At 43.2% G+C, this 55,000-nt stretch overlaps 2 protein-coding genes across 5 annotated transcripts; one reads left to right on the top strand and one right to left on the bottom strand.

Annotated features, from left to right (window-relative positions):
• Nucleotides 1-16,211: 16,211 nt before the first annotated feature.
• LOC139659400 (inosine-5'-monophosphate dehydrogenase 1b) lies at nt 16,212-31,590 on the top strand. 4 transcript variants are annotated; one of them, XM_071537658.1, is made up of 16 exons: nt 16,212-16,334; nt 18,833-18,931; nt 19,108-19,188; nt 23,528-23,576; nt 25,400-25,501; nt 25,616-25,690; nt 25,820-26,026; nt 26,143-26,230; nt 26,370-26,569; nt 26,734-26,824; nt 26,974-27,069; nt 27,674-27,817; nt 27,924-28,068; nt 28,199-28,342; nt 28,449-28,532; nt 29,307-31,590. In XM_071537658.1, exons 2-16 carry the CDS (start codon nt 18,834-18,836, stop codon nt 29,326-29,328), a joined length of 1,626 nt encoding a protein of 541 aa, XP_071393759.1. In that variant the 5' UTR covers nt 16,212-16,334; nt 18,833; the 3' UTR covers nt 29,329-31,590. The 4 variants fall into 4 exon arrangements, with proteins under 4 accessions (XP_071393759.1, XP_071393760.1, XP_071393761.1 ...); XM_071537659.1 differs by having other exon boundaries at nt 19,111-19,188; XM_071537660.1 differs by lacking the exon at nt 19,108-19,188 and adding an exon at nt 28,721-28,737.
• A 100-nt stretch (nt 31,591-31,690) lies between these two features.
• Nucleotides 31,691-46,562, bottom strand: prrt4b (proline rich transmembrane protein 4b). Its single transcript, XM_071537666.1, has 4 exons — nt 46,327-46,562; nt 45,437-46,287; nt 39,667-39,801; nt 31,691-34,515 (listed from the first exon to the last, which is right to left on the bottom strand). The coding sequence occupies exons 1-4, from the start codon at nt 46,560-46,562 to the stop codon at nt 32,456-32,458; spliced, it is 3,282 nt and encodes a 1,093-aa protein (XP_071393767.1). The 3' UTR covers nt 31,691-32,455.
• Between the last annotated feature and the right edge of the window lie 8,438 nt (nt 46,563-55,000).

The following is a 55,000-nucleotide window of genomic DNA, read 5'->3' on the forward strand; positions in this document are numbered from 1 at the left end:
ACACACTCTCATACACACACACACACACGGACTGGGGGAGCGCAGCTACTGATAACTCACATGCAGAGAGTTCCCAGGTCCACCGGTGACTCCAAACTCCTTCCTTATGAAGGTGTTGTTGATGCGGTAGGAGATGTCATGGAAGGACTTGCCATAGTCCGTACTGATGAGAGAGGACATAAAGTCTGACCAGTTACATCCAAATAGACACACACACACACACACACACACACACTCTCTCTCATACACATTCCCATAACCCGTGTTCACTCTCGTGGATAAAAACTCACACAGCTATTTAGCCAAATCAAGCTCTGAGTGTATCAGTTCTACAGAGGGTGGGATTGATATACTGCTTATGTTTTATATCAGATGTTTTATATCAGATGTTTTATATCAGATGCTAACTCACCTCCGGTAAAGTCGTGAGGAGCCTCCTTCTAGGAAAGAATCAATTGGAGCGCTGATTGTTGACAACACCAGGATTACCTAGGTAATGCAGTAATATGGTTAAACCTTCACCATCACCCTGTGGTGCCTGAATTCAGTTATGGTGGAGTGTAATTTGGATTGAGGAACTCATCTAGATTCATCAGCAGTTGCCTCTCTCTCTCTCTCTCTCTCTCTCTCTCTCTCTCTCTCTCTCTCTCTCTCTCTCTCTCTCTCAGGGATTTAATGTAGTGAGGTCAGATATGTTATGTTGTAATGTATTAGAGGTTTAAATGTTGTGAATATAAGATGCCACAAAATGGAAGTTCATATAGTGAACTACTTGTCCTTAAATAGGCCAATAATGGTACATTAATATATATTTTCAGAGTCAGTGTATGAGTGTGTCTCCAAGTAAACAAGCCGGCATGTCGTGTTTATGATGATGACAAGGATGATGATGATGATGATGATGATGAGGGTAGCACTAGCATACTCACCCCTGTTCCATCGCCCACCCATGTCAGAGTAAAACTGGAGCCATCATCACCATTAAACCCTGTCTAGGAGAGAGAGAGACAGAGAGAGAGAGAGAGAGAGAGAGAGAGAGAGAGAGAGAGAGAGAGAGAGAGAGGCACACAGAGAGAGAGAGAGAGAGAGAGAGAGAGAGAGAGAGACTCACACATATGACCACATCACCTCTCAGGTTTAGAGGAATAAAGCACCAGTATTAAACTGTCCATATCGGCTGATGAATAAGAAACTTAATTATCATCAGATAACATTCTTTATTAAATTAAGTTTACTGGCCTATAAAAATAATCAAGAACTTTCATTTTGGTTGATCACCACAGCGGTTATTTGTCCATTATTTTGCAAAAATGTCCATCTTAACAAGTCATCTAGTCTCATATTCATGCTGATAATTCTATTTTTCTATTTGGTGAAATAATTTCACTTGTTTCCAATGCAGTTAATCGTGTTTCAGACTTTTTGCTAGAAACAAGTGACAATATCTTGAAACAAGGCAGTAGCCTATGAGGCAGATCATGACACTAGTATCAAGAAAAAGGACACTTGAAGTTCATTTGTGTTGGGAAATCAATGTGAAATCATCTCAACACCTTTGGCAGAAAAAAAATAAGATTTTAACATTCAACAACAAATTAAATGACTTGCTAAGATGGATATTGTTTTGAAGTGCACGCACCAAACCTTTCCACGCCCAGACATAATTGAACCCCATCTCACCTCGTGCGTATTGTCATCCAGAACCTTGTGCTCGGCCGGGGTCAGGGGGATCCGGCAGGAGGTGAAGGGAGGACCGTGAGAATAATCCCTGGAGCTGCTAGAGCTGCTGCTGTCCCTCCTGGGGCGTGTGCGCACTTGGCGCTGGCTCTCATCCTGCTGAGTCCGGTGGAAAGTCACCGTCCTCCGGAGGCTTCTGCCATCCTGAGCCCCGGCGCCCAGAAAAAGGACGCACGCCCCGCCGAGGACCATAAGTCTCCAGATCATGTCCGGTGCGATAACAGTGAGGGGGGCCCCAAAAAAAATACGAGTACCAGTGACCGTGATGCCTATACCGTTCCTGACACAGAGTAGCCTACAGCTGGTGTCTCGCTCTAAAGGCAGTGGGGGGTGGGACGTGCCTGGACGGGTCATTAACATAAAAAGTGCTGTGTGAAGCGGTGTGTCTCCCGCTAACAGGTGTTTCTGCCCGCATCCAGGTGACCTGAGCTGATGGCAGATTTGCATTTCAAGTCTGTGCACTTCATGGCTATTTGCTATCAAAGCCGCCAATGGCAGTAAAGACGATTTAACGCGCTGGGAGTGTGACCGTTTTAACAAAGTTTATTCTCTAAGTAGGCTACTTAATTTATGCTGCGTTCATGTGCTGTCAAAAAAGTTGGAATTACGAGATGTCCGTACATGAAGAGGCACAGTCGTAAATATGACCTAGAAAGTGGGAGTTTTCTGTAATCTACCCGACTTGCCGACATGTGAGGTTTGGGGTCGGAGAGCATAAACCAGGTCAACAACGGATAGTAAATGTGATATTGTTGTTGTTTGGCATGCTGTGTGAATAATAAATGTTGTATGAGTCTAAAAAACAATTTAACAAGGTTCATTCCGTTATTGTTAGTGACCAATAAATGAGCAATAAGTTGTTTTTAGGAGTTTGCGAGGAGGCTTGAATGTAGCAATATTAGAGGCTGCTTAGTAGTAATTCTAGTGGATTTGATTTGTAGTGCGCATATCTGAACGGAAGAGGACGCCGTTTGCTCATTTGGCAGCCTACAATAGTTGCAGCTGGGTGACATGCCCAGACTCTGAGGTGCAATAATCTGAAACAGAGCAATTTCCCAGAAAAGAATGGCATCCGGTGGTAGAGAGTTTTGTGAAGAGCCTATCAAAGTCTATCAAAATGAGGCTGAAACTAAATAAACGGATTGGAGACACTTTCAAATCTAGTATAGAGGTTTTGGTACAGCTGCTGACAATTGGCTCAGGCAATTTTGAAATGGAGGCTATTTGGGAGGCATTTCTCGAAGACAAACACCAAATTTCTGAAGGGGTTTTCCATTTTCATGGCATTTGGAAAGTCTCAATTTGCAGTCTTTGGAAACAATTGCCCTCATGGTACAAGTACCATCGTATTGTTTATTTGACAGGCTTGGTGTGAAACAGTTAAATAGCCTAAGTAGCCTTGTTACACTATAAAAGAGCACCCACTTGAAATATGAAGATAAGGATAAGGATAAGGATGTTTATTGACATTCCAGAACATGTACATGAAAGGGAACGAAATGAGGTACTCAGGTCCCGGTTCAGGTAATAGCAATAATAAAATCAAGAAGAAAGACACAATAAAAACACCATTATAAAAATAAGTAAATAAATATAGCCTATAAATATAAATATAAAGTGAGCAAAGTGTGAGGATAGGAAACAAAGGTGCCAAGTGGGCCCAAATTGCAACATGCCCTGATATGAAACAATAGTAATAATAGCAGCAAATTGTTCAGTGAGAAGCAGCAATTGTTCATTGTGATTTGCAGGATTTTCAGTCTTAAAGTGCAGAATTTCTCGGTCTCAAATTGCAGCAATGCCCTGATATGGAGTAATAGTAATAATAGCAGCAATTATTCAGATCGGTGTGATGCAGAAATAGTAATAATAGCAGCAATTATTCAGTGTGATGCAGCAGTTATTCAGTGTGATGCATTTATCAGTCTCACAGCATCCAGGAAGAAGCTGTTCCTCAGCCTGGTGGTTCTGGCCTTGATGTTGCGTAACCTCCTACCTGCACCTACTACCTTTTTCCTGCACCTGCTGTTGTAAATATCACTGATGGTGGGTCTTAAGCACCCGCTGCAGTGCCCGTCTGTCTGCAGCAGAGCAGTTGCCGTACCACACGGTGATGCAGGAAAGTGAGGATGCTCTCCACCACACACCTGTAGAAGGAAATGAGGACTGAGGTGCCAAGAGGAGGTGAGGAGCACACTTCAGCACCCATCATAGGCCTGCATCCACTGCCCCAAATTGGTACCCTGGGGTAAGTTTATCCTTCAAGGTTGCACTTATAAAATATATGTGACAGTGTCCATTTAGGGAATTCCGTATGATGAAAACAGACACACAACATCCCCAAAAATGACTGTAACCTTTGAACCTATAAGTAATTTTCATTCAGACTGGTCCTTTACATCCCATTGGAATATATCTCAGCAAGAAAAGGCAAATCATCCTATTCATTTTGTCGAAACAATTATTTTCAGCAGTGATTGGGACCCTTCAAGAAGTCTTTGATGTTTGAAATATGTTTTTAATCACTTTTACACGATTTAATAAAAAATTCACTGATAACATATAACAAAAAATACTGAACAAAATGGCAAAAATCTGTACAGAACAGCGTGTTAAGATTTTACATGCATTTTACATTCCAGTGATGAAAAGTTGTCTACAGTAAAGTTGACCCCAACCCCTTCACCACCATCCCACACACTCCCTGTACACCCCCCACTTGACTAGTGCAATGCATTGAATTCCATAGGAAATATATGGGAACAAACACAATAAAAAAACAACAACATCCTTAATGAATTCCTGGAATAATCCATGATGGAAAAATTACTTAGAAAAGAGAATGCATTTTAGGTCTAAAGTGTATACTACTGAGTCAGTGCCAGGAGTGAAACCACAAGCCTTCCAGTGCTGCGGTGTCTTACGTAACAGAAGGCTACAGTGTACAAAGCTTCAAATTAAAAAGAGAAAAAGGCACATGATCGGCCTTAATTCATTTTATTAAACTAAATATGCATATTGAAAACCCAAAAGACCCAAAGCATTCTCTTCCTTAGTGCAAATAAGTGGTCAGTAACGCTCAAATCATGGTTGACTTCAGATTTGTAGTCATCATTTGTGCAAACTAGCTGCTACAGTATTAGACAGCCCAGACTAGAGACTGCATAAACATAAAGTAAACAAACTGTACAGTGTTTTGCTTGTGGAATATGCACAACATGTTCAACACATTGGCCATTACAGTGACCTAGATGTTCAACAATAGGACCAGCACAACCAGTACAGACACAGCACCTACAATGATCAAGAGGTCTGGAATGTCTTTTGATTCACTGCCACAGTAGCAGTCAACTGTGCTTTGCCCAGGCAAAATGTCCATCCAGCACGTTAAATATTAGTCTGACTTGTCCCTCGACATGTCCACACGTCTCCCTCATGAGCCAATGCGCTTAGTCATAGTTGATCTTCTGTGCTGGCTGCCGGAGGAGAGCTGCCGCTGAGTGTGGCGGCCCAGATCTGTTGTGTAGTGCTCCTCTTGGACGTACATCAGACCGCCAAAGGAGTCCACTATTCCAAAAATGACCGCAAAGACAGTCATCGCTGTTCCAATGAAATACATCTTCAGAATGGCTGACACCATGGCTCCAGGAGATGAGAGCAAGCTGTGTCCTGTAGGGGGAAAACAACATGGCCAGTTTCAGAAGGGGATAGTAACAAATTAGCTTCACACAGCAAGGTTAATTATATTTTAATTGATTATTTTCGATTTTAGGGAATGTTATAGGCACGTTTTTAACTCCAATATATGTTTGTATAATTTTAAACTTATCAAGCCTATGACATTACAACGTAGGCTATAAGTGAAATGCATTTCTGCGGTATGGGATTACTTTCACTTTACTATAACCTACATTTGAATGAAGCACTTTATAGGTCAGCAAGGTAGTTTGACATAACAGACATGAATTAACCGGAAGAACGGCGTCTTACGACAGTCTCTAGTGGTGCATTCACGTGCTGTTGGAAATATCTGAATTAGGAGTAGCACTTCATATGGGATTTTCTATGATACCCCCTGGGCCCGCGACGTGGCGTTTAGGGGGTAAGGAGTATCGAAGTCGTGTCAATATTATTTAGCAAAATTGATGTAGGCTATACAACAGCTTCTGAATAACACATTAATTCAACCATAAAGTCCATGCATTGTGCGTGTTTTTCCTCTTGATTCTGACACTGCAGCACAACGTAGCTCTGTGACTCTTGATTTAAGTTTAACAATAGCCACTACAACACTACTTTCGTTATAGGATCAATATTGGTATTATCTACGACCAAAAACAATTGATTGCGCCGGTAAGTCCTATTTACGACTTTTGAAAAATCGGAATTATGAGCTTACGAGGAGAACATGAAGGCAACATGAGAGAGAGCGCACAGAAGAAAACAGACCGCATGGTTTTGAAAATGATAAAAGACAGCACTGGGTAGTACAGTCTATTAAGAAGAGGCCTACGCGTTAAGCATAGTATTTTCACACTTTACCAATAGGCCTACTAAAAAAGTCAGTCACAACTTTAATTGCTATGGAAGCCTACCAGGCAGAGGCTCGGCGGTTCTGCTGTCTTTATTGTTCAGTTCCCGGCAGCAAACAGGACAGCTTCAGGAAGAGATGCCGCTGGTTTTTGTCCTTGTTGTATATTAGACGCGATTCTCTCTGTATCTTCGTGAACGTCTTTGAAATGCTAGACCTGCTCGGTTGAAATCACGGACCGTCTGCCTGCCTGTGTCTCCGCTCCAATAAGACCTCAGCTGAAACGCCAGCCGTGCGTAATGATGACATCACGTTGAATCCAGTGATGGGAATTTCCTGACACTCCGCAGCTGACTTCAAGGCATCCGAGGAAACCAGGGTTATACTAGTTTATATTTGCACTGTTTATTGTATGGTTTTTTTTTTTATTTATAAATGGAGTTTCAGTATTTCAGTTTTTTTTGACTGGCATGGATAAGGAAAATGTGTCCCTCAGTGACTATTCAAAAACATAGTTGGAGAATTACCTTTGTTTCACAGTATGTGCCAATGCAATGCTCGTAAATGTGGCTCTTACTCATCTCCAGATTTCCAGTCTAATAAAATGTTTTTCTCATGCTTAGTTTTAGTCTTAGACTTGGTAAACTAAAATAAGCTCAGAAGAAACACATTCCCAAGGAAAATGTATATTGTGCCTTTGAAAAACAAAAATAATGAGTGATTATCAGCCGCATCTCTTTCATTAACTTTAAAAGGCACACCATGAAATAATTGTTTGAAGTAACTAATGAATTCAGTGAGTAGAATATTGATGTTTTATTCTGGGCCTATATGTCTGTGTGTATGTGTGTAAGCTGCCATGTCAGACAAGTGAGGACACAACAAGCTCAACAGATCCGGCTCAGCATCTTGTCTTATATGGGAAAGTTATTGACGTATACAGAGTAAAAATCATTCATTGTCCCTCCAATTTATTCCTCTTTATGCTTCTGTGGCTGACATTTGTCACAGATGGTTTACTGGTTCAGAACTTTTCCCAGACAATGTGCCAAGTCTTTAGACAAGTTCTGCCTAGATTGCATAAGAAGTCAAATGATCCCCGTGGAGAATTGGGTGATTACAACACTTTGCCATCAACCTGCACATGTGCAGCTGTTCCCATGTTGGAGCATAGGGATTTGTTCTAATATTAATAAGAAGATAGCTAATTCATCCCCTATAGGGAAATTCTCTTTTCACTTGTCCTCCCTCCAGTCTTTCTCAACACTTGACCGCCCTGCTACAGAGATACAGATGTTATAAGGATGAGGGTGCCAGCTGAGAAGTGTGTGAGAGAGAAGATCAAAGTCAGAAAGAGGTTAAACAAGGTGGATTTGATCACTGATATTTGCGCGTGGGTTGAAGACACACAGTCACTTCTTCCCAGTAATTGGCCAAGGAAAGGTCAGGCTATACTCACACATATCACCGCCTAACTGGGGCATTGTTCCTCATACGAAACGCACTTCCTCGTTCGGATCTGATGCTTGGCTTGGGCCGTAAGATAGTGAACTCTTTGTTTTCGTATCAACATGTTTGTGTGAGAGTCATTAGCGATTGGATAGAAAAAAGGTATTGGGCAACATCCTTGTCATTCTCAAGGAGTCTGGTCTCACTGACTCATGCTGGCATGCTTGAGCATATAGGAGGAATTCAACTTGGTCAGCTTTCCCGAAGACTTTCATCACACACACACACACACACACACACACACCATGAAGGTGAAGTTGTTTATAGACTTTCACAAATGCCTGCAGCCTTTCACCAGACAAAAACCCAGGGATTTCCACTTTCATTCATTTGCCTAGCATCGCCCGAAGGGACATTCTGAACTTTCACACTGGAAATTTCCCCTTTCTGTGGATTAGGCAAAGCAATTGGCTGCTTTGTTGTTTCTGGGTATCTTCCTGAGTCACATTCATGCTCTCACTTCCCCTTGAAGGACTTGGCACAGTCTACTGGTTGGTCTGGTTTGGAAATACACAGAAGAGCTACTAATTCAATGAGTGGACACTAGTGCTGTTCATTGAGAAGACACTGTGACTAGCTCTTAAATCAACACCAAACATGAGAGTAGCAGGAGTATTTGAAACTGGTCTTGGATCAGTGTAGAGGTGGTGCCTAAACCCTAGAAAACAGGAATGGTGCAAAATCAATGTTATTTTATTCTCCAGTGGGCAAATTAGGCGAATAAAGATTGCCTACTGTCCTCAGGTACTGTATGATTTATACTTTCTCAAAAACAGAAAAACATGAGATTAGGCAATGTTACTGTAAGTAAATGAGTCAATAAAAGACGCAAACAGACTAAACTATTGAGGATATCGTAACATTTAATCATTACAAATTATCAGAACCACTATTCACATATTAAATCCAAACAATGACACAAAGGACACGCTAGTTATTATACATGGCATCACATTTCATCACAAAAAAGGAAAAGAAACAGACTGCTAATGTTTGTCTGATTCATGAAGGAATTTCATTTTAAGAGTTTAGCGTGATGATAATTTGCTTGAGGTTGATTTTTTTTTTCCTCACACAGACGCATGCAAGTTATGCAACCTGCCCTTGGTGAGTCTGTGACTTGCAAACGATCCCCTATCCTTCCCACATAACCCCAGCAGCAACTGAAGGAGAGCCAATGCCTTTCAAAACCACCAATTCAAAATACTCAAACACACAAAGGGAATCAAAACATTTTTTTTCTTTTCACTGCATGATCTTGAAACAGCCGACTCCCGAGGAGGAACCGAGTTTCCGGTCACTTAACCAAACTTGACAACACCATATACATTGAAAGGTTGGCTGACAGTCAGCAGACACAGGCAAACAGGAAATGAGACAGAGAGGTGCAAGACTCCAAGAGACTGATGTTGGATATCTGGAGGCAGTGTCATTTTGTCTAATCACTGCCAAGTGAACACTAAAATAGGCAAAAAAAAAAACATAAGATTGAGATGATTACTATGATTGATTCGGCATGAATAAATAACACAGTAAAAGTAATGGAGTAATCACTTTGATATTCTTAGAAGAGGACTTCACAGATATTGTCCAGAGACTGAAAACAGATTCTACTTTCCTTTCCTGCAAGGAAGAGACAAAACATGACGATAGTAACAGCTTGTGATGAAGGATACGATGATGTTGCACCTATACAAATGACCAAACCACGTGTGGAGAACGGGCTGGCTAAGGCAGACTAGGACAGGACAAGATCATTGGGTTGTTTGGGGCAGTGAAACATTGCATCCACTAGATGGCAGTGCTTGATAGTGAAGAAGGCAGAATACAGTGGAAGATCCCACATGGCTCTGGAGAGTAAAATTCAATATCTGACACCACAAAACCAGGGCTACAGAGCAATGTATCATATCATATCATATCATATCATATCATATCATATCATATCATCATACGAGCTGTACTGTAACGCTGAAGATCTAATGTACTGTGGTTAGAATGTGTATATAAATTCATTATTGTTGATGTACATTTGTCATCAATAATACATAAATAATATTAGGACCCTCTTGCTTGTAGCATAATAACAGTGGTTGGTTATGTGTTATGTGCCTGCTGTACTGCCTTGCTTGTCAAATGTTCTTTAACAATAGTTGGATTTAGACTCCGGTCATGCCAGCTCAGTTTTTTTCTTGGCACTGGATACAGTAGCCACTGTCTCACTGTAATGACTGTCAAACCTGAATCATATGATAGGGGGAAGTTGTTCAGGTAGGGTGCAAAATATCATCTTCCCCTCTCGCTCTCCCTCTCTCTCTCTCTCTCTCTCTCTCTCTCTTTCTCTCTCTCTCTTTCTTGCTCTCTCTTGCTTTCTCTTGCTCTCTCTCTCTTCCTCTCTTTCTCCCTCTCTCTCAATTCAATTCAATTCAATTCAATTCAATGAGCTTTATTGGCATAAAATAATAATAATAATAATAAAATAAACAGAATAATGGTAATAATAGGCACAGTAGTTGTAATAATAACAAAAGTTGATTTGCAATGTAAACAAGTGAAATGATCTAACCCAGTTGGCAGATTTTTTCACTTATTTTAAGAAAATTATGATTTTAGGACTCAATAATAGACTAAATGACTTATTAAGATGGAGATGTTTGCAGTGAAAATCACTGCTGTAATGAAAATAATATCCACCAGTGAAAATGACTGAGGATCTAATTGATCTTAAGCCTATTACAGAATGTAAATTTTAAAGGACGTAATTACCTGCCTTTTTAAAACACTGACCGATGAACATGAGGTAACAAATGTATTCCAGGGGTAATCAATGAAAAGAGGCCTGTGCTCTATCAAAGTGGTCCAGTGTGAGGTGAATTAGGCAACTCAAGATTCACATCATCTGATAGATGATGTCCTCATTGACACACACACACACACAGAGGGCTCTTTTGTTGAGAATGGTTACCCTTGTGTTGAATCTTATGACTCACGTTTGTCTCAGTCAGTCAATGAGTGACCACACACTGTGCACATGAGAGTCATTACGGTAAATGTAATTGAATGAGACAGTACATGTGGACATGCACAAGCACATGTGAGATGATGAATGGGAGTCTTCCCCTCCCTCCTCCATGTGACACTAACCTTTTAGTCCCACAACTAGCACAATGCAAAGGTGCAACAAAACCACTGGTCCACACTGAGCGCAGATAGCAGCATCACCAAATTGTGCCAATTCCTTTTTTGCAGATTACAAATCATATATTCAGTATACGCCTGTGATACTAAGAGTCACTTTTCTCATGTGGTACCTGTGTTGTGTGGCCAAGGGGGCTGCCATGTGTTAGGGTTGGATACAGTTGTAAGTGGGGAAGTTACTAGAGCCTCCAACGACAGGCTAAGAGGATTTTCCATCTTAACGTCTGAGCAACTGTCACAAACAGTCACCTGGAGGTGATCCCAGAGAGAAGAGTGACAGTATACATATACATGTGTGTGCGTGTGTGTGTGTGTGTCTAGGAGCACAAGTGGAATCCTTCCCAAGGCCTATATGCCACAAACATTTCTCAGCCCATGTGGGGTGAGAGCCTACAACCTCAGGCGTTGTCTTTTCTGCCCCTACTCCCTTGTCAAAATGAAACCCATCTTGGCGTTTGGTATTGGAAACGCTTGTACATACTGTACATAAGTATTCCTTTTGAAAACAAAATTCTTTTGAAACCACTGAGGCTGATTATGTAACAGCCTCACACTTTGGTGCAAGCTTCACTCTGCTGTGTCAGGGTACAAGTACATGTTGTGTCAGTGTGTGGATCTAACCTAGACCCCAGACTTTCTTCAGGAAGTGGCCTGGTCACACCATGTCTAATCCCAGGTTTCTAGATTAGAACCAAAAATGGTCCTATATCTGACAGGCGTCCACATAGGATGAGAAGCAATATGTGTCCCAGTGTGAGGGGCTAAATTTATCATTTGAGTCCAATGTAAAAAAAAAAAAAAAAACACTGCTCTATGCCAAATACACCTTACTATGCCACATTTCCCGATATTTATTTGGTTTTAGTATGGTACATAGAGACAAACAAAAATAACACATACACACACCACAGTGATGATGATCTTGCTGTTTACACTGTGTAAATGTGTTGCTCTCTCCCAGAGCCTGTCTCCAGTCCTCTTCATTCTAATTCTGAAATCCTCTTTGTGAAAGTGACGTGGTGCCACTGGTAGAAAGCAGGATTAAGCCGTACATAGAGAGAGGTGCAGAGAGAGAAAGAGAAATAGAGAGAGAGGGAGCTTCATGGAGCACTCAGCAGGACAATAGCACTCACTCCATTCAACTTCTAGAGAAGCGCTCAAGGCACTGACTCCTTTTATCCGTATATAAGTCTAGGGCCCTTTCTCTCCCTTTCTATGTGGCCTCTCTCCTCCCATTTCCATTACCTTTTGCCTTCATGGCAAAAAACCTCCTCAAAGGTTGGGAAGCCATCAGGACAACAACCTCTCCACAACAACGACAACCCTCTGCTGCTGGCATGATTTCCACGGTGACACCCTCTCAGTGGGAGAATCTCCTAGGTGACGCCCTCTGCTGACACGCCTAGAGGTGGCTGGTGCCTTTTTGTAGGCAGGTGCACCCTGTGCAGGGACAGACGGAGTAGCCTAACACGACCGCCTTCTGTTTTCTCCTCTTTCTCTCTGTGGGAACACCTATGCTTCATATCTGGTCTGGAAGGCAGCAGGAAAGTCAACAACAGAGCAGATACTGGATTACAGATAAGAATGTTTTGAAACAGGAGGATAGTTTGTGTCGCGCCTCCAAGTTTACTTTACGTTTTGCAATCTCCTTAACTTATTTGACTCACCCTCGGGTTATGAATTTCATTTAAATCCCTTGGTGTACAGGGTTTGAAGAATCTATCTTTTCTGTTTTGACCTACATGCAGCATTCATCTTGCTGATATCTCCAGTTACTTGGTGACTAAAAAGGAGGTTAAAGGGCAACAGTGAGACCGCCGGGTTCAGAGATTTACCTTGGACCAGCGATGGAGGGATATGGGTATGAGAGCCACCAGGTGGACTATCGGAGGATTGTGGGGGATACTCAGCCCCCACGTACCAACCTTTCACCCCGGGAAGGAGAACACTGTGTCTGGCAATGCCCACATGGACACGGCCATGGGCATGAGACTGCAGCCCAGCGATACAGCGCCACACGCATCCAGGCCGGCCTCGGCCCAGAGAGGTGAGTTACTGCTAAAAGGACGGATGAGCTACCATTAGTGTACCAGGGTATAACTGAAGCAATACTAGGATGAGTTAACTTGGGAGCAAATAGATCCATGTATTTGATCCTCTTGACAGAATGTGCTAGACAAAGATTTGAGTAACTATTTGTTCAGCCAGAATTAATAGCTGACTGTAGGATGCCAGCAAGTGTCATGAGGTTCTGCAAAGCAGATGGGATAAGAGATCAAACTGCTTCCAGAAATTCCAGAAATTCCAGATAAGAGGTCAACCATGGGACAAAAAAGATACATGTCCATGTTAGAAAGCAACACTGTCTTTGTAAACAAAGAGAAGAATGCCATAACTTCAAACCAGTAGCAATATCCAGGCAAAATGAAACATTGATGCAAGCTTGTTTCTCTTATTTTCCTGCCTTCAAAAGGCTGCACATGTAAATGTGCACTCATGGAGTTGGATCAGTTTACATGTCCACAGACACACTTGTATTTTGACCAGTTTGCAAATCCCCTTAGAGGTAAATCCCCTGTTTGGGTCCACATGCTTCATTTGTAAGTTGTTTAAAGGCCCCACAGCAAATACTGATGGCTTATGGTCGGATGCTAAAACAACAGAAATGGTTTATCTTAAGTCGTCAGGTGCTATTATTAGCTTGCCTCTTCTGTCACCCATACACACTAACACACTTGTGATGCTCTATCAAGGCAGTGAGCAACATGCTACGGGGAGGGCAAACAAGGCTGAATCAACTGCTCAAAATAGCTACGATGAATAAAGGATCCAGTGACCCATATTTGCGATGACCTACATTTAATTTGACACAAACACAGAGTGGAAATAAGATCCTCCTCAGTCACCTTGGGAAGCATATCCGGTGACCCTCTCTTAAGATTAATATGGAGCAAGGGGGAAGGATATTTCATGCTTGAGATGTAATGCCAGTAAAATCCTCTCTAGAGGAAATGATCATGGTGCTACTCATTATGTAATATGACAGAGCCGTCAGCACCTTGGATTTGGAGATATTTTGTGTATCTGTAGCATCTAGGCAACACCCACACGTTTCCACACTTACTCCAGAAATTTGTTTATTCTGGGTGGTATGTGTTACCTAATTCTGTTATGTCACACAAACATGGCTGACCAACAATGTATTTCATCCCAAAGCTTTAGAAACTCTAAATAAAGGTGTTAGTGAGCGCAGTACAAAGGAACACACCCCAGCACTGACTCCACAATCCCAACACTAAATCATAATCCCCAACATTTGACACAGTTAAATGCTTGTTTTTTTAACATTGTCTTTGGCAGCCTTAATCCCATTTAATATCATCATTGGTTGACCCTTGTTGCATGGAGCATCTATGCCAAATTGCCAGTGGTTGAGATTGTACAGATGCCAAATTGCTTGAGGTGAGCAGCGCTGGCAGAAAACAGTCTACTGGGATTGTGGGCGTCTGGGATTGACGTGAAAAAACCTTCTGATAATGTTATAATCACATATGTGTAACAAATGATGTGTCTCTTTTTTGACAGCACATAGCACCGTCCATGCAGGGACAAAACCCCAGATACTTCATGGACTGAAAAACATTTCATTTTGATCCGTGCTTTATAATTCATGGTGCTGCAGAATGGGTGATAATAGATACCTGTTGACAGTCCTATTTGTGGTTGTGGGACAGACACTGTGGATTTCTGCCAGCGACTCTAGTCAGCCACTTATGGTGCTGACAGCTTGGTGACAAGAGCAGCACGCTGACATTCTGTCAAGTAAGGATGTGAGTGTGCAAGTGTGTGCACTGCATGTTGGATGGAGGTTGGGTGTGTATGGGTGTGTGTGTGTGTTCATGTTGCTACTCTTTGCCAGTAAGGCATGTCATTGTCCAACACTCACCTATTGGAAGCATAAAGGGGTAATTAGAACCAATCCTGAGAAGGACCATGTGGTCAACGGAGAAAATTCAACAGGAACTAACGAAACCCAAGCCTTAAAATCTGTATTCTCACTGAAACCCATCTCATTCTCCTCAGTGACCCAACACACTCCTTGCACAATACAGAACCCCTGTCTCTAATACTGGTTGAGCTTGCTGTTGGTCATTCTAACACACCCTCTTAAACAATCCACCATACTTAAAGCAGTGGTGCCCTATGTATGATGTTGTACTGTATATACCATTCATTGTGTCCGCTTGTACTGTATTATTGCATGGACTATCAAGTATTATGTCCACTAATGTATTTTACATTACAGTATCTGTTATGTATGCAGGCTGCAGTAGGCTTACCACAGGATAACACAATACATTTGATTCACTTCAATGTAAATCGGCTTTTGTGTGGAGGGGAAAACTCAATATCATGCTCTTACCATTAATCAGTGAGAAAATATAGGGCTTACAGTCAGTAGTAGCCATCCTGGGCCACAGTCTCCTCTACATGTGGCCATTGATTGTCTTGTACAAATAAAATGTTTGGCTGGCTGTTCAGGCCACCTAATCAAGTCAGGATAATTTACATGTGACAGAAGTCAGATTGTGCAGCCTAGTTTCAGTATGAGGTTTCTGGAAGTCAGTATATTGTGGCAAAATGAAAGCATAATGCACAGGAAGTATGCAGGCTGGTCATATTTTTCTGTGTAGACAATCAATGCACCCACGTACATTTGAAAATAGATCTGACCAGGTTGGTTGGCCATATGATTTAAAATTTCAAATCTTAAAAAAAAATATTTTATTGATTATTAAACTGTTACCCATGATTATTCCTCTATAGGCAGCAGGACATACATGTCATTCAACCCTGTTCATATTGAATCAAGAACTGAAACTAAGTAAGAAATAAATATGGACAAAACTAAAACTAAACACTTGTAAAAACTAACAGCTAAACTAAAACTACCAAAGCCACATTGAAAACCAACTAAAACTAAACTGAAATTGAAATAAGACAAACATACTATAATCCCAAACCATAATAGCCCTTCCCTGGCCTTGCCGCTGGTAGCTAGGCCTATCAAAAGTGAAGAATGTCTCTGCACTTTCACAGGGTGATGGCATTTCGTTGAACCCTGTTTTTTTGTACTGTGGTTCTGATTTCGCAGTAGCGGGATGCAGCGGGTTAAACACGCCTCTCTGTGTGAACGGGGGAGCGAGGGGATGTGACGCTGCTGCCAGTACATAACACCAACACACACTGTCTGCAGACAGCGACAGGCAATCAATTTCGCTTCACTTTACGACCGACCATCACTTTTACATCTTGGAGCAACTAGCGATCAGTCTTTCGGTCTGGTTTGTTCTTCAAGGTAAATGGATATTTGTGCCCATCGTTCATCTTTAGACTGACTTCTCCACATTCACAGCTGGAAAGTTGCTTTTCCTGTGAACGTGGTCAACGTGGGCATCTGCTTCAAGAGGTAGCTAGCTAGCCAGTCTAGGAAAAGATGTTGGACTATAGCCAGAAAGCTACCTAGTTTTAAACACTTACGATATGGGAAGTATCTTGTTTAAAAGTGGAACTGCTTGCCTAAAAAGTATCATAAATGTTTTTTAGTTGGTCGAGCTAGCGGTTAATCTAGCCGCTAATGCTATATGCTAACGTTAGCTACCACATGTCTGCAAGTGTAACGTTAGCCTAGACACAATTCATGTCGGGTTTATCTGCTGCAATGCAAGGCAGTGAATGAAGCATTTCACTTGGATGTAGTGGATGGTAAACCCATCTAAACCCAACTCACACAGCTTATTATTTGTCAAATAGTTTACCAACCTGGCTGACATGCGTTTGATTGAGGTAGCGTTAACGTTAAAGTTATAGTGTACATCTGAGTACTATCTGACTGACGTAGGTAAGTTATGAACATGATCTGTTGGGTGGGGTACAAAGCACACTTTTTCTGAAAATATAATTCATTGTGTAAGTAGGTGTTTGCCTCATGATTACACGAGGTCATAGTTTACTCACTTTCTAACGTTATGTAGCACTAGACATCACTGGTTGTAGGTAACGTAACATGCCTAACGTTATATTGCCAGAGGTGATTCATCCCTCTGGCTGGCTAACGGTTACTGTTAATATCAACATAATGGATAAGTTAGTATTTGTGGTTGCTATTATGTGAGCAGACATTTATGTCTTTTTTTTCTCATGGATGATAACGTTTCACGCCTCGTGATTTGCTTGCCGAGGCATTATTCCATTTACCGATTGCTGGCTAACGTTAGCTGAGAGTATCTGCTCATCGTGGCAGCTTGTAGCCTACTTCTCCGCAAATGCCAGATGTAACGTTATTAATCCGCATGCACACCAAAGAGGTTTTATAGTAGATCACACCCAGGCTGTTGTGGCATAGATGTAGCCCCGACACATGTCGCGCTGTCTTTTATGGAGAGGACTGGACACCAAACTCCATTCAAAACTCTCGTAATTTAATGTTGCCTTCGTTTCTCGGCAAAGGTACTTACCAGGTATAACATGACTTAAGACCATTTGCTAATCATTAGGAGCCACTCTTCATTTCGGCATGCATTCAACACACCAAGCACCGCTTACTTAATACAATTGCAACTTTTACTATTGGTTCGCCTGTTATACCCACAATATTCTTCCACCAAAATACACCGTGGTGGGCGGTGGCGTGCAATGTAAACCAATTCTTAAAATGAGATTTGATTGAAATAAAGTGCTGCTTGGTGGATAAACTACGTGCCGAATTTCCCAAAACACCCTATTAGTTAGTAAAATGTGCTAAGACATATTTAACCATGCATTAACTTTTTCAGATAAGCAAGGCTATATTAAATTGTGTTCCTTTTGAAGGGATAGTAGCACAAGTCTAGAATGAGTGATTCTGTAACATGATAGGAGCCGCTGCTGAGAATGTGTTGCGGATGTTATTTTCTCCGTTGTATGACAGCCATGAAATAGTGAGTAGTTCCTTTTTTTATCTGTGTGCGCGCAGTGAAAGCAGATAGCTAACGTTACTGCTGAGACAATGTAGGTCACCAGTCCAGTAGACGTTATCAAGCCGAGACAAATGCGACATTTTCAAGAATCGTGTGCTGTTCTTTCACCCGTGTTTTTATTTTAAATGATAATGGCTGTTTATTTTGCGAACCTTTTATCTTTAACCTGAGTCCCCTGCCCTTAAAATAGAAAGTGTGTCTCTATACACACTGTTTAAGTTAAATGTTAGTGGGTCACCTATATTTTATTCACGCGCGGCCTGGTAAGTACGCGCTTTTGACGTTAACCGTTTCCGTTTGTGTGCTGTGGTAATGTCTTGATGTGTACGATTTGAAGAAATTAACCTTTTGTTTTCGACGCCGATACAAAAATCACTCTTTCCATCTCTCGCCCTAACGAAAAATCACGGCAGTGTTCCCACAGAGACGTAGTGTCTGTGGTACTAGGTAATGAATTTAGAGTGACGTTTGTGTAATTAATTGTATCATTTTCTCTGCCATTATATCGCTATAATATCCCTATATGAACTCATTTGCTGTGATATTTGTACAGTATTCTAAATGTTATTATAGGATTAGTATGGCTCTTTTTTGGTAAGGGGAAGAAGCAGTTGCATCTTGCAGCTGCTACGCAGGCGCACTGACCTGAGGCTGACTGGGGGGATGTTGATGTTGCCATGGTTATGTCTTCCTCTGAGAAGGTCACCAAAGCTCTGCCTGTAAAACAGGCTGTCTGGTTTTCTTGCAAGGCATCATTTGGCCGGCTGTAGCTAAACGTCTTCATTCCAGCCTTGGGCTGTGCAGTTTCTTTAATTTGATCCTCCTTATCATTTGACAGCATGGCGGATTACTTGATCAGTGGTGGTACAGGCTACGTTCCTGAGGATGGACTCTCAGCTCAGCAGCTCTTCTCTGTTGGAGATGGCCTCACTTACAAGTAAGTTAACCTGCATTACAAATGCCATGGACTTTGTTTTTTGTTCAGACAATCTCACTAAAGAAATCAAAATCATTCAAAGTAAGGTCTCCTGATTTCAAAAACCTCACCTGCGCGCAGTGGTGGGTGAAGTGTGCGCCCCGGCGCTTTGTAACGGCCAACACGTTTTGAACCAGCAGATCTGACCAACAGTGTGTTGTCTCCGATGGTCAAACGGCTGAAGAGCTATGCTCTAAAGGAGATGGGTTGACTTACAAGTGAGTAACACGGTCGTCTTCTAACAATTTTGAAACTGTGCTGTTAAAAATCCTCTGTCTTTCCAAATGATGAGTTCATACAGGGGAAGGGGAAGCAAATGTTTGTCCCACTAAAGCTGCTTGAATTTGACAAAAGACAACATTTATGAGCCATGCCAAAATCTTAACCTGAATATGGTGGTTTCATGAATATGTATGAATGATGAAGGTAAAGTGAGGGCATGTTTGACTGCTAAACCTAATCTTGGTCATGGGGATGATATTTGCTTCCAGTGGTGATATAACTGCACTATTAACTGCAACTAACCATCACAGTGCATGTTGCATAATTCTTTGAAGCACCTGAACATCCATAAAAGTTCTAGTTGAACACTAATTTCTCAGGGCTAGCTAACTTCTTATTCCCACTTACTACTGGTAAGCATACTGGTGACCAGTGAGGTATGCTTTATAGATGAACTCATCACGCATTTTGACTCGCCTGATTATTTCTTTTGATTAATCCTCGTAAACACCTTTTATTCTCATTTTTCCTCATCTCTTTGAAAATAGCAAGAAGCAAAGCATTGTGCACCTCAGCTGTAGTGGTCGTTTGACATCTCTCCACTGAGAAGCATGCCATTTCCCTTCATCTTGTTGCCCTTCCAAGACTGTCCTAAACTCATCACAATGCTTTGCCTCTTGAATGTACTTGGCATAAGTCCTAACAATCACTACAGTCAATGCTTGAAATGCCTTCTCACTGTTCCCTCAAAGACTGTTAGCTAGTGTCTTTTCTATTTTGATGATGGAGATGATTTTCCACATTCCATCAGCACTGGTAAAGGGTTCCATGGGCCATGGCAGCTGGTTTTATTGGGAGTGTTTATTATTATTTGTTCCTTCTAGTTAAGGAAAGCTGTTCTGTCACTACCTAACCAACACCGTCTGCACAAAGTCATTAAAAGTACATTCAGATTTGAGTACATTCGGGCGTATCATTGACTTTTCACAGTCAGATTTGCTGTGACCGTTTTAATGTATTTCAGTTGGAAGTTTCTATCAGTTGAAGTCCTTCTAATCCTTACTTCAGTCTAACAATCCCTCCATTGATAAATGCCAGGGATCTAGTCCCGCTTCGCAGAAGGTAATTGAATACGAAACGCAACGGTGCGTTTGAGTGTGTGTGTTTGTGATTGAAGAGCCCCTCTACACTGTAATTAAGTCCATCATGGCTGAAGGAAAGGTTGAGCACATGACTGCCTGAATTACCATCATGTGAACTAATTGGAGGAGGGATGGGGATGGGTGGGGTGGTTGCGAGGCTCAGAGGATGAAAGATTCTGTGTCATTCCATACAAGCCATTTGTCCTCTACCTCAACCTCCTTAGAACCTCGGTGCTATGAATGTAAATGATAGTGGACGGGATTCATTGGGGTCAGCAATTCTTGACCAGGTCCTCCTGACTGTCTCTTTCATGTAGAGCTGAATGACCTAAAGGATTCTTGATCAACATTTCTACTCCTACACTCCTACTAAAGTACTTGATGAGTAGGCCTACTGGTCCTAGGAACTTGCATTAACTAGTTTATGCCTAGCAGGGGCGACATTGCTTAGAAGGTATTAGCAATACACAGTACATTTTAGACAAACAAACAGCACAGGATTATAACCAAACATTTGCAAAGCCACCTGGAGAAAATGAGAGGCAGTGCTATAGTCTGGAAGACAGAATAACTCGGTGTGAGAAACTAGTTCCTGAAGTTTTCATGATAAATTGTATTTAACGTGCAAAGACACTGAGAAGATGTATTCATCCACAAAATATCTCCAAAATGAAGGTTAAAAAGTGTCTCACCTGCACCTATGTGGATCATGCGTGTGCAAATATTTCCATCTTGTGCATGTTGACTCAAATCCACTAAATGCTGAGGTCTACATCATTTAAAGATTTATTAAAATAACGTTAATCACCGCAAAACTACTCCTACCTCTTAATGCTTTAAATACACATCTGAGCAACTTATTCCCAAATGCAACTCCCATGAAATCATCATTGTAGATGGGTGTAAACCACAGTGGATTACCTCAGATGATGGGCTGGCATCAGTGTTACAGGTGTGTTGAGTTGTGATTTATGTTGTGTTATTAGCTATGGCAAATCAGATTGAAGCAAATATGCTCTTCCATTATTCAAAACGTCTGCTACCTGTAATGTAATGATGTTTCTGTCACCCATAGGTTATTTTGTTACACAAACCAAATAAAGTGACGTGAGTCAGATGTACAAATATTACTCCTTGATCTTGTCAAACTTACTACTATGTAGACAGAGAATTGTGGGCTCTCAGATTCTTTTGTAGGTTTTTGGGTTTTGACATACAATGCTGTAGATCTGCAACCATTGATGTTGATTATGCCCAGGACAAAGCCAGGCTGGCATCTGCACTGGCAGGTGAAAACCTATTATGGTTTACCCCGGCGGTTAGTGGTTAGTAGTCTGAAACACTCACGTGGCTGGCATAATGGATTTGTCTACATTTAACATTCAAATGATCGGACATTACCTCGCCAGTGTTTTGCTTTAGGACTCAAAGCCCATGGGGAACATAAGAGTTGCAAAGAAGTCATAGTCTTAACCTCGTGTTTTACTTCTAAATATCCTCACACTTACTGTAATATTTTGCTTTTTTGCTTTAAAATTCCGGGTTAGTTCTGTTTACAGACCACAGAACCCATCAGAGAATTGCCTGTGGTTGCACGAATATGACAAAGTATTTATAGGCAAAGGAGCAGAGGCTGAGAGATTTGACTAGTGACTTTAACAGCGGAACTGGATGCAGTCTCACTCTTAAACTCAATATCACGTTTGTAAGAAATAGAATGAGCTCCATTGTAGTGCTGACCCTGAATCAGTAAGTGGAGGCTGTGGCAGGAACCCTGTCTGGGAGCCGAGGTTTGTGGCTGTTCATAAATACTGGCAGATGTGTGCTTGCCTCTCCGCCTGTCCCCATGTTGATGTTTGTGGGTGTCTGGAGTCCGGAGTGGAGGGAAACGGGCAGGACTCCTCCCTTCCCTGTCCCAGCTGGTGCGTCTATTTCAGGCCTGATTTTTTTTCCCCACCCACACTGAGGCAGGAGAGATGAGTGGTCTGTTAGTGGAAAGGCAACTCTACCTTCCTCTACTCCTCTCTCAACTCCCACTCTCATTTGGACTACGCTACATCTCTACGTCCCCCTGTACCGTTCACCATCTATTTTATTTGTACACTTGTCCTTGCCTCCCAGCTTCCTCCATCTTTCTCCATCAACAACTCCACCCCAACACACACTCACACACCCTGTGACATACAAAGCTTCCCTTATTCCTCCCCCTCTCTCTCTCCTCTCTCTCACCCCTGCCTGTTTTTAAACCCATCTGCCAAACCACCAAACACATACAGTCGTCTGTTAAAAAAAAATACATCATTCCTGTGTCTAGCTCTTACCCCTCTTTCGTCTCACTCTACCTCTCATTGTGTTTATACAGGCCGAAAGCTGAAAGAGCTCAACTGCGGCTTTTTTAACAAGTACAGGACGCACCCAACTAGTCTCCACGTCTCAAGTCAGCCACTGTGCCATTTCACTATGTGCTGCGAACCGTGAGAAGAGATAAAAAAGAAAGGAAAGAAAAAAGTAATCTAACAATATGGTGCAGGGAAGCCCTAAACTGTGATGTTGCCCAGCTTGTAATGTTATGCAGACTGGTCTTTGCATCTTAAACCTATAGAAGGAAACAAGTAGGTATAGATCAGGCAATCCCAAAGAGAATGAGGCTGTCCGTTAGAGACTGTTTTGATTTTAAAATCTGCGCTCATTTTGCACAACTAGCCTACATTCCAGCCACTGTTGCCCAGTGACAATAATTAACCTATAGATGTCTCATGATTACTTAACTACAACCTGATAACGGTAATCTTTTGGTTACTGACAAAGGTTGATATAAGCTGTTGGCCATTTCATGTCATGTCCTCAAATAATGTTGTAATTTTCCCCTATCTGTGTTGTTTCACCCATTATCTCCATTCAAAAACCATCTTGTTCAGTAGCACTCAGTTTGTGTTGCTTTTCAATCCTCACTGCTCTAAAGAGGTCTGCATGCTGTAAGCTACTCATAAGATGACATGAAGATATTTAGCAGAATAACTATTATCACAAATATGAGTTACTTATGTTCAAAGTGTTATGTTATGGTCGAAAGAAAGAGGTCTTGGTAACCTTCTTGTTGGCATTTTAATGCAATCCTGATGTTTCAGTCCTCTCAGCTGTGGGAACCTACCAGCATTATCTCCTGACCTTCCTCTCTGCTTATGTCTTTCAGTGATTTCCTGATTCTACCTGGCTTTATCGACTTTACCTCAGACGAAGTGGTGAGTGTGCTCTGCATATGAGTGCAGTACATATCTGAGAATATAGAAGAGAATAAAGGCCCTGTTATCTGTTTCAGAGGATTGTTGCAAGTAACACTGGCCCATCTGAATAGAGACTCTACCAGGCCTGTTGGAGGACAAGCCAATTATTTCTTCATTTTGTCCATGTCATATTCTTCCACGCCCCTCATGATGATAAAGCAACAAAGGCGCTATCTCATACGTCTAGACACAGTCAGCACAGACCATCCTTGCCAGAGCCACTTCCAAAACCGTAAGCTTTATTGCAGTGCAGACTCTCTTTGTGGATAGACAAACAACCCTCTCCACTCCAGACCTCAACTGCATTTTATAATTGCAGCTTTTACAAAAATAGTGTTGTTTCTGGCCTTTTAAACTATCTGCATCATTCCTCCCTCCTGTGGCCGTGCTATTTCTGCCCGACATGGTCGCCCACTGGCTGCTCCCTCACCCTTGTGTTTACATTTGTGTCTGGTTGGTTGCTCATCCGCCTCTCTCAGAGGATGACGGGAGAGTTAATCTCGGGCTTTAGGTGAAATCCCCCTCTTCTGCTCTGTCCATCTCAGGGGGTTTTAAACTAATTGATATCTCTAATCTCCCCCTGTTTCCTTCAGTTGACCAGCGCTCTCATAGCTGTAGAAGATGCCTGTCTGCCTTGCCATGTTGTCATGGGTTGATTGTCTCCACAAAGTCTTGCCCTAGTTTTCCACTGGATAGCAAGCCTATTCAGGCTTGAATAACTCAAATGCTTCCACATTTGGCCTCAGTCACAACTTTGAATAGAGTAGCCTAGTTCATGTTCACAGTAACTCTGTAGGCTAGACTCAAGCTCGTAATAGACTTTCTGGCTTGACTGCATTGACTGAGGTGTTAGAAACGTGAAGTGGGGCCGCTGGTGCCTCGTGCTGCTGTGGGAATTTATTTTAGGGTCATGATGTTCTTGACATGTTTTCCTAACTCTCAGTAGAATTTAGCAGGTTAGTGCAGTTGTGCTGTCTAAGTGGAGAAGTGGTGTTAGGTGTTTTCCTTTGCCTCCCAGATGAACCCTTGAGAAAGACAACAGGCAGCCTCCATAGTTTATGTCTTTCACAGATAAGGAATAAAAGCTTGGACGCCATTAAGCTCAGTTGCCAGTTTTCCCATGTACAAGGAATGCCATTATTTTCACACTCCCAGCTGAAGAAAGAACAGCTTTGTGGGAATGAATCGGCATGGAGTGAAAGTTAAATGTGGCTGTTTGAGATAGTATGGATCTTTTTTTTTTCAGACAATGTTAATTTTGTATCCTTGAGCAGGGATTTGGCCAATAATTGGACAATATTGTTGATCGGCCATGCATTTCATTTTGTTTCACCAAGTCAATCACATGTGACAGATGTGCACTTTGTCACATGCATCAGATAAAACAGTGTCTGTTGTATCTTTAAAAGGATTGTCAAAGGGCCTCCGGTAAGTCTTAATTTTAGGTACCCTAGGTTTTTTTTTAGTACACTTAATTTCTCCTCCTCTCTTGGAGGTCATGTCCTTTTGTGTCATTGAAACAGATTTAGAGGCATTAACCAGTTGTAGGCATATCTCCCTAGTTTAGTCTGCCCCCTAGTGGATCATATGCAGAATAGCAGAGACAAATTTGACAAGGCATATAAAAGCTGTATTCATCTACCTGTGGGGAGCCTTTAGGATACTCTAAATATTTTATGCAACACAGTTTCTGGCTGAATTGTATATGGGTTAACTAGATAGGATGAATAGAATATGAAGTATTTTCATGTTCTTTTGTTTCCTCTGTTTTTGTGTGTCAGGACCTGACGTCTGCCCTCACCAGGAAGATTACCCTGAAGACCCCTCTCATCTCCTCCCCCATGGACACGGTCACAGAGTCAGCCATGGCCATCGCTATGGCGGTAAGACGTTGCTTTGTCAGACTGCTGAAATATCGAGACAGGGCGTCCATTTTATATGAATAATTCCCTGTATTGCATAATTCTGAAATCCATCTCATACCTTTCATTTGGTAGCTAATGGGAGGCATTGGCATCATCCACCACAACTGCACACCAGAATTCCAAGCCAACGAGGTCCGCAAGGTCAAGGTAAGGCCAGGTTATGAACATCCTATATAAATACCTCATTATCGCTTTCCACAATGTTCTATTTTCATTAATGTAACTACATAAAAATAGGGGGATTTCATTGTTAAGTCAATTTCTCTCGGCTTCCAGAGGTTTGAGCAAGGCTTTATCACAGACCCACTGGTGATGAGCCCGCGCCACACTGTTGGCGATGTGTTTGAGGCCAAGGTTCGACATGGATTCTCTGGCATTCCAGTCACAGAGACGGGCAAGATGGGCAGCAAGCTGGTGGGCATCGTCACCTCTAGAGATATTGACTTCCTTTCTGAGAAAGACCATAGCAGACCTCTGGAGGAGGTGTGTATTGGAACTGTTCAAGTTTTCTGCCTGTCTATTAGTCTATCTATGAATTCCAGTAGTAGTATCACTCTTTCAAATAACTGTATGTGCTAATTATGCTGGTGATCTCCTAGGCTATGACGAAGAGGGAGGAGCTAGTAGTGGCTCCAGCCGGTGTTACACTGAAAGAAGCCAATGATATTCTGCAGCGCAGCAAGAAAGGTAAACGCACTTTATAGGTTGTAACTGTAGCATACGTAGCGGCTAAACATCAAATACTTTGTGGATCTTCTTTACTTTGAATAAATGTTGGTCTTTTTATGCCATTTAATAACCGATCTCCCTCTTTCTCTGTTACCAGGCAAGCTTCCCATTGTAAATGATAGCGACGAGCTGGTGGCCATTATTGCCAGGACAGATCTGAAGAAGAATAGAGACTACCCTCTGGCCTCCAAAGACTCCCGCAAACAGCTGCTGTGTGGGGCTGCCATTGGCACCAGGGAGGACGACAAATACAGGCTGGACCTGCTGGTGCAGGCCGGAGTGGATGTTGTCGTACTGGTGGGTTGTGGTTATGATGGGATATGATGGGATGGGATGTGTGTGTTGTCATACCTCCTAGTCTAACAGAGTAGTTAGACTGACTGACTGACTGACTATAACATATTCAATGTCATTAATAGTGTTTCACTATACTTACGTTATGAATGGTTTTGTATTTCTAGGACTCTTCACAAGGCAACTCGGTGTATCAGATCAACATGATCCATTATATTAAACAGAAGTATCCAGAGCTGCAGGTGGTGGGGGGCAATGGTGAGTATACTTGTACTTTTGGTCAAGCGATGGTTGTTTTTTACACAAATATGCTCTCTGCATTTTTTGCAAGTTTACTTGCAGTTTCAATGAAATATAATAGTTTGCACATATCTCCAGTCAATTGTTTTCCTTTCCCTCCCCTACAGTGGTTACAGCAGCCCAGACCAAGAACCTGATAGATGCTGGGGTGGACGCTCTGAGAGTGGGCATGGGCTGTGGCTCCATCTGCATCACACAGGAAGGTACACACCCCGGTTTTACAATCCCATCTCCTGAACACAGCAAAATCTCTCTGTCTTATTATCATAGTACTGAAAGGGCACACATGGAATTGATTCTGAGCACAGCACTTTTAGTGTTGTGTGAAATATGACTGTTGGCCTTGAATTAAAATGTAGCCCAAAGAAGAAATAGCTTTTGGAATCTTGATAGGGGCGTGTAAATCATGATCTGCAGGAGTGATAGGAAAATTCATCTCATTACTACACCTATTCTTAACCTGGCTATGAGCTACAGTGAAACTGAAAGGCCGTCAGTTGCTAACGGTAACAAATACCCAGAGGCCACTCCTAGTTGTCATGGTGATCTGCCAAGGCCCCATTCTGGGTTGCCATGGGGACAAGCTTCTCATCTCTCAGACTGGGTCACGTTCAGAAACGTTGCAGTTGAAGGACATGAACCCAAATGCTGCGCTCACTGGCAATTTGTTAAAGAAAAACAATGCTGTTTTTGTTTTTTTGGCAGATGATTTCCTTTCATCCCGAGTTCTGCTCTGCATTACCTGAGTATATTATGTGATTTGTTTCCATGGCAATGGTAGATATGTTTTCTACGTCTCCCTTGTAGTGATGGCATGTGGGCGGCCCCAGGGGACCTCGGTGTACAAGGTGGCAGAATACGCCAGGCGCTTTGGTGTGCCAGTCATTGCCGACGGCGGCATTCAGACCGTGGGCCACGTGGTGAAGGCGCTTTCTCTTGGAGCATCAACAGGTGAAGTTTGAAGAACTATGGTACACAGAACCTTGGGACGTTGTGAAGGTTATGGCAGGTAAATTAAGACAAAGTAATGACCATTTTCTCCCCTCTCCCACTGCAGTTATGATGGGCTCGTTGCTTGCAGCAACCACTGAGGCTCCAGGCGAATATTTCTTCTCAGACGGCGTGCGGCTGAAGAAGTACCGTGGTATGGGCTCCCTGGATGCCATGGAGAAGAGCACCAGCAGCCAGAAACGCTATTTCAGGTATGTGGTGGGAATAGGTGAAAGGTCAAGTTTTTGGCCAAGGCTTCCTACTTTGTATTACCCACATAGCCACATTTTTACCTGACGCTAAATTCAATCAAGGTCTTGATTGGGTGATCTCTTTCCACAGTGAGGGTGACAAGGTGAAAGTAGCCCAGGGCGTGTCGGGCTCGGTCCAGGACAAGGGATCCATCCAGAAGTTTGTCCCCTACCTGATAGCTGGCATCCAGCATGGCTGCCAGGACATTGGAGCCAAGAGTCTGTCTGTCCTCCGGTGAGTAGTTTGGGTGTGTTGGTTGGCAGTCTGTGTAGATAATTAGTTCTCATATTGATGCTATGTTCATATGTGTCATCTTGTACTGTGTTCGCACCTTTCTCAGTTCCATGATGTACTCTGGAGAGCTGAAGTTTGAGAAGCGAACCATGTCTGCACAGGTGGAGGGAGGAGTTCACGGACTCCACTCGTAAGTACAAAAATAAACACACACAAACACAGATGTGGGCATAACAATTCGGTTACAAAAAAACTACATTAAACGATAAGCTTTGATACGTAGTGTAGCGCTAGTGTAGAGCACAACTTTTAAGCAATGGAAACTTATTCTCAGACATCAAAAAGTGTCTTCTGTTTCTTTTGTCTCTCTCACCATAGATATTCATTTGTCCCATGTAAGTATCATGCATATAGAATTGTTAAGTGAAGATTTATTGGGTCACAGATGATCATTATTGCGGCTCTTGTATGTTTTTTCAATTGTAAGACATAAAAATGCCCTTCTTTTAAAATTCTGACATTGGATTGAATTGTATAGGTGGAAATGTAGTGTCTGGTCTTTCAGTGAGAGCAAGTGCTCCCAATTTTGTCATCTGCCTGGCATTGGGAAAAACCAAGGACAGTTTACATGTGATTTTTTTTCAAGGAGTCATTTCAATAGTCTAACCTTTGCTTTCCTTGTTTATAGTTGGTCCTCCAAACCTAGCCTTTCTCCCCTTGTATTCCATAGATGCTCTTAGGGTACCAATACTAGCTAGCAGTTCTATGGCAAATGCAGGAACACTATGCTAGAAACATTGTTTATTCCTCAAAATATTGTTTATCCAGCAAACCTGTGGTGTTTCAACAGGGAATGCAATCACTGGGTTATAGTGAATTGCAGTTGGAGCAGGTTGGACAAATGGTGGTTTATATTGCCGGCAAATGTTGATTCCTCTCCGATTTTTCCCTCTTTCCCTCACAGTTACGAGAAGCGGCTTTACTGAGCGAGGGGGTAGATTGCGGAACAGGGGTGCGCCAGACGTACCCACTCCCACAGCGACCAAACGTAACCGCCACTTCTGAATAAACACACACCACCCACTACACCCTCTCTGCTCTCCCCCACTTCGCATCCATTGTTGCTCTCTCCGATCCAACCAGCTGCACGGCTTTGAGGAGGGAAGAGGCGTGGCAGAGAAGTGGGAATCTGCAAAATGACACCCATCTCCTCGGAACACCTGGGATTTTGCACTCGAGAAGCGGAGCATCAGGGTTTTCGTAATGACACACACCCCTGTATCTAGAGTATGCAGCCTGTCCCAATTGTGTGTATGTGTGTGTATGTTGATACTAGTGAGAGAAAGAATTGTGTGCTTGTTTGGTGAATTAAGGTAGTGTATGTGTGTGTGGTACAGTATAGAAGTGTGTATGGGGACAAATCAAGTGAAGGTGCACTGTGTTTTTTGTCTTCTTATTAGTGAATCTGAAATAGCCATGGTGCAAATCCCATCAGCATCTTTTTGGCTTTTTTGGGATCCACGCTTACCAGCAAAGCTCCCTGTCGGAAGCATCAAACATCCCAATTCTCAACACACTTGTATGTGCAGAAAACACAGGCACTTATCTCGCTATGTTCAGTGTGCAAGTGTATCGGGGCAATCTTCCTGTTTTTTTTCTCTGTCGTTAGCTGCATTTTTAAATCATTACAGATGTCAGCTACTTGAAGAAGAGTAGCCCGTTATGTTCTGACACAAATCATTTCTCTGCGAGTGAAGACTTGGAGCCTGAGGTATGAAACCATGATCATTATGATTACCCTGGCAATATGTAGACCTTGGTATTACTGTATCCTCCAGTGTCACCTGCAGCCAGTGGACAAGACTCAAACATAAGCAGTCTTTCTTACTGTGGCCATTCATTTACCCCTCAAAGATGTCTTGAGCCAAATAACCAGTGTCCCATCTCAATGCGTAGTGTTTATATGTCAAGCACGGAAGGGACCAAAAGCTGTAGATCAGGGATGTTTAAAAGAAAAAAAACAAAATTGTGTCAATCAGTGATAGTTGTTGATGGGGAGAATTTCCCTGGCCGGAATTTGATTACTTTTAGAAAATCAAGTTTATAATAAAGCTGTATAGACTTGGGGGTTCTGAATTGAGCATGAAGGGTTTTTGATATGCATGCTTTTTTTTTTCAATAAGCCACAACATGGCTGTATTTATATTCTGCTTTTTTCTAATTGCATACATACTGCCAAGTGTATTTACACGGTTTCTGACACTCTTCTTTTGTAACTCCGAAACCAAAATTAGCTCAACAAGTCGCTTGTTAACTTGTCACTTGTTCGGTCCTGCCCTTTTGCAGAATGTGGCACAGTTTGTCTGATTGTCACAAATTTTAGTTGTTCCTTTTTACCGGAGATATGCCTTGAAACGGGGATGGATAAAGGCTGCACATGGCGGAAAGTCTTAACACCCTGAAAATGCATTGAATGCATGGCGCTATACACCCTCTCGCCTCCTTTTCTTACTTTGAAACACGATAGCTGTATCCGTTATCATTCAGCTTATGTAGGAGTAGGCTTTTCTAACATTTTCGTAATGGATGTCCTTTTTGCCAGATGTGGTATTTTCTTTTCGTTTTTCTTTTTTTAGAATGTCCCAGACTGTACGAGTTGAGTCGCTTTCCGTATTGTGCTAACGTACTTTGCCCTATAGAGGGTTCACTTGACTAACAAAGCTCTTGCAGTTGACCTGAATTGCAAGAAAATGTACATGAATATATATGGAGAAATCTATACCTATATCCAGTTGGAATGGCTGCTGCTTGTTTTCAGTCTCCCACCTAAAGAGATAATTCAGGTTTTTAAAATGTCTATCTGATTTATTGAGAACACTGAGTCCTATTAATCCATCTGAAAAGCACCGGTATAGTGACTATTGACATATTAGAAGCATTTGCATTTTCTAGTGCTGCACTTGCATTATTTCAGCTTTCAGTGAATTGCAAAACATCTGGAATTGCCAAAAAATACTAATGGCTTCGGCTCCCAATACATCAACAACCAAAACAGTGCGAGTGCTTTTTACATGGACTGAATAGACTCCCAGTATGTGATGAATCCGACAGGGTTTCAAGAATATTACTGCAGAATTGAACAGATCTTGTTTACAGTGAGATACTCAACAGAGCTATGTTGCTTTTGCTGTTCAATATTGTAAAGAAGAATAAATAAAAGTCAAACTGTGTATGGACTTCTGTCTCATTGGATATGAATTGTCAAATCACATTAAAGCACAGCAGTGTGTATTTGGGTGAAGTGCACATTTGAGTAAATGAGAAGCCAAATGTTATAAAAAAACAAACTTTTATTAAACAATGTATTGAGATAAAAGTAATGTTTAAACTTAAATAAATTAGTAAGCTGGTCATAGATGATGCTGTCTGTAGAGTAGAGTAGTAGAGGCTGTTGTTTAGAAGTACAATCCATTGGTGTTTAATATAGAGGATTAATGTAATATGGTAACATATATGCATTCTACCAGTAGAGGTCACTGCTACACCATTGCTGCAAGTGAAATATGTGTTTCTAATTTATATCGAGAGTTCCAAGTTTGACAAACCTAATATTTATCCCATTGTTTCAACATGACATTGAATGACAATCTTATTCTACTGAATTTAAAAGCATATGACTTAATATCAGTAGTCTTATTTAATAAGTGCTTAATTCAATCACAGTACTATCTATTGGAATGCAATAAAAACATTTGTACAAATGAATTCCTGTTATTTCCCCTTCAGTAAAATGTTACTGGAAAGACCAACACTTCTTTTGAGAGTATCAAACTTCAACATCCATTATCAAACATGAAAAAGTCACTTACAAATTACCTTTTGGCTTTTGACATTCATGGCACTTGGACCCTCATCAACATCAACTAATGACCACCTTCAAAAGCTTATCAAATCTGCAAAAATTTGTTTTTGGCAGCATATGGTCTTTCTTGGTGTACGCAAAAGCTACCATGCATTATCAAATAGGCTGTTAAAAAATCTGATAGCTAACTTACCCCACAAATCAGACAATCTTAAGTCCTCTGTCTAGCCCTTCATTGACCAGAGTGTCCTTTATAAATCAATAGTCTCACTGCAGATGCTCAAAGCATCGATTTGTCTGCAAACACTGATGAATTCCTCCTGCACGGATCGGTCTGCCTCAGACGACATGTCCAGGTCCAGGCTCTCCTGTGAGGCCGACCCCAGTGTATGATAGCGCCTCTGCAGGTCAGTAGCACTCTGGTGGCCAGCGGATGCCATCTGGCCTGTGCCCCCCTCTTGGGGAGGAGTGTGTCTCTCTGGGCTGGGGCAGAGGACCAGCGAGGACCCCCCAAGAGAGGGTCTGTACAGGGAGCAGGAGGAAGAACTGCCCCTCCAACGCTCAGGCGATGAACAGCTGGAGGAGGAGGACAGGGAGGGAGATGGTGGAGCGCCCACAACAGTGTCTCCTCGAGGCTGGGGTTGAGAGGCCATCTCCACACAGGAAGAGGTCCGATACAGGCCAGGGTCAACTGAGAGTGGATCGCAGAGAGCTGGGCCGCCGTTGGAAAGTGCACTGTGATTATTTAGGGATAGGTCACTGCAGCGAATGGGCCTAGAGGGGCTGAACAGGCTCATTGGAAACAGGGCCTCACTGAAGAGTGCCTCGTCTATGCTCCGACGCAGGTTGATGGGCGAAGGTGGCCGCAGATCTGCAGTGGAGTCACTGGTAAATGAGGATCCACCTGATGTCGCTCCGCCTCCCCCATCCCCAGGTTTTTCTGAACCCTGTAAGTCCAAATCCATGTCCAGATCTCGGTAAGCCAAGGCCCGGTTGCTGTGGTAGAGGAGGTCCAGGCCGTTCAGACTGCTGCCAAGCCTCTCATCCACCAGAGTGTATAGAGGGAGGCTCTCTGTCTCTCCAAGCCCAACAGTGTCGACAATGGCCAGCTTCTCCTGCTGGCTCAGGGTCCACTGGTAGCTCCCAGGCAGGATGGGTGACTTGGCTGCCAACAGTTCAGTCCAGCAGCTTCCAGCAGCTGGGAGGTGGTCAGAGCAGTAGACCGGTTGTGCGACCACCAAGGCTAAGGTGAGACAAACCCCAAGCTCACACACTCTGCAGCTGAACTGGAAGGCCCACCAGGGCCAGGGGCGGAAGACCTCCTCTCCTCCGGCAATACCCATAGCATTGAGCATTGCATATAACTGCAGTCCAGCACATGCTAAAGAGAACAATGCTGAAAGACACACTGTTACAGCTGCACGGTCCCAGTCCCGGCTTTCAGCAAAGGGACAGCGGTTGTAACGCTCAGCAGGTGTTGGAGACGTGTTATTCAGGTGGTAGATGTGCTTTGAGTCTGCCCGCACATAGATATAGAATACAAAATAGGCAGCAGACAAAAATGTTGCCAGTGCTACAAATGTTCCACGGGAAATGAGAGAGAGAAAGAGGCAAAGGGGAGGCTTTTGCTGGTAGAACTTAAGTAACGTCACTGGACCAAACGCAGCAGCAAAATGCAGGACAACCAGGCAGGCAAGGAAACAGGGCCTCTGGAAGGCCGAGTAGGACAGCTGCATTCTGGAGCGCATGGAGAGGAGAAGGAAGACCAGGCCGAAGGCGGCAGTCAGGCAGGGAAATGGAGCTTCGTAGAGTATCAGTGAGGCTTCTGTGGAGGCCAAGCGGTCCTGGTGGCCATAGGCGTCATACAGGAGAGAGAAAGCCCTTGTACAACCAGCAGCTAGTAGAAACAAGCTGACCAGGGCGAAGTAGCCACATCCAGACGGGCAGCGCAGGGGCAAGCACAGCAGGTTGAGCGCTGAGGCCAGGGTTAGCATGGCAAAGACACAACCGGCACCGTAAACATGTGCCTCCCAGGCCAGGCCCCAGGCTGCCATGGCACTGTTCCAGTCAGTGTACAAGGGCACTAACATGGGCGGAGCAGGGATCAGCAAGGAGTCGGTTGATTGGTTGGCGGCAGTGGTGTTTTGTGTGGGAGACACATTTGAGGACGTTGTGGAGTCCCAGGTGTCAGACAGGTTGCAGATCCCAGAGCGTTCTTTATTGCAGTCAGGGAGGAAGGTGATGTCGCTGTCTGCTGGGTTGAACAGCCAGTCTTCAGTGTACAGAGGAATATGTGTTTCTGGAGGACTGCCTGGAAAAAAAACACAGAATTCAGGTTGAGTTCCACCATGTTTTGCATCAAATAGCTGACATGAGAATGAACAATTGAATGAGTAATTGAAAAGCTAGAGAACACAGAAAATAAGAAACTTTGAGTATCTGTATGTGTATAAAACACGACCAGAGGACTTAAATCCATTCTAATCATCTACTCATGAGAGTACACACCAGCGTTTACTCAACCTCAGAGCCATCAGAGCTAGAAAACAAATTGGCTCTGGGCCAGGACCGTGAAAGCATGCTTTTCTTCCTAATGCGCTAATCCTGTATAAAAGCCAGAAGCTTGTAAGAAGGAAACTTCAAACTGGGCTGGGCCCAAAAGAGGAGGCAGGGGTGCGTGTGTGTGTGAGATCAGTCCACTCAGAACCACAAAGCTAGTTTCCTTTAGATTACGTAAGCCATCTGGAGTTTCCATGCAAGCGCAGCTAATTATGATTGTGTTAGACATGTTTTAGCACTGTGGAGGAAATGGCTGCTTCTAAGTGGTTTGGCTTGGAAAATTAAGGAGCGACCATTTAAATATGTGTATGAGTGAACACTACTGAAATGCCTGCAAAGCTCATCTGCGCTGTATATGTACATGTTTACACAATGCAATTACTGGGAGAAGACTTGAATGGGACTTAACATGAGTCATTACACATAGCCTAATGCCTCACAGATGGGCATGAAGACTAACATTCTCAGTCTCAAACTTGATATCACAGAGCTTCACTTCATGGAGCTTGTTCTTTTCCATAAAACATAACCATCGCCATGTGCATGTTATCTCTCCACCACAGAAAAGAACATTACTCAGACCTTCAGTCTAGTAATGGTGGATTCAAAAGCTTGTTATCTCTCATGTTGAAAAAAAAAAGGTAGACAGAAGAGAAGCAAATTCTAATTGCATCTTCGTCATTCAAAGACACACAGGCTCATCAGTCATTCTGCTCCAGGCGTATCAGAGACAATCACTCCTCCATAAAGAGCCTGGCTCTGTAATGGACCACAGAGACAGGGACAAATGAACAGGATAACCTGAGAGCACAGTGAATCACACAACAAGCAGGTTTGGTGAAGCAAGTAGTTACCTAGATATTTTTTGCATATTGGTGAGAGATAAGTGAGATGTTAAGAACATTGTGTTCTCACTAACAGTGGACATGGTGGTGCAAAAATGTGGCTAAGTACAGCCAAAAGGCATGGTTGTGACTCTTGTCTGAGACAGTAAAAAAATATTATGTTTTTTTGCCTTGCAAGGCCTGGGGAATACATTATGTCGGGTGGTAATGTTGCGTGCCAATTTGAGACCCTAAATGTGCAGACGCATGCACCGCAAACCCCTAAATCTTTGTGTGTATATTAAAGATGTTTCCTGAGTACAAACAAGAGAGGAATACATGTGGTTGAACGTTTTTGTTCCAAGGCAGCGGCCTTCTCATCTGTCTTTTAATGTACTTTTATAGGTTGTATTCTTGCTGCGTTTCCCATCCCACCCTGTCCCGGTCCCCTAATTCACTCCTTTGTTTATGATTTCCCTGAAACACCCGCCTTCAAAAAGTGGAAACTTCCATAGGTGGGTTTGTTATTTTTAAACTGGGACAGTTTTCTGTTTCAAACGCCACTATTTTGGCTCCTCACTCTCTTACAGTCTCGAGAGTCCTCCTCCTCCTGCCCTGCATTTCACTACACATCTTTCCAACGCCTCTGCTATCTGCCTCTCCATTTGAATAGACCCATTGCATGGCAAGTGCTGCTTCCATTACACATAAATGTGTAGGCCCATAGCTCTAGGGGGGTAGAGAGTCTGTGAACTAGTAAGGGGGGGTTGACAGTGTGAGTCTGCTTATAGCACTCCAACATTACTGAGATGATGCTGCAACACAAAAGGCCCCAAGCCCTTTTCACTTTGATTAATGCCTGTGTGTGTATGCTGGTGTGTACCTGTGTATATGTGTGTGCCTGTGGGCTTATGTGTGTGTTTGTATGTGGCATGCTTGTCACATATACAAGCCTCTTTCACCCCTCATAAGCAACCCATGCCCCAGACCCCCCCTTGAGCAGCGGAACATTTTCACAGGTGCTTCTGTATAAACCTGAGAACTTCCTTGCCGACTGTCTGTTGTTGACACTCTTTATCATTATCCCTCATTCAGCTGCCGACTTGCGGTTTGAATCGCAGTCCTGGGTTGTGATGAAAATGTCAAGCTCTAGGAAATATGAGCCCGCTGCCAGCGGCGTGTCTCGCCGAGCGACGCAGCAGTTTTATTTCAGATGACATCCCGAGCCGCCGTTCGAGGCTTAATCATGTCCCCAACACGGATGAAACACAGACTGATGAGTTTTTAAGAGGCTTTGTTTTTGCACTGATGCAGTGTTTTTTAATCAGGGCCTGCTGAATCTTTAATGGGCAGAAATGAAATGTTGTCAAGATGGCTCCCCTGTGCACCATTTTCACGATGTTGCTACAGCATTGCACAGTGTTCAGTTTAGGAACAAATGTGGCAGGGAAGAGAACTAGACAGATGTGTGAGTGCCAGTCGGGAATTCAGCAAGGACTCGGGCGTTGCTGCTCAGCGATGGAGCCGGGCAGGTTTAGTGTGTCTGACAAGCAGTGCGGCAGCTCAAACAGTTTAATGGATTAATAACAGTAAATGGACTAAAACATCCTGTTGCATACTGATAACTTATGACATTTATTACAGCCTATTCTGTTAATGTGCCAAGAGGGAACGGCTGAATTATATACGCAGTGATTGAGCTGGAATCACAGCAGTGTCCTGAGGAGTTTGGTACTCCCATAACAAAACCATTCCCACATTTTGAAATAGTAATGTTAGTCCTGGTTAAGATTTTTCAGACTCCCTTCAGATTTTATGAGAATCGCAGCAAAGCCTATTCATAGATACTGGGAAGTCATGTTGTAATACAAGGAGGAGCCATTTTTAATCTTGCATTGATGAAGGTTGTGACTTCCCTTTACTAGCTATAAACAAAGGCAATAAATATAACCATATCACTGCTGTAAAAAAAAAAAAACAGTGCCATCGCATTAATGATGTCATCTTATCATAACAGATGATAACCGTGTGGGAAATGTGGGTGGAGACAAACACACAGCAGCAGGCATTTTGAATAGGGGGTGCTGATAAAGGAGGTGGGGTACCATGTTATGACAGGCCAGTGACTCCCCCGTCCATTTGTTTGCTTTCCAGGGCGATGATTTTGCTGCCCCTGTGTCAGGCACAGTGGAAAACGTGACTCGTTGTTGAACTACTGCTATGCTTAGTGTCAGGTCAATAAATGTCACATCGGAGCGCCCGACCAGCCAAGCGGCCTGGATTGTAGGGTTTGGTATGTGGTGGCTGCATTACAGGGGCGGATCAGACCGTTACGTTCCACTGCATGCTGCTTGGTCATCTGACACATTCCTGTGGGAACAGGAACTAGCCCCTCAGGCCAGGGACAGTCAGCACATCTAGATAGACACCAACACTCAGACTGAGAAACAAATCCAACAGTGAAGTCTTCAAAAGAACAACCTTATAGGTTCATTTTAACTAGTCAAAATTGGTATGTTTTCAGAAATCATCCTCTATAAGTTTGAGTAATGTTATACTTAAAAACAGTAGACGGTGTGTATTTTCAGCTGATATATAACATTCACATTGCAAAGCATGTGGATTGACTATACAACTGCAAGCATGTTACATATAAAAAAAATATATGTATATGAGTTGTATGGTTTCTCATCTGAAGGCTTCATTTGATCCACATGGGAAGTTGCCAATTGCAGCCCTTCTTGTTTTCACACTGTGGCTATTAGGTGAATGATATAAATAAAGTATTTAAGGTTTAATTTGACTTAATTACACTACAGAGGTGGGAATGAGTAACACAGGAAATACAAAAGAGAAATGAAGCGAAAGTCTGGAGAATGGTCTCATTCATTTCATTGTTTTGCCCAATGATATAAAATATGGAAAGGCTTCACCTGCATCAGCTCAACTTGTCAAATACCTTAAGTAATAAACGTGAAGGATTCCTCTAATGCCCTGGGCAAATCACATACATACGTCCACAGCAACCCCACACTCTTTAATTGGCTGCGTGTTGTTTCTGCATCATGAAAAACGAAGGCTCAATGAAGTTTTCAGCTGGTTGCCTTCACTTTCAATTTGGCTCACCTCAGAAAAAAAGCAATTTAGCGGGAGCTCATGGAGAAGCAAGATCATGCATACTGAGGAGGAGCCAGGTGTGTGTGGCGGGAAAGGAGAGGCTGAGTTGAAAGGGAGATTTTTATCGGATTCCTAAACAGGTTCACTTCAAGCAAAACCACCTGCAGTGGGTCCACTAAAGCAAATACTCATGCAGGGTTTGTGTGATAACTACTTGATGAAGTTTGAAGTACAATTGGCATTTTCAGCAATAGATTTTCTCTATATGGTGGACATGCATCGGCTTGACAGACAGACTGCTAACATTATCCTCTCACTCACTCAATCACTCTCTCTCTTTCTCCCTCCCAGTCTTTGACACACCAAAACTAGTGGGGCCCCGTGGCGTGCCGTCATCAGCAAGTAGCACATTTGACAAGTCTATTTTTGAAAATCACTTGACAATATCAGCTATTTTGGGCTCAGTAATGTGGGTTACAGCTGCTTCAGTGTAACTGGATTGTAAGTGAATCTTTTAATCAGCACATATCTCACCAGAAATCAATTTCGTGATGACAGACAAGCAGTATCATCCGATGCCACAGATTATTTTTCCTGAGACGCAGCACAGAAAAATGTTTGCTAATCAGGTGGGCAGAGATCCCTATCTTTCCTGATCTTGGTAGCTGTTAAAAAGCACAGCTTGAACGAGCAGTTTGTTTCTCCTCCCTTTGGAAGCAATTAGTGGCTTCAGGCAAGGGATGCAGGGAAACGCTTCCTCCCAGTCTCCTCTCTTTCTCTCTGACAGATTCAAAGGTACTGAAACAGTTAGAGGATTGGTTTGGAAAGAAACAGCATGTTTTCGGCTGTCTTCTTATTTAAATCGCAGTGCAAACACATGCTGACAAAGGGAGTGTTTGTGATGTTAAGCTGTAGGTGCTGAGACGGTGTGTGTTTACATGTCAAGGGGAGTGTTCGCTCACCTGTAGGCAGGAGCTGGGATGTTGTCAGCGGATTAGTCGATGCTGTGGAAATGTCTGCTGGTTTCGTCTCGCCATCCCCGTCTGCCGCTAAAGAAACTGCACCTTCCTCAGCCTCATCGTCCTCATCCTCTTTGCCTGGGAAGACAGAGTTACGCAATTCAGACTCTCACGGCGACAGAGACAAGAACACAACTTAAAGTTCACATCATTGTAGCTCCAAGTAGACAGATTAGCAAACGGTAATCTCAAGCCTGCCAAAAGAGAGTTTAACCCCCTCTCTACTGCTCACATTTGAGACTGCATACTGTAGTAGAATGGAGGGAATATTTTTCTTAACCCAGTTCTGTCAAATGGATCGGCCTATCATCCACTTAGCTGTAGCCAGCCATCCATAGCACAGTAGTCTGGCCCTCTGTAGTCTAATTAGATCGACGTCCCTCTGTGTGTGTATTTGCCTATGCGTGTGTGTATGCGTGCATTTGTGTCTGGTCCATCATGAATCCAGACCCCCTTATTCAATCATCTGTCTTAGAGATGTTAGAAGTAGGTAAACAAAGCAAAGCAAAGCATTTCCCATTAGCTCGGTCAAAACACAGAGCACAAAGAGAGAGAATGACGAAGAAAGATTGCATGATTGAATTGCATGGCTGAGCTGTGTTATTCTCTTTCCTCTTTGGTGCACACCCAAAATTTCTCTGTCTCTACAGTCAAGTATTGTCTGTATGACAACAAACAGTTGCAAAGCAGCGATGGTCCAGATTGGATTTAGATAGGACAGCAGTCTGCAAGCTCACCTGTAGGTCAGTTAGCCAAAATTGATGAGCAGACTTGGTGATGAAGTGAGGTGCACCAGGCACAGTATGGCTCATCTTCATATTACTGGTGAATTAATATCGAAACTTAGCCAGGCAAAAGACTCGGGGGAGTGATCATGAGTTGGAAAAAACAGCTATGAGGCAATTCAAGCTACTACTTTATAATCCAGGTTCTCCACAGAGCCGCCAAGTCCATCATAAGTTGTGAAAGTCTCCAAAGCAAAACCCACTCATCACTTTATTGCACTGTTGACCTCAACACAGCTGGATGTCTGGCTCAGCTGAAGGAGAGGGAGAGTAATGAGCAGTGGAGGAGAGCTCACACAGACAAATACATGCACACACCTGCAGGTGCACACACACACACACACACACACACACACACACACACACACTCGGTAGTAGGGGTCCTTTGGCTCAGGATCTGGCAGTTGTTACCTGCAAACTTCACTTGGCAGGTTCTCCTCCAGTTAACTGGATATATGCAACATAATATCCAGCAGTAGCTATTGAATTAATAAGTTGTCCGTACACAAGTAAGTGTCTTGCAGCATTTAGGTATTCTAATCATGCTGCTGTTTGTTTTGACAGTGGGAAGTGAATTGTTGACACAGCATAAAGAGGGATATGCTCTACAGTCAGATCACTGCAGCCGCTTGGATCTGCACTGGTGTGCCTATAGCGCTGGGCTTAATTAGCATGGCTAACGAGATCTGCACCGAATAAGATAGGGACAGTAAACACACACACACACACACACACACACACACACACACATACAGCGGAACTAGCCTCTGGCAGACTGGCAAAAATAAACTGTATAGTATACCAACATCCAGCCACCTCTCTCTCTCTCTCTCTCTCTCTCTCTCTCTCTTTCTCTTTCTCATGATCGTGTGGAAACAAATGACCCATCTTCTTTTTCCTCCTCATCTCTTTCATGCACCAAAACGAATGTGTGTACGTGTGTGTGTGTGTGTGTGTGTGTGTGTGTGTGTGAGTGTGCGCACGCAGCCATTCTGTCAACCCATCAATATGAAACATTAGCACATCACAAGCAAAATTACTGATGACCAGCTATGAAAAGTTGGTCTGCTGACAGAGCAAAATAAGGCAGAGAGGGATGAGACAGGGAGCCATAAGTTAAGTGGACTATCTCCATTTTACCTCCATTCTACAAAGTCTTGCTAAGAGAAACATAACAGCAAGGGCTTCTTATTGAACTGCGTAACAATCCACATTAGTGCTGTATTATCATTTTCTCTCTGCTGAGTCTGACAGGTTTGCATACATAATTTGACCTTCAGGACCTTTAAGTCTGCTTTACTATGTGCTGTAGATCAGTCGATTGTCACTTGAAGGTAGTTCCTCTCTCAAAGAGACATGATGCATAATTGCTGGTAACTTTGTCTTCTGTCTCACTTTCAATGTGTTCTTCACCTCAGACTGTGAATGGATCTGACTCAACTTCTTCACTGTGCATGGTCACACACACACACACACACACACACACAAACAGACTGTGGGAGTGTGAGAAAGCCTGAGATTCCCTTGGAGGATTCACCAGAATCCCCAGTCTTTACATTAGAGAAAACCAAATTGAAGCTTTTTCTGAAGTTACATGGATTACTGGGGAAGGCTCAAAGCAACAGTAGTAATTGCTAATAAGATGAGAAGTTCTCCAAGCCTGTCCATGCATCTTTACATCCCTCAATGTGATCAACTCCTGAGATCTAAATTGGATTTGGAACAAAAAGCGCAGTTTGGCAAAGATTTTGACATTGTATCTCCTTTCCAAGTGATTTTTGGAGCTATGATGGCCAACCAGAAACTCTAGCTGTCAGAACCTGCAGCAGCTGCAAATCCAGTGTTTTAGGGGAGATGTACATACAGTATAATGTGTTTCAGAAGCCGGTCACTGTCTCTGCTCAGCTTCCAGGAATAATAAACAGATGATTAGATCAGGCTGTGTATTCTACCCGTCATCTCCTGCCACTACACTCTTCTTTATCTATGTCAGCCTTGAGTGAGTTTGTGAACAAGTGCATGCGTGGGTTTGTAAGAGATATGCAGAGCTTAGAGCGATAAGGAAGAATAGTAGTGGGTAGGATAGCCGCGCAGAGAGTCGGCTGCTCTTAATCAGATGCATTAAAATTGGATATTGTGACAGAGATACCTCATCCTGAAATTTTCCCTAATGCGCTTGCACAAAATTGCATCATGTTGGTGCTATTTGGCTCTTTTTCAAGATGCCAAGGGATTCACTGCAATCTCTAATTACTGTTCCATTAGTCTGAATGGGTATTAGTTCCATTCTGATGTCTTGTTTTAAAATTATTCTGAGTTAATGTGAGAAATAAGCCTGACCAATTCTATAATCTTACACACAAGACGATCAGCCTCATTAAAGTTATTGCAGTAACCTTGGATCAGGACATTACTTGGAGTTGCTGGTCTTTGTCTGTGGTTCATTCAGCTCCTGAGAGCTGCGGGTCAAATCTCAAAAACAAACAGGCCTATCCAGCCAGTTTATTAAAAGGCATGGGCTCATTCAGCCTCCAACTGTTTTTTAGGAGTCATTAAGAAAAGATTAACATAAAATCCAAGACATCACGGTGCTCTCTGTTGGTATTTAAATCTGATTCCCACTGATATTCTAGATAAGGGTATCAGGTATTCCTGTCACATGCTTGGTGTGCAAATCCATGTCCATAATCAATTAATCTGTAGGTAATGCATTGGCTGTCCCTTAGCTGTGCTGGATCACAGAGATAATATGATGAATGTAGTAATGGAGTGCGTTACGGGTATAGTCTCACCACCCCCTATTAGTACAGTGTATGCTAATGGTAAAGACGCGAGGAGGATGAAGGGAAGCTGTTTGAAAGAAATTGTATGGCGGCGGCTATCTGAGATGCTTTAAAGAACCTCATTTTTCATCCCCCTCATCTCATCAACCACCAACCCCCCGTTCGCTCGCAATCTGCTTCTCGCCCCCACTCACTCAGGCTTTTTGCCGGCTTTTCCCCTCTCTTTTCTCATAATTGACCTTGCAATTGGCTGTTAGAGTGTCCCTAAGCAGGGGACTCGAAACACTGTACAGATGCGGAGTATTGCCATTTTGTTTGCCTCGCAGCTCCCTCAAGGACAACACCACATAACAAATACTTTATGGATTGATGGAAAAGCCACCCATGTGTTTGGTATAGGATTACCACACCTCCAATAGTGAAAGGATTTATCTTGTGCCGTTTTTAAATAAATTACAGTACAAGGCACACAGAGGGCATTTGTGGTAGGATAATGTATGATAATGCAGGGGTGCCCTGTTTTCATTTCTGTATTCGTCTCCTCCTGTGTCCTTTGGCAATGTTTAAGCATTTGGCCACTGCAAGATTCCTGTACAGTACTGTCCGGGGTATCTATGGAGGAGCACAGGGGATGGGTGAAGAAAAATACATTTCTATTGCTTTTCATCCCTACTTGGAGAACAACAAGCCCCTCTCATCCCTATCAAGACATTTTCACCCTCCAAAGCAGCCGGAGCTGACCTCTTTCTCTGTGAAAAAAACAAACAAATGACACGGATGGCGTTTGCACGGAGGCAAAAAGATTGCAAAAGGAGGAGGAGGGGATAGATGGATGGAGGGAGGTGGGAGAGGTGGAGGAGACTAAATGGCGAGAAGCATGTTCAGCATCCGTGAACAGCGACTGGCGAGCGGATGGTCCCATAGGAGAGGTGGTGGTTTCGCTGAGTGTGCGCTTGGAATACTGATACAGGCCACAGTAGCCCTCCCCTCCCAAGCCAAGCCCCTTTTTCTACATGCTGCCACACTGGTGAATAACCGAGCACTGAACAAACACAGACACAACACTAAGCGCCTTAGACAAAACACGACAGCAGTGAGAGTGGACTCATAAAATACAGGCAGCGTAAAGCATAGAGTGGGAGATCAACACACAACAACATCTGGAAAGGCTAGACACAGCATGTGACCCAAACATCAGTGATGCAAAACACCAGCCGCTCTCAAGAAAAACCTTTCATTCACTAGGGAATTGTTAATGTACATGCTGAAGTACTGTACTGTATTTTACAGGACGTTTGGTGGAATGATAGCATTGAAATATGTGCTTATGTCCTCTGCTGTAATTAACATTGGAGAGGTGATTATCAGTTACATGGAGAAACAATGCAGCAGTGAATACACATACTGCAGACAGTACTGTACATAGATATCCACCAAACTATATTGGTTGTATCAGATGGCCGTCTAGCTTCCCGGCTGAGAATAATCGACTCATCATTTTGTGGCCCGACCTTTGACCTTCCTATGATGAATGCGCCTGCAGATGGAGGAGGATCTTCCTCTGAAGACTCATTAAGCATACAGACACTAGCCTGCCGCCAGCGTCGCCGCAGTGTTGGGGGATGGGCCAGGGAAGAGGAGGTATTCCCTCAATGTCATGTGAAAGTGACTCCAGAAACCCACCAGCTACCAGTAGCTGTTTCTACTCACCATCTCTCCCCTTCATGCACTGTGGAGAACACAGCCAGCATCATGTATCATTCAGTCGAACACTCTTTTCTTCCATTCATTGAGGTAATTGCTGACCATATTCAATTTTGGAGGTGAATTGTTGCCTGAAAACTCATTATAGACTATTAAGACTATTAAGTGAATTCCAACACATGCTGTAGCCCATCAGTCCAGTCATGTTAGTGTTGATTTCAGACTTGTAAATAAGTGTTGACAGTGTTTCAAGAGAATTTGAATTTATGCAAATCTATAGGGTCCCTGACTACGTACAATGTCAGAGATGTTATCGATCATGATGAACTGTCTAGAACCTTTTGATAGTCATCTATTGAAAAGACTTAAGACCTGTCGGCAGATGATTGATCACATCCATTGAGTCAATACAACCACTATTGATTTGTTTAACTTGCTTACCTCCTGGTATTGGGAAGTTAACCTTTTGGCTCTGAGTTGTGCTTGTTATGGATTCCAGCACTAGTTTGTGATCGATCCCCAGAGCCGTAGTGATGATCCCCGTCTGCTCCTCCACTGGCCCTGACTTGGCCTCAAAGAAGCCCGGGCCCGCCTCAGTCTGAGTGGGTTGAGCTTCGATCATTGCGGCCTCTCCGGCACCGAGGCTAATACCAACAGTCGACTCCTTTGGTGTTGTGAGCAGCATGGTTCCTGGGGATGTAGGAGGTGTAACGGACCCTAGTGGGTGTCTGGTCAGTGTGGTCTCCACCAGTTCTGGGTTTATGGTTGTGGTGCGGGACGGTGCCCATATCGAGGCAGTGGGAACTGTAGTTTCTGGTGCTATCGTCGAAGAGGCTGTTAGTAGCTCTTTTGGAAAATCTTCAACCTCCCCTTTGTCAGTTTGGTTCTTCGGGAGGTGCTGTGCAGTGGCACCCATGCTGGGTCCCGCTGCTTGCGCGGTGCCCCATGGTGGGTGGGTACGTGTTACATTTTGTGCCAGAGCGTTTGTGCTGGTGGGACTGTTGGAGAACAGAGTGTTTCTGATGGAAGTGCTGCCGGGCGAGTAGGAGTCTGAAACAAGAGTATCATTGTCACTCTGCACTGTGCTGCCGCGTGGAGAATCTGATGTCCCCGTGGGAAGTGATGCTGTTCTTATCTCTGTCACGCTGGCGAGGAACTCCTGAGTCGGGGCGGTGGGTGATTCAGATGCGGCAGAAATGCTCCCTTCCCCCGAACCTGAATGTTCCGGCGAGAGATCGATTGGTTCTGTCAGCTCTTCGGCAGTCGTGGCAGCTTCGTCCTTCGTTTCTGAGCTAGCACCCCATGTATTAAAGGGGTTACGGAATGGTGACGAGGGAAGGGAAGGAAGGGAAGGGAGGGAAGAAAGGGAAGGAAGGGAAGGGAGCTTTGGCAGAGATGGGGCCCACCAATATGAACTTGGTTTCTTTGCAGGTGGGTCTTCTCCGGGCTGCTCTATTGACGGCGTCGGTCCCCAGAGGCCCTCCTCGTCGGCGAGAGCCTGCCTGTGAAGTGTGAACAGCAAACAACACCACAAGCACAAAGCCAAGGTCCGGCGGAGAGGAAGCATGCTGCCGACAGTGGGGTGGTGAGTGGACCGGTCACATGTTGTTCTCCATTCTCCCGGTCCCTAAGGCGCGTTTGGCTGGCTTTCCGGCGAAGTGACCTAAAAGACAAGAACATACAGGACGCTGAGTGACATACTTCCAGTCCAATCTTGGACAGCTAACTTTGAGTTCATAGACATTGCATCTGTTGATTTTTATTTTTTTTTGTCTTTGAACATTTTTGGGAGGCTGAGCTTTCTGTGCAGTTTCTCAGAGTGTGGCCTGTTTTTCAGCTGTTTTTCCAGATTGTAAAGTATATCATGAGGGCAAAATTGTGCCACCCGCTGTAAAGTATGCCAGCCATTACAAGAGGACTGCTGATGTTAGCAGGCCGAAAATATGTCGTCCACCACAAATCACAACAAGAACTTAAGTATTACGGACGCCCCGCAATTAGTGGTGTCCTGTTAGATGTGGTGGTCAGTATTTATGTCATGCTGTTACTCATATGTCACGGTCGTTGGGCAGCGACAGTGAAGGCCTAGTGGCCAATTAGAGAAAAAAAAACTTCTATCCGCATGTATTCTATTCAGTGAGCAGTGACCAAGAAATAATGTGTGTGTGTGTGTGTGTGAGCATGTATGACTGGGATGAGGGGGGGTTGGGGGGAGAATTAGGGGCTCACTTGCCAACATAAGGGGGGACCTCCTTTTCTTTTCGGGGAGCACTGAGCGGTTCAAAGTCAGTAGCCTGTTGCCTCAGTGAAAAGACTGGAGCAGCAAAGGAATTTCCCCTGCGAGAACAACAACCTGTGTGCTTTAGCTGTACTTAACCACCCTGCCCCCCCCCACACTTCCCCACCCACCCCTTCCCCCTCTCTCCGCTCTGGCCTTGCTCTCTTTCAATCTCTGATTTATTTGTTCTTTAAAGCAGCGAGAGAAAAGCCTGTTTGTGTGGGGGTGTATTTTGCTCTGTAATGAGAAAAAAAATAAAACATCAATATTCCGCGATCCGCAAACAGTCGAGCCCCTCTACAGCTGTCTCTGTCGTGCTCTCGCTCTCTCTATGAATTTATTTATCTCCTCCTCCTTTTTCTTGCTTGTCAGTTTCTGCTCCTCTCTCTATAAAGTTTATATACTCCTTGCATGTCTGTTTTCCCTAATCCACGCCAGCTCTCCCTCTACACCTCTTTAATTCTTGCTCTTGTCTTTGTTCACACACCGAACACACACGTACACTCAATCAATCAGCCACTACCACAGGAGTTTTAGGCTTGTTCTCACTGATCAGGAGAGCAGGGACTTGATCCGCTGTCTGTAGCCCACGTAGAGGTGACCTAAGTGGGCCTGTCTCCCTCTCTCTCCCTGCCTGGAGGGGTGGAACCAGCCTGGATACACAGACGCTGAGATATGAAGACTGACTTCTCGAGGTCACACACAGCGCTGCCCACACACACTCCCTAGTTTTATGGCACTTGAGTGAACACCATGAAATCAATTTCCAATGAAGAAGGGTTGTTTTTAGATGCCTATTGGAGCCCACACCAACCCACCCACACATGGCCATATACATGCGTGCAGATATGATTGTGGATGAAGTCGGCTCTGACTCTGTTAGCACTCTCGTGTGCTCGTTCGCCCACATGCACTGTTCTGTGGCAGGTACGCACACCCACACACATGCAATTTATACACCTCAAGACATTTTGCCAGTGATTTCTAATGGCTCAGAAAGGCAAAACATAAACTTTTTAATGCCACCTTTAAAGAGAAACCAAATTATGAATTGTCGTGAAATCAGGTTCATTTTATTTTGCGTTGAAACATATTCAATTAGCTGCCAAGCTGGGGGCAAATTATTCCTCTGCCCTGATTGCCTTTTTGTAGATTTGACACATAACACATCAATTATTAACACAGCAGGAATTATGTTTAATTTATTTTGGCTAACATTCTCAAATTTCACTTTCTCTCAATATCACTTTCACTTAGTATCCTCCACATGCTAATTATTAGTGGAGTAAAAGGAAACTCATATGGAACACAAAACCATATATACTCCATTTTACAGTATATCTCACTATATGTTCTTAATGAGGGCATCAATGTCGATTTTTAGAGGAATAGGATAGTGATGCCTTTTCCTCCCTATTGTATCTCCTATGCTATCTAGAACTGTAAAGTAATAGTATGGTAAGATTAAAACAACAGCACAGGGGCAGTTGTGGGCAAAATGGTGGATACTGATGCTTTTTTTTTTACTGATTCTTTTTCTTTTTTAGTGTTCTTACTTTGTCTGATTTGATTCGCAAAGCAGGAAAAATGGTTACTCATCTTATATATGGTGGCAGACGTGCGAGCAACCTGTTTTTAAAGATAGATGTTTTAAGAGTCAATCTCTGGAGATTCAAGTCTCCAGAGATTACCAGGCAAGAACAAGGAAGTCATAGAAACATTTAGAGTTACAGAGTTGGAGTTACATTTCGCTCCCACTATATTTTGGTCATCAAAGGACAATTGTCTCACATTTCTAAAGCCCAAACGCAGGATATCAGTTTTGGGAATATACACCTACACTCTTAAAAGCTAGGACTTGCTGATGTAAACTATATATCTTGATCCCACTATATGTCAAATTACAGTTTCATGCTGCTCTAATTTTTTGTAATAGTCAGCCCCTGTCAGTGCTTCTATCAAGAGCTGCATCAATCAGTTTCCAAGTATAAAATATCAGTCCAATGAAACAACCATAAACAAAGTTCTCTTATTCCGGATTGGGCCTTTAACACTCATGTCATCACTTGTGAACATAAAATATGTGTCTGCTAGCGAGGGCATTGTCTAGTCTGACAGGCAGCAGAGCAAGCGGAAAGGAACTGTTAGGGAAAAAAAAAAGGATAAAAAGTGTCTATGGGGAATTTACGAGTCACTCCCCTTATTTTGCCAGCGTTTTGTCTCACTGCTCCTGACAAAGACCGGGCCCGGCACAGTAGTGTGCTCAATGGAGCAGAGAGGGAGAATGAGAGGGACAGGCAGAGAAGAAGGGCAGAAAGCAAAAAGACAAGGGCAGTAGAGGGGGACGAGGGAGAGAGAGAGACAGAGAGACAGAGAGAGAGAGAGAGAGAGAGAGATAGCTTATTGACATTCTATTGTGGCATTCTTAGTCTAGGAGAGTAAACTCTGCTGCAGTCTCACTAATGTTCATCTCAGTTTGTTGCCAAAGCCTCTTTCATTAACTCTGTAAACAGACTCTCTTCCCTCAATTTGGTCTGTGTGCATACGTGTGTGTGTGTGTGTGTGTGTGTGTGCCTGTGTGTGTGTGTGTCTCCGCTCACTCTCTCCTCTCAGGACCATCAGCCATTTTGATCTCAATCAGCTTCCAACCTGGCGCACCATATTCCATATTTCTCTACGGAGCGGCGCCGTCATCACGCAATCATTATTACACCTCTAAATTATTCTACGTTAATCAGACAGCAGCGTTACAGCATGACAACCCCCTCTGTGATCATATAGAGGAGAGAGAGAGAGAGAGAGAGATGAAGAGAGAAGGAGACTGTGAAAATGAGAGCAAGAGACGGAGAGTGCAAGAAAAGTCTAGAAAGGGAGAGGTTAGAGAGAATAGCGGTCACTGAATTAGAGGTGTGTGTCATTGATGAGTGACTGAAATATATAGGCACTGGACTGAGGGGAGTCGCAAATGGAGATGAATTGACTGTGGGCAACGCCATTACTATTTAACAAGCCTGCCATAACCACACCAAGGCCCGCGGATCAATGACACCGTCCTGGATAATGGAGTGATTTACCTCCCTGCAAACGGATACTATTATGGGTGACTGTCAGTGTGTGTGGGTGTGCCTGTTCACATGCACGTGTGCTGTGTGTTTCCACCGTATTTGCATGGCTGTAGGTCTGCACACGTGCATGTGAGCGTGTATTTACATGTGCGTCGGCCCATGCGAGGCTGGGGTGACTGTGTTTTCGATTGCAGCTCTTTAACATCACAGGCTCTCTCTCCCATCCAAGGAGTCAATCTACAGGTTTTTCCTGTCGACCTCAGCCGGCCTGGACGCCACCCAGCGATGTCAATACTGAACACTCAAACAGCACATTAAAAGTGTTAGAGAGTGCTACTTAGTTAGCTATATCTATTAGGGATGGGACAATATATCTAAATTCAATATATTGCAATATAAAGCTGTGACAATACGTATCACGGGGCAGAAAAATTACATACAAAAACTACATTTTATCAATTTCACAAGCTCTCCATCCAAATTATATTATTTGCACCTTATATTGACATTTTTAAATTGTTTACATTCTAGCAGGTCAATGCCATCGCTAGAAAGATTTGTGGCTCAAAAATAAACATAATTCTGCACAGTCATACTTTATTGTCATCTATCTATCTATCTATCGATCTAGTTGTCATCAGCAAATTGCTATGACAATGTGAGGAAAGTGTTTTATACAAATTATGTTTTCTTTATCTGTGACTACCATCAAATGAAAAGAACAAACAAGGTGAAATTAACAATCAGAATGTGTTATTTGTGTTTGTGATGAGGAGGCCCCCCCTTATGATGAATGTATTCTTTTGTTTCCCTCCAAAACAAATCTTCTGTCTAGACTTTATGTATTCGCTTCCAAATTCACAGATTTATTTTACGAGTGGTTCACTTCATCATTATGGATAACACTACAGTACATGAATTTCAATATTCCTCCTTCTTCCACAGATCCATATCAACATCGCAGTGTAAAATGAATCGATCAGGTTATCCATGTGTGAAATAAGGAGGACCGTGTTTTCATAATATGCCCAGATATGGCGTGTATGTGCAAAATGACATTGCTTTTGCACTTATCCACTGCTCACTTTGTTGACTTAAAATAAAAGCATGCAACATTCTAATTTTCCACTTCACTGCTTGCCAGTCTGAAACAGTGTACACATACTTTATCTATTCTTTTATTGATGCTTCAGTGGCACTAAGCCTTATTGGAGTTACTTGATTATGGAGACAAATATTGTATTAGAGAGAAATGATTTTTCACAGCTCCAGCTAGATAGTGTGTGTCCAGTTTGAATTCAGAAACCCTAAATCCACTGTTTAATTTCACAACAATTGACTTGTGAGGTCAAAGCGCCCAAATGTAGCCTTGTGCAAATCCGTTAAACAGATACACAGATAGAAATGGTGCAGCCGGCAGCAGTCAATAGTCCCTGAACATTATTGACCATAATGAGGAGGACTGCTCTCATGTCCTAGAATAGCCAAATCTCTGGTCATGTGCCCAAACGACCCACATCAGGCAGCTCAACAGGTTCCGTGCTGCTGGTGTTACACCCAACCAGCATCCAGATGCTAATTACAAACAAGATTAATGCGCTTACTATTCTAATCTGTGGGGTTTCCTCTGGTGATACTTTGGATTGTCATCTTACAATTCCAATTCCACATGCAGAATTTGTTGCGAGTTGCACTATTTGGACAAAACCTGTTGATTCACCCACCAAAAAAATCTTCCTATTTCACACATTAGAATGCTTCTCTAAACATCTTCCATGACACATTTCTCCCTTTACACTCCACCTCTTTAATACCCCACTATGACTGGCTATGAACTATCGCCTGCATGCTGAAGAATCACATTAATTGTGTCAGGCTAATGCTTGTGTTAGCCCCAGAGCTGATGAATGCAGTGAACCTGCCCATTATAAAGGACGCACTCAAACACAGGCGTTCCACCGGCTGCCTTTGCCATGGTGACGGCTGAAGCCAAAGACGTCTCGCTAATCCCTCAGATTTGGACGCCTTTTGGAGTCTGTGCTGCCGCTTTTAGGAGCGTGCTACACACACATCCAAATGGGCAATCGCACACACATACACACACACACATACACACATACACACACACATCCAATCCACGCTTGTCAAACCGTTCCCTGCTTTGCTGCCACCGACCGACACACACACATGCACGCAAACACACACACATACATTATGTTATGCTGAAATGGAATGCAGTAACATGCTTAACATGCATCATCCAAGCCAGGTATTCATGAATATTAGATATGATGACATGTATATGGCTCAGCTATAATCAACTGACACGCTGACACACACACCTATACATTTACCTCTATCGATTCCTTCCGCTCTCCTCAATCCTGATTTTGATGTCTTGTGCGGAAATATGTGTTTGTGTCGATGTACCTATTGAGCGTTTGAGTCCAAACCCCCCGTACATGTGTTTGAGAAAATGTGTGTGTGTGTATATGTGTGTGTGGCAGTGTGTTTACCTATAGCTGCAGCTAGAGTGCATGTCTCAATAACAACATGCATATGGGAGTCACTCCACGCATCCCTATTTCTAGATGTAGCTGCTGATTGATACAAGCACACACACACACACATACACACACACACACAAATGTAGTTTCATACAGCCAATTGAATTCATGTTAGCTGCTTACCTGCAGATGTATGGAATAAGATGGGGAATCCACAGCCAGCGGTGTGTGCTGCAGGAGAGATCGTCTCTCTGTGCCTGTGTGTGTTCGTCTGTGTGTGCAACTGAGTTCCAGTCTCTCAGTCTCCCTCCCTCCCACTCTCTCTCTCTCTCTCTCTCTCTCCCTCTCACTTGCTTTCCCTCTTATTCTCTGGCTGGCTCCCTAACTCTCCTATCCCCCCCCCCCCTCTCTCTCTCTCTCCCTCTCTCTCTCTCTCTCTCTCTCTCTCTCTCCCTCTCTCTCTCCCTCCCTCTCTCTGCATCAGTAGTCCAGTGTGTGGCTCCATCACAATGCCTGTGGTCACACCTCACTGAGCAAATTGTTCATTAGCGGAGACGCCCAGCACCGTGGACACTGGGAAACACAGTTAGGCAGACTACAATGGCTTATGCAAACACACACTCGCAAAATTTATACACACAGCCTTGGACCAGAATGTACACACCTGCACAAAGCTGGGAAATGTGCATGCAGCCATTTTCAAGCAATATTCCCACTATATTTAGACCCAGTATAATTAGTATACTGATTTTGAGCTTTTGGCTATGCAAACAAATGACCCAATGCCCTACATAAGCATGGATTTACATTCATATTGTCTCCAGCTTTAAAACATATGTGGGTAATTCATCTCCACCCCACCACACTCTAGCTATCCAACCCAAGCACAAACGCCTCACCTCACATATCCAGCCTCCTACAAAGTGTACATGAGGTTGGAGGGGTTCACCTTTGACACAGTCTGGAACGCTCCATTTGTCCATCAGCCACACTCACTTATCTCTGATGACAATCTCAGATGTCCAGTCGGAGGATGTCACTGTTCCGCACCAACCTTAGCACAACATTCCCCACATCTTTGCCTCTATGATCCCCAGGAATTTCCCAAATATAGAAACAATCAGAGCGCTCCCTGCCCAAGGAAACATAATTTCCTGAATGGTGGCCTGCGATGAAACCGCCTCCCCCGGCTCGGCCCCGCCGGCGCAGGCCACATCACCTTAATAACGTATGTGACCTTGACTCCCCTTGCTATTCTTACCACCTTCACTTTTACCCTGGTGAGATAAAAGGCTGGTTTCCTTCCTGGTGTTCTAACAGCAGGGCCGGCTGCATAGCTGCGTATGCATTTAATGTTTGAGCATCTTCCTATATAGATTAATTGGTTTTGGGCTATATGGAAAGCTATATGGTGGCACCAATCCAAGGGCTGTTGAGTCTTTTTTAAAGGTGGTATTGGAGTAGAAACACGTGTTCTGTACTTAACTATCCATCCACTGTTTGTCATAGATGCAGTGTGTTTCATAACAGAGAGCAGATACTGTAACCTGTTTCGTGCCATATAAGGAATCAAAGAATTTTTGGAATAACTGTAGACACAAGAGCTTCTTTCCAGCATGCAGGCTTTGCCTAGCAGCAAGAATGGATATGAGAAGTAAAATTACCATGTCTCTATTCCCATTCTGATCTCAGGACAGATTCAAATTTTTCAGTCTAATAATATGAAGTTATGAATCAGGGATGGGTAAACTGATCCTAAACCTGTGCCTGGGGACAGACTTTACAGTCAGAGAGTAAGCGTGCCCTGATTAAAGATCCTTAGTCTACTCTAGTCCCTGCTCAGTATTCATTTATTCATGTCATCATACTGTTCTTAATTAATGCTATTCCCTAAATTCTTCATTTTATTTTTGCAGTAGTACAAACATGAAGCATAACTTAGTGCCTACAACTTCACAGAAGTTTTATGTTAAAAAAAACACAACTTTCTTTGGGAGACCTCCTGCGTGTATTTCAATTAGCAACAGTAACCGTAGGCTCAGCCAATAGGCTTTCAGCACAGGTCCTGGTGATTATTTGAAGACCTCCCATTGGGGCATAAGTCTGTATCAATGATTTTAGCTCTTTCAGATATAACTATCAAATCCTTTGATTT

This window comes from Centroberyx affinis, unplaced genomic scaffold (genome assembly GCF_046629955.1).
Source record: "Centroberyx affinis isolate AG114_WGS23_722 - 3 ecotype Tasmania unplaced genomic scaffold, CSIRO-AGI_Caff_v1 ptg003100l_1, whole genome shotgun sequence".
Lineage (NCBI taxonomy): Eukaryota > Metazoa > Chordata > Actinopteri > Beryciformes > Berycidae > Centroberyx > Centroberyx affinis.

Coding starts and splice junctions, on each gene's coding strand:
- LOC139659400 (XM_071537660.1), top strand. CDS start 18,834: ATGGCGGATTACTTGATCAGTGGTGGTACAGGCTACGTTCCTGAGGAT. Junction 25,502..25,615: donor CCATGGCCATCGCTATGGCG/GTAAGACGTTGC, acceptor TTCATTTGGTAG/CTAATGGGAGGCATTGGCAT. Junction 28,343..28,448: donor AAGAGTCTGTCTGTCCTCCG/GTGAGTAGTTTG, acceptor CACCTTTCTCAG/TTCCATGATGTACTCTGGAG.
- prrt4b (XM_071537666.1), bottom strand. CDS start 46,562: ATGCTTCCTCTCCGCCGGACCTTGGCTTTGTGCTTGTGGTGTTGTTTG. Junction 46,288..46,326: donor TCCCTTCCTTCCCTTCCCTC/GTCACCATTCCG, acceptor ATGGGGTGCTAG/CTCAGAAACGAAGGACGAAG. Junction 34,516..39,666: donor ATCCCAGCTCCTGCCTACAG/GTGAGCGAACAC, acceptor TTTTTTTTCCAG/GCAGTCCTCCAGAAACACAT.